This window comes from Oncorhynchus masou, chromosome 29, assembly GCF_036934945.1.
Source record: "Oncorhynchus masou masou isolate Uvic2021 chromosome 29, UVic_Omas_1.1, whole genome shotgun sequence".
NCBI classification, from domain to species: Eukaryota; Metazoa; Chordata; class Actinopteri; order Salmoniformes; family Salmonidae; genus Oncorhynchus; species Oncorhynchus masou.
Genome location: NC_088240.1, coordinates 15,590,151 through 15,662,239, shown reverse-complemented (window position 1 = coordinate 15,662,239; position 72,089 = coordinate 15,590,151). Strand labels below are relative to the sequence as shown.

At 44.1% G+C, this 72,089-nt stretch overlaps 4 protein-coding genes and 1 long non-coding RNA gene across 9 annotated transcripts in view; 4 read left to right on the top strand and 1 right to left on the bottom strand.

Moving 5' to 3' along the window:
* LOC135519058 (BCL-6 corepressor-like) overlaps positions 1-7,188 on the top strand; it is an 80,330-nt gene extending 73,142 nt beyond the window's left edge. For all 5 annotated transcript variants that reach the window (XM_064944106.1, XM_064944103.1, XM_064944104.1 and 2 more), the window contains 2 exons: positions 5,607-5,757; positions 6,001-7,188. In XM_064944106.1, coding sequence (XP_064800178.1) covers positions 5,607-5,757; positions 6,001-6,448 — 599 coding nt within the window. In that variant the 3' untranslated portion in view covers positions 6,449-7,188. The remainder of the gene's footprint in view (positions 1-5,606; positions 5,758-6,000) is intronic.
* A 12,766-nt stretch (positions 7,189-19,954) lies between these two features.
* Positions 19,955-20,626, bottom strand: LOC135519478 (uncharacterized). The gene has a single exon (XM_064944710.1). The coding sequence runs from the start codon at positions 20,624-20,626 to the stop codon at positions 19,955-19,957; it is 672 nt and encodes a 223-aa protein (XP_064800782.1).
* Positions 20,627-21,763: 1,137 nt separating this feature from the next.
* Positions 21,764-26,609, top strand: LOC135519063 (renin receptor-like). The gene is made up of 9 exons (XM_064944112.1): positions 21,764-21,922; positions 22,976-23,106; positions 23,813-23,941; positions 24,066-24,161; positions 24,394-24,531; positions 24,627-24,680; positions 24,774-24,923; positions 25,120-25,239; positions 25,597-26,609. Exons 1-9 carry the CDS (start codon positions 21,847-21,849, stop codon positions 25,789-25,791), a joined length of 1,089 nt encoding a protein of 362 aa, XP_064800184.1. The 5' UTR covers positions 21,764-21,846; the 3' UTR covers positions 25,792-26,609.
* A 367-nt stretch (positions 26,610-26,976) lies between these two features.
* On the top strand, positions 26,977-35,238 carry LOC135519067 (uncharacterized). Its single transcript, XR_010452258.1, has 3 exons — positions 26,977-27,150; positions 27,306-27,395; positions 34,125-35,238. It is a non-coding gene; the product is annotated as an uncharacterized LOC135519067 (long non-coding RNA).
* A 7,787-nt stretch (positions 35,239-43,025) lies between these two features.
* Positions 43,026-69,020, top strand: senp7 (SUMO specific peptidase 7). Its single transcript, XM_064944108.1, is given in 24 exon segments — positions 43,026-43,360; positions 44,837-44,998; positions 45,121-45,192; positions 45,416-45,531; positions 47,761-48,012; positions 48,237-48,322; positions 48,626-48,774; positions 48,923-49,316; positions 50,861-50,991; positions 52,584-52,715; positions 52,825-52,858; positions 53,098-53,322; positions 63,511-63,911; positions 64,049-64,179; positions 64,782-64,898; positions 65,113-65,232; positions 65,340-65,432; positions 65,506-65,648; positions 65,651-65,722; positions 66,160-66,215; positions 66,322-66,365; positions 66,454-66,522; positions 66,607-66,757; positions 67,015-69,020. Coding segments are annotated over 23 exon segments (3,216 nt in total). The 5' UTR covers positions 43,026-43,360; positions 44,837-44,935; the 3' UTR covers positions 67,180-69,020.
* The last annotated feature ends 3,069 nt before the right edge of the window (positions 69,021-72,089 follow it).

Below are 72,089 nucleotides of genomic sequence, written 5' to 3'. Positions count from 1 at the left end.
TAGCCTAGCATAGCATTATGCCTAGAAAGCAGCAGGTTTACAAATCAGAAAAGCAATCAAATTAAATTGTTTACCTTTGATGAGCTTCGGATGTTGTTTTCACTCACGAGACTCCCAGTTAGATAGCAAATGTTCCATTTTTCCATAAAGATTATTTTTGTAGCCGACAGCCTCGTTTGTTCTTCACGTTTGGCTGAGAAATCAACCGGAAATTGCGGCCACGACAACGCCGAAAAAGATTTGAAATTAGATCCATTAGACAGAAACATAGCAAACGTTTTTTTAATCCATCCTCAAGGTGTTTTTCAAATATCCATTCGATAATATATCAACCGGATCAGTTGGCTGCTTCATAGGATAGAGAGAAACAATGGCCACATTTGTCTATTACACACACATCACTCTGAGAGCCACCAGCTGACCACTGACGCAATGTTGTCGCTCGGTCTCATTTTTCAAAATAAAAGCCTGAAACTATGTATTGTGACACTAAACACATTAGGGAAGCCATAGAAAAAGGAATCTTGTTGATATCCCCTTCACTGCTCAATAGGAACACAGAGGTTTCTAAATAAGAGTCACTTCCTGATTGGATTTTTCTCAGGCTTTCACCTGCAATATCAGTTCTGTTATACTCAGACAATTTTTTTTACAGTTTTGGAAACTTTAGAGTTTTCTATCCTAAGCTGTCAATTTTATGCATATTCTATTATCTGGTCCTGAAAAATAGCCTGTTTACTTTGGAAATGTTATTTTTCCAAAAATGAAAAGTGCCCCCTAGTTTCAAGAGGTTAACTACTGATTTTGAAGTTATGGTACGCAAGGAAAAAGCTGCCGGATATCTGGTTGCTTGACACAACAGTTAATAAGTAGCTATGACCTGACTTGGACCTTGGTAAAGGCCCAACACAACCGATAAGATGCTCAAAAGGTAAAGCCCTGTGGCTGGTTTGGCTTACCTGTACGCTGACACTTATGACAAGTTTTAATAAACTGAGCTACATCCCGCTTTAAACTTGGCCAGAAAAAAATAACGGAGTATGCGATCATAAGGGGAACACCCCCCTATCCACATCGATGGAACAGTAGTGGAGAGGGTAGTAAGTTTTAAGTTCCTTGGCATACACATCACAGACAAACTGAATTGGTCCACCCACACAGACAGCATGGTGAAGGCGCAGCAGCACCTCTTCAACCTCAGGAGGCTGACGAAATTCGGCTTGTCACCAAAAGCACTCAAACTTCTACAGATGCACAAGTGAGAGCATCCTGGCGGGCTGTATCACCGCCTGGTACGGCAACTGCTCCGCCCACAACCGTAAGGCTCTCCAGAGGGTAGTGAGGTCTGCACAACGCATCACCGGGGGCAAACTACCTGCCCTCCAGGATACCTACACCACCCGATGTTACAGGAAGGCCATAAAGATCATCAAGGACATCAACCACCCGAGCCACTGCCTGTTCACCCCGCTATCATCCAGAAGGCGAGGTCAGTACAGGTGCATCAAAGCTGGGACCGAGAGACTGAAAAACAGCTTCTATCTCAAGGCCATCAGACTGTTAAACAGCCACCACTAACATTGAGTGGCTGCTGCCAACACACTGACTCAACTCCAGCCACTTTAATAATGAGAATTGATGTAAAATATATCACTAGCCACTTTAAACAATGCTACCTAATATGTTTACATACCCTACATTATTCATCTCATATGTATACACTATACTCTACATAAAGATGCAGTAGAAATAGTACATGTATCACTAGCCACTTTAACTATGCCACTTTGTTTACATACTCATATGTATATACTGTACTCGATACCATCTACTGTATCTTGCCTATGCCGCTCTGTACCATCACTCATTCATATATCTTTATGTACATATTCTTTATCCCCTTACACTTGTGTATAAGATAGTAGTTTTGGAATTGTTAGTTAGATTACTTGTTGGTTATTACTGTGTTGTCGGAACTAGAAGCACAAGCATTTCGCTACACTCACATTAACATCTGCTAACCATGTAAATTTGGTTTTGATTTGATTTAAGTTTCACGAACACCCATATGACCTGCCACATCACCATGTGAAGTTTGCAACACTTTATTTAGCATAGGAGTAGGTACAACTATTTGAAAGACTGGTTATCCTAGACCCTGCTCATAGTGTGAAACCCATTTCCTGACCAACAGCCCATCAAGAAGAAAATAACACTGAGCACTATTCCTCACCACTGAATCAGGAACAACGTTATCAAACAGATCAGCCAAGGTAGTATAGGCCTTTTGCTCAGCCATCAATGAATCTCTAGAACTAGTCAACTGTTCTGTCTGGAGTTTGACTGGCAACTCAAGACTTTCTGGCTTACTCTCCATCTCCTTACGAGAGGCTGCGCGGGTAACCGCACAAACTGGAAATACCTCAGGAGACACAGTTTTGATCTGGAGATTCCCTTGCAGGGGACACTGAAGGTTGCTTCTTACAGATGTTTAGTTTGCCATCTGCCCACACCTTACTACCTGCCAAGTCATTCCCCAAAATCATGTGGACTCCCTCTACTGGCAACTGGGGTCTAACCCCAACATCACCCTCTACCAGCCCACATTTTAGGGTAACTTCATATAAGGGACAAGAGAATGGAACTAAACCCATATCATTACACAACTGCCAGTGTCAGACTCTTTAGAGAAGGCAAAACAGATTCCAGAATAAGATCATCTAAAGCTCCAGTGTCTCTTAAGATCTTGATTGAAACATGTTGGTTGCCATCTACCAGGGACACGACACCATCTGAAATAAAGGCTGAGGAATCAGTGGGAAGACTGAGAATCAAACTCAACTAGTGGCTGTAACAGGAGCTGCCATCACAGGTTTAACCTGACCTGACTTTGATTTAAGCAGAGGACAATCTTTCTTCCAATGTCCTTCAACTAAACAGTAGCGTCAGGTATTAGCATTAACCAGTGCTTTAATCCTCCAGACCCACACTTCTGCTGAGGCCTTTGGAAAGAAGCTCCAAAAGGTGACCTACTATTCCTAGGAGTTATTTATGGTACATGTCACTGTTTGACTCAACATGGCTTTTATGTGTTAGCCGGTACTCATCTGCAAGGATTGCTGCATCACTTGGAGACTTAACTTTACGTTCATTCATGTATGTAGCAACCTGGTCAGACAGGTTCTAACACAATCAAATTAGACAGACCCTCAAAAGTTCTAACTTCAGAAGCTGTACACCAACGATTAAATGCAGAAGTCAAATCATGAACAAGCTCAGAATAGATTTGTGAATCAAACTTTTTCCTGTAACGAAAACGTTGATGATATGCCTCTGGCACAAGCGCGTAGACCTTCAGAACTGCCGATTTAACTTTAGCAAAAACTTTACTGTCAGCTACACTCAGTGCTGCAAAAGCCTCACATGCTTTACACATTGCAACAACAGTCATGTCCAAATCTGACCGAGCTCTAGCTTCCGCAATACGCTCAAATAAAGCAAAGTGTGTGTCTGGATCTGACTCATCAAATTTAGGAAACAAACAAAGATTCTGTGAAACGTCAAACTGGTAGTCCTTCTGGTCTATTAGCATTTCTCAATCGCACTCTCTAACTGCATTTGCAACAGCTCCCTCTGCGGCTCAAAACTTGCAGACTGACCCCCCCCAAAAAAAAACATTTCCCTAAGACCCTGCTTTAATCTAGTTTTAAAAAATTAGCAACAATCTGATGTTCAGAAATGTCAATGAACTGCTCCTTAGTACACAACTCTAAGGCTACCCCTGAAGGAGCTTGAACAAAACTACTTAGAATGGAAGACATTTTCCTCAACCAATACAAATGCTCAAAAAACAAAACAACTCACCTGCTGTCAGTCTGGGTTGAAGGACAGGAGTCACACCCCACTATCCTCCAAAAACTACTAACTAACTGGCCCTGGTCTTTGCAGTCACACGGTGGGGTTTTATGCACAAAACCAGTGGAGTGGAAAAGACAACCAGAAACTGGCTCCCTGGCGCCCCCCCCCCTCGCCGATAAGCCTGAACAGGAGAGGACTCCCACCTGAACAAAACCCAGAAAAACCCAGAGTGAATTGCTAACCAAATTTAGCTAACAAGCAAACTGAACCAAAAGAACACATGGCTCAACGCTCTTCAACAATATTGGCCCAACCAAAACATCCCCTCAAACTAAAACATTTGGCAATCTGAACTAAACTGACCCAAAACAATAATCAAATAAGCCAAATTACAAAGACAAACGTATCAATAATAAGACAGACAACATAGACAAAACCTTAAATCAACTATGACAAAAAGTTAAAGTAAACTAAAATACTAAAGTAAGACTAAAGTACAATTAACTTACGGATGAGCCCCCACTTGTCACAGGCCGGCTCATAGCCTGTGGCAAAAATGAAGGGACACGAACAACAGGTATAGGCAAATCAAAAAGGTTTTTTATTATAAACCAAAAACTATTAGCTTTAAACAAAGAAAAAGGAATGAGGTGTGAAAGTATCATAATGTAGGGTGTATGTAAAGTGCAGGGATGTGTGAATCTGTGTGTGAATATGACTGAGTGCAAACTACGTAAAACTACAAAGGAACAAACAAAACAGGATCATACCTGGAGCATCAGAGAGAGATGAGAGTGAAGCAGTTTATCTATCTTCTGTATACCACCACTACCTTGTCACAACACAACTGATTGGCTCAAAAGCATTAAGAAGGAAAGAAATTCCACAAATTATACTTTAACAAGGCACACCTGTTAATTGAAATGCATTCCAGGTGACTACCTCATGAAGCTGATTGAGAGAATGCCAAGAGTGCAAAGCAATCATCAAGGCAAAGGGTGGCTACTTTGAAGAATCTAAAATATATTTTGATTTGTTTAACACTTTTTGGTTACTACATGATTCCTTATGTGTTATTTTATAGTTTTGATGTCTTCACTATTATTCTAAAATGTAGAAAATAGTCCAAATAAAATCCCTTGAATGAGCAGGTGTGTCTAAACTTTTGACTGGGGGTAGTTCTACTAAGCTATTTGGGATTGTTTTAAGATGGTCATACCAATGATGAATTTTAGGACCCCTTTAGGGTATAAACAAAAATATACCCATCTCAACGTCAACAGTGAATAGGCGACTCCAGGATGCTGGCCTTCTAGGCAGAGTTCCTCTGTCCAGTGTCTGTTATTTTGCCCATCTTAATCTTGTCTTTTTATTGTCCAGCCTGAGATATGGCTTTTTCTTTGCAACTCTGTCTAGAAAGCCAGCATCCCAGAGTCGCCTCTTCGCCATTGAGACTGGTGTTTTGACTTATTTACTCCTGACTCTATTTAGTCTTGACATAACAAAGGGGTTGAATACTTATTGACCCAAGACATTTCAGCATTTCATTTTTAAATTAATTTGTATAAAATTCTAAAACCTAATTCCACTGTGGCATGATGGGGTATTGTGTGTATGCCACTGACACAGCATCTCATGCTGGAACACAACAACGTGGAAAAGCCCAGGGCTGTGAATACTTTGAGTCATTAGAAGAGGGCAGTGGACTTGTGTTATTCTAACTGTGTATCCCTTTCTCCATGTCTCAGAGCCCTTAGAGGAGGGCAGTGTGTGTAACATGCTGGCGGATCCCCCAGGGCCAGAGGAAGATGACGGGGACAGGAGGGAGCTCTTTGAGTTTGAGTTCTCCAACCAACCCCTCCTCCCCTGCTACAACATCCAGGTGTCCTTGTCGCAGGGGTGAGTGTATACACACACACACACACACACACACACACACACACACACACACACACACACACACACACACACACACACACACACACACACACAGAAATCAATATGATTGGATAGAAGCAGTAAAAGAGGGAAAGAGTACAGAATGAGAGAGTGAGATGAAAGTGACAGATTGTAAACCAAGACCATTTGTTAATCTCTTGTGTGTAAATCCTTGCGGTCCCGAATCCTACCCCCAACCCCCAGGTCCAGGAACTGGCTTCTCCTCTCAGATGTTCTCCGGAAGCTGCGGATGTCGGCCCGTTCATTCCGCTCCTCCTTCCCCCACATGAATGTGGTGACGATGGCCGAGGCAGAGTTTTACCGCCAGGCCTCCCTCTCCCAGCTCTTCTCCTGCCCAGACGAGCTGGAGGGCTTCCAGCCAGACAGCAAGGAGCTGCTGGACCTGGTGGAGGGGAGTGCTGAGCTGGCCGCTCTGCTGGGATCCACCCTGGAGTGCCTGGATGACCGCTGGGATGAACCCCTGGAGGCTAACGTTAATGCTAAGGCTAATGTTAATGGGAACATTAGGGCTATGGCTAATGCTAAAGCTAAGACTAACTCTAAGACTAATGGTAACGCTAATTTTAAAGCTAAGGCTAATGCTAACAGGAGGTTGTTATCCCTGACCCTGAACTTTGACTCAGATTTCTGAATCCCTACTCTACAGTGGGGGGCCTACGATAGGTGAATGAGTAAGACCCCTGAGATCTGAGATGAACTCCTGCTCTGGACTGTATGGATGAACGGACAGACAGAGCAGCAGAGACCTGAATGTGTCTGTACATCAAGCGAAGATGAAGAGGCGACTGTAAATTAACATTTGTCTTATTTTTATAAATGTATTAATATAAGTATAATTATATCTGGAAATGTTATCTTGATTTCTCTCCTGCAATTGTGTGAGCGAGAGTGTGGTTGTGTTATCATGATTGGAAGGTTGTTTGTGTGTTAAACAGTATAATATATGTGTGTGTGTGTGTCAGTTTATATGCCATAGTGTGTGTCTGAGCACTGAGGCAGCGCTTTGAATGTCACATTTTTTGTTCATAGGAAGCACATGATGAGGATCAGTTGTATATTTTTTTGTTCTCCTCAGACAGAGTTAGCACTCTCATCACCCTCAGGGGCTGTTTTGTACCTGTGTTCAATCTGCTTCTCATTTAGTCTCTCATTTCCCTTGCAAATCTGAAGAGATGTGTTTTTGTATAATATTACAGGTTTAAAGATGAGAAGATATTCGCCCTTCGGTACAGAACTTGTACATAACAGGGTGGCTATTGCAGAACAGTAGCAGTTATACTATGTGTTTTTTTTGTAATTAAAATATCTCATTTGTATTTATATTTTGCCAGCAAAATTATAAAAATAAATCTTAACATTTGCAAGAAAGTTTCTCTGAGTGTTATGCTCCACATTTTGTTATTACTATTGAAGGGTTTACATGGACCCAGCTAATCTTTGAACATAAGGCACATTCTGGCATTTCAAGACCAAATCTGTCAAGCCTGGACCTACAAAGACATCCAGACAGTTAGTGCAAATCCAAAGTTGGGCGACTTCAATATTTAAGCTGTACACTTTAACCTACATACAGGAGCTACTTGTTTAGCTCCCAAGTGGCGCAGCGGTCTAAGGCACTGCATCTCAGGTTCGAATCCAGGCTGTATCACAACCGGCCGTGATTGGGAGTCCCATAGGGCGGCGCACAATTTGCTCGGCATCGTCTGGGTTTGGCCGGCATAGGCCGTCATTCTAAATGAGAATTTGTTCTTAACTGACTTGTCTAGTTAAATAAAGATTCAAATAGTGGAGCTAGGCTGTCCTGAGCCACATCCTGAATGCTCAACAATAAAGGGGTTGGAGGGGAGAAACAGTAGCCTACGCAAGTAAACTCAAAGTCCCTCAAGCCAAATGAAGACAACAAAGTAAAGAAAACACAGCATACCGTTTGCTGTGGATAATCACAAAGCTTTGGGGGGAGCACTGCTGCTACCTCGCTCTCAAACCAAGGTGCTTGAATTGAGGAACAAACTGCAGTAGAAGATATTCAGAAACTCTTGGAGGACAATCGAAGTAAATGCAAAAAAGCTTGTTTATTGTTAAAAGTGAAAACACACCGCATGGCGCCGACAGAGATGGTCACCTCGTTTCAGGTCCTTAAACAATGCAGTAATTCGTTTTTTAAAGTTTTATTTCTGACATTGTTAGCCCAGAAAACCTCAAGTGTTATTACATACAGCCAGGAATAACTATTGGATATAAAAGTGATTACGACAAGGAATAGAACTTTCCCGAAGCCGATCCTTTGTCATGGGATCTTATCCCAGAGGCCGACCTAAAACAACGAGGTCGCCACAGGAAAGGCAGACGGAGCAGCCTACTGGTCAGACTTAGAAGGCGAGCACACCATCCACCGCTTCCAAGCATATTACTCACCAATGTCCAGTCTCTAGATAACAAGGTGGATGAAATTAGGGCATGAGTTGCCTTCCAGAGAGACATCCGAGATTGTAACATTCTCTGTTTCAGGGAAACATGGCTCACTCGGGATATGTTGTCAGTTGGTACAGCCACCCGGTTTCTTCATGCATCACGCTGACCGAAACAAACATCTCTCTGGTAAGAAGAAGGGCGGAGGTGTATGCCTTGTGATCAACGACTCATGGTGTGATCCTAACAACATACAGGAACTCAAGTCCTTTTGTTCACCTGACCTAGAATTCCTTACAATCAAATGCCGACCGCATTATCTTCCAAGAGAATTCTCTTCGATTATAATTAGTCATGTACCCCCCCCCCCAAGCAGATACCTCGTCGGCCCTGAAAGAACTTCACTGGACTGTATGTAAACTGGAAACCATACATCCTGAGGTGCATTTATTGTAGCTGGGGATTTTACCAAAGCTAACTTGAGAACAAGACTTACTAAATTCTATCAGCATATCGAATGTGCGTCCCGAGCTGGTACCATTCTGGAACATTGCTACTCTAACTTCTGAGATGCATACAAAGCTCCCCACCACCCTGCCTTCGGCAAATCTGACCATAATGCCATTTTGTTGCTCTCAGCCTATAGACGGAAACTAAAATAGGAAACGCCCTTGCTCAGGTCTACACAATGCTCGTCTGACTAATCAGATTGCTTCGATCACATGGACTGGGATATGTTCTGGATCACCTCAGACAATAACATTGATGTATACACTGATTCTGTGAGCGAGATTATTAGCAAGTACATCGGTGATGTTGTACCCATGGTGACTATTAAAACCTTCCCAAACCAGAAACCGTGGATTGATGGCAGTATTCACGCAAAACTGAAAGCTCGAACCACCGCTTTTAATCATGGCAAGGCGACTGGAAAAATGACCGAATACAAACAGTACAGCTTTTCCCTTCAAGGCGATCAAACAAGAAAAGCGTCAGTATAGAGCCAAAGTAGTCGCAATTCAACGGCTCAAACACGAGACGTATATGGCAGGGTCTCCAGTCAATCATAGATTACAAAAAGAAAACCAGCCCCGTCGCGGACATTGACGTGTTGCTTCCAGACAAATTAAACAACTTATTTGCTCGCTTTGAGGACAATACAGTGCCACTGACACGGCCTGCTACCAAAGACTGTGGGGCCTCTTACTCAGTGGCCAATGTTAGTAAAACATTTAAACGTGTTTACCCTCGCAAGGCTGTCGGCCCAGACGACATCCCTAGCCGTGTCCTCAGAGCATGCGCAGGACCAGCTGGCTGGTGTGTTTACGGAAATATTCAATCAATCCCTATCCCAGTCTGTTGTCCTCCCATGCTTCAAGATAGCTTTCTTGGGAACAGGAACAACGGTGGCTAAGGTAACTGAACTAAATGACTATTGCCCCATTGCACTCACTTCTGTCATCATGTATGGCTTTGAGAGACTAGTCAAGGTTCATATCACCTCCACCCTACCTGATACCCTAGACCCACTCCAATTTGCTGACCATCCAAATAGGTCCACTGACGACGCAATTGCCATCACACTGCACACTGCCCTATCCCATCTGGACAAGAGGAATACCTATGTAAGAATGCTGTTCATCAACGTCAGCTCAGCATTTAAATCAAATTAAATGTATTTATATAGCCCTTCGTACATCAGCTGATATTTCAAAGTGCTGTACAGAAACCCAGCCTAAAACCCCAAACAGCAAGCAATGCAGGTGTAGAAGCACGGTGGCTAGGAAAAACTCCCTAGAAAGGCCAAAACCTAGGAAGAAACCTAGAGAGGAACCAGGCTATGTGGGGTGGCCAGTCCTCTTCTGGCTGTGCCGGGTGGAGATTATAACAGAACATGGCCAAGATGTTCAAATGTTCATAAATGACCAGCATGGTCGAATAATAATAAGGCAGAACAGTTGAAACTGGAGCAGCATCAGGGCCAGTTGGACTGGGGACAGCAAGGAGTCATCATGTCAGGTAGTCCTGGGGCATGGTCCTAGGGCTCAGGTCCTCCGAGAGAGAGAAAGAAAGAGAGAAGGAGAGAATTAGAGAACGCACACTTAGATTCACACAGGATACCGAATAGGACAGGAGAAGTACTCCAGATATAACAAACTGACCCTAGCCCCCCGACACATAAACTACTGCAGCATAAATACTGGAGGCTGAGACAGGAGGGGTCAGGAGACATTTAACACCATAGTACTCTCCAAACTTGTCATTAAGCTCGAGACCCCGCCCTGTGCAACCGGGTACTGGACTTCCTGACGGGCCGCCCCCAGGTGGTGAAGATAGGAAACAACATCTCCAACCCGCTGACCCTCAACACTGGGGCCTCACAAGGGTGTGTTCTCAGCCCTCTCCTGTACTCCCTGTTCACCCATAACTGCATGGCCATGCACGCTTCCAGCTCAATCATCAAGTTTGCAGACGACACCACAGTGGTAGGCCTGATTACCAACAATGACGAGACGGCCTACAGGGAGGAGGTGAGGGCCCTTGGAGTGTGGTTTCAGGAAAATAACTTCTCGCTCAACAACAACAGTGCCTCTTCAACCTCAGTAGGCTAATGAAATTTGGCTTGTCATCCAAAACATTCACAAACTTTTACAGATGCATAATCGAGAGCATGCTGTTGGGCTGTATCACCGCCTGGTACGGCAACCACATCGCCCTCAACCGCAAGGCTCTCCAGAGGGTAGTGCAGTCTGCACAACGCATCACCAGGGGCAAACTACCTGCCCTCCAGGACACCTACACCACCTGATGTCACAGGAAGGCCAAAAAGATCATCAAGGACAACAATCACCCGAGCCACTGCCTGTTCACCCCGCTATCATCCAGAAGGCGAGGTCAGTACCTCTGCATCAAAGCTGGGACAGAGAGACTGAAAAAACAACTTCTATCTCTAGGCCATTAAATAAAGCCACTTTAATAATGTTTACAAAGCCTACATTACTCATCTCATATGTATATACTGTATTCTATGCCATCTAATGCATCTTGCTTATGCCGCATGGCTATCGCTCATCCATATAAACGTCCCTTTTTTAGAACATTGTCTTTCAAAGATATTTCGTAAAAATCCAAATAACTTCACAAATCTTCATTGTAAAAAGTTTAAACACTGTTTCCTCCCATAATTGTTCAATGAACCATAAACAATTAATGAACATACACCTTTGAAACGGTTGTTAAGACACTAACAGCTTACTTCCGGCGCCGACAGAGATGGCCGCCTCGCTTCGCGTTCCTAGGAAACTATGCAGTTTTTTGTTTTTTGTTTTTTTACGTGTTATTTCTTACATTAGTACCCCAGGTCATCTTAGGTTTCATTACATACAGTCGAGAAGAACTACTGAATATAAGATCAGCGTCAACTCACCATCAGTACGACCAAGAATATGACTTTCGCGAAGCGGATCCTGTGTTCTGCCTTTCAACCAGGACAACGGAATGGATCCCAGCCGGCGACCGAAAAAAACGACTTCGTAAAAGAGGGAAACGAGGTGGTCTTCTGGTCAGACTACGGAGACGGGCACATCGTGCCCCACTTCCTAGCATTCTTCTCGCCAATGTCCAGTCTCTTGACAACAAGGTTGATGAAATCCGAGCAAGGGTAGCATTCCAGAGGGACATCAGAGACTGTAACGTTCTTTGCTTCACGGAAACATGGCTCACTGGAGAGACGCTCTCGGATGCGGTGCAGCCAGCGGGTTTCTCCACACATCGCGCCGACAGAAACAAACACCTTTCTGGTAAGAAGAGTGGTGGGGGCGTATGCCTTATGGCTAACGAGACGTGGTGTGATCACAGAAACATACAGGAACTCAAATCCTTCTGTTCACCTGATTTAGAATTCCTCACAATCAAATGTAGACCGCATTATCTACCAAGAGAATTCTCTTCGATTATAATCACAGCCGTATATATTCCCCCCCAAGCAGACACATCGATGGCTCTGAACAAACTTTATTTGACTCTTTGCAAACTGGAATCCACACATCCTGAGGCTGCATTCATTGTTGCTGGGGATTTTAACAAGGTTAATCTGAAAACAAGACTCCCTAAATTGTATCAGCATATCGATGGCGCCACCAGGGCTGGCAAAACCTTGGATCACTGTTATTCTAACTTCCGCGACGCATATAAGGCCCTGCCCCGCCCCCCTTTCGGAAAAGCTGACCACAACTCCATTTTGCTGATCCCTGCCTACAGACAAAAACTAAAACAAGAAGCTCCCACGCTGAGGTCTGTCCAACGCTGGTCCGACCAAGCTGATTCCACACTCCAAGACTGCTTCCATCACGTGGACTGGGACATGTTTCGTATTGCGTCAGGCAACCACTTTGACGAATACGCTGATTCGGTGTGCGAGTTCATTAGAACGTGCGTTGAAGATGTCGTTCCCATAGCAACGATAAAAACATTCCCTAACCAGAAACCATGGATTGATGGCAGCATTCGCGTGAAACTGAAAGCGCGAACCACTGCTTTTAATCAGAGCAAGGTGACTGGTAACATGACCGAATACAAACAGTGCAGCTATTCCCTCCGTAAGGCTATCAAACAAGCTAAGCGTCAGTATAGAGACAAAGTAGAATCTCAATTCAACGGCTCAGACACAAGAGGTATGGGGCAGGGTCTACAGTCAATCACGCACTACAAGAAGAAATCCAGCCCAGTCATGGACCAGGATGTCTTGCTCCCAGGCAGACTAAATAACTTTTTTGCCCGCTTTGAGGACAATACAGTGCCACTGACACGGCCTGCAACGGAAACATGCGGTCTCTCCTTCACTGCAGCCGAGGTGAGTAAAACATTTAAACGTGTTAACCCTCGCAAGGCTGCAGGCCCAGACGGCATCCCCAGCCGCGCCCTCAGAGCATGCGCAGACCAGCTGGCTGGTGTGTTTACGGACATATTCAATCAATCCCTATACCAGTCTGCTGTTCCCACATGCTTCAAGAGGGCCACCATTGTTCCTGTTCCCAAGAAAGCTAAGGTAACTGAGCTAAACGACTACCGCCCCGTAGCACTCACTTACGTCATCATGAAGTGCTTTGAGAGACTAGTCAAGGACCATATCACCTCCACCCTACCTGACACCCTTGACCCACTCCAATTTGCTTACCGCCCAAATAGGTATGTGAGAATGCTGTTCATCGACTACAGCTCGGCATTTAACACCATAGTACCCTCCAAGCTCGTCATCAAGCTCGAGACCCTGGATCTCGACCTCGCCCTGTGCAACTGGGTACTGGACTTCCTGACGGGCCACCCCCAGGTGGTGAGGGTAGGCAACAACATCTCCACCCCGCTGATCCTCAACACTGGGGCCCCACAAGGGTGCGTTCTGAGCCCTCTCCTGTACTCCCTGTTCACCCACGACTGCGCGGCAACGCACGCCTCCAACTCAATCATCAAGTTTGCGGATGACACAACAGTGGTAGGCTTGATTACCAACAACGACGAGACGGCCTACAGGGAGGAGGTGAGGGCCCTCGGAGTGTGGTGTCAGGACAATAACCTCACACTCAACGTCAACAAAACTAAGGAGATGATTGTGGACTTCAGGAAACAGCAGAGGGAACACCCCCTATCCACATCGATGGAACAGTAGTGGAGAGGGTAGTAAGTTTTAAGTTCCTCGGCATACACATCACAGACAAACTAAATTGGTCCACTCACACAGACAGCATCGTGAAGAAGGCGCAGCAGCGCCTCTTCAACCTCAGGAGGCTGAAGAAATTCGGCTTGTCACCAAAAGCACTCACAAACTTCTACAGATGCACAATCGAGAGCATCCTGGCGGGCTGTATCACTGCCTGGTACGGCAACTGCTCCGCCCACAACCGTAAGGCTCTCCAGAGGGTAGTGAGGTCTGCACAACGTATCACCGGGGGCAAACTACCTGCCCTCCATGACACCTACACCACCCGATGTTACAGGAAGGCCATAAAGATCATTAAGGACAACACCCACCCGAGCCACTGCCTGTTCACCCCGCTATCATCCAGAAGGCGAGGTCAGTACAGGTGCATCAAAGCTGGGACCAAGAGACTGAAAAACAGCTTCTATCTCAAGGCCATCAGACTGTTTAAACAGCAACCACTAACATGAGTGGCTGCTGCCAACACACTGACTCAACTCCAGCCACTTCAATAATGGGAATTGATACTAAAGGATGTAAAATATGTCACTAGCCACTTTAAACAATGCTACCTAATATAATGTTTACATACCCAGTATATACTGTACTCTATCATCAACTGCATCCTTATGTAATACATGTATCACTAGCCACTTTAACTATGCCACTTTGTTTACATACTCATCTCATATGTATATACTGTACTCGATACCATCTACTGTATCTTGCCTATGCTGCTCTGCACCATCACTCATTCATATCTTTATGTACATGTTCTTTATCCCCTTACACTTTGTATAAGATATTAGTTTTGGAATTGTTAGTTAGATTACTTGTTGGTTATTACTGCATTGTCGGAACTGGAAGCACAAGCATTTTGCTACACTCGTATTAACATCTGCTAACCATGTGTATGTGACAAATAAAATGTGATTTGATTTGAGCTTACAGACGGTAGGCAATTAAGGTCACAGTTATGGAAACTTTCTACTGACTTTGAAAAACACCAAAAGAAAGATGCCCAGGGTCCCTGCTCATCCACGTGAATGTGCCTTAGGCATGCTGCAAGGAGGCATGAGGAGTGCAGATGTGTCCAGAGCAAATAATTGCAATGTCCGTACTGTGAGACTCCTAAAACAGCGCTACAGGGAGACAGGATGGACAGCTGATCGTCCTCACAGTGGCAGACCACGTGTAACAACACCTGCACAGGATCGGTACATCCGAACATCACACCTGTGGGACAGCAGGATGGCAACAACAACTGCTCCGAGTTACACCAGGAATGCACAATCCCTCCATCAGTGCTCAGACTGTCTGGAATAGGCTGAGGCTGGACTGAGGGCTTGTAGGCCTGTTGTAAGGCAGGTCCTCACCAGACATCACCGGCAACAACGTCACCTATGGGCACAAACCCACCGTCGCTGGACCAGACAGGACTGGCAAAAAAATGCTCTTCACTGACGAGTTGCGGTTTTGTCTCACCAGAGGTGAGGGTCCGTTACATCAAGGCTTGTACTCTGGAGCGGGATCGATTTGGAGGTGGTCTGGGGGTGTGTCACAGCATTATCGGATGGAGCTTGTTATTGCAGGCCATCTCAACGCTGTGCGTTACAGGGAAGACATCATCCTCCCTCATGTGGGACCCTTCCTGCAGGCTCATCCTGACATGACCCTCCAGCATGGCAAAGCCACCTGCCATACTGCTCGTTCTGTGTGTGATTTCCTGTAAGACAGGATTGTCGGTGTTCTGCCAAGGCCATCGAACAGCCCGGATCTCAATCCCATTGAGAACGTCTGGGACCTGTTGGATCGGAGGGTGAGTGCTAGGGTCTTTCCCCCAAGAAATGTCCGAGAACTGACAGGTGCCTTTGTGGGAGAATGGGGTAACATCTCACAGCAAGAACGGGCAAATATGGTGCAGTCCATGAGGAGGAGATGCACTGCAGTATTTAATGCAGCTGGTGGCCACACATGATATGTTTACTTTTGACCCCCCTTTGTTCAGGGACACATTTTTCCATGTCTGTTTGTCACATGTCTGTGGAACTTGTTCAGTTTGTGTCATTTGTTTTATCTTATATTCATACAAATATTTACACGTTAAGTTTGCTGAAAATAAACACAGTTGACAGTGAGAGGACGTTTGTTTTTTTGCTGAGTTTATTTATATGTACATGTTCTTAATCGTCTCTTTACATTTGTGTGTATAAGATAGTTGTGGAATTGTTAGATTACTTGTTAGATATGGCTGCATTGACCAATACAATTTGACTTGATTTGTTTTGATTTGATTTACTGCTCTTGTGGTGGTGTCAGATCTGCAAAGAAAGTAAATCATTTGACATCAGATGTGATAAAGCTGACCAGGGGCAGACTGGGACAAGGATTCTGCCCTGTAATTCTATCCACACCGGCCCACTTCACTGCATGCCCACCATCTCGTCAACCCACTCACCCAGTCTGTCTGTGTTAACCTTATGTTATTAAAACCAAGCTAACAACTTTGGCTATATTTCAAATTAGTGCCTGTCATATGTGTTCCCCTGAATCAACACCTATCCTCAGTATTAATTACTGTTACCGGACTTTTCCCCTGGTGTTACTGGTGCCACTGACTTTTACAGTGAGTGGCACCAGCCCTTGATTTGGTCGATGAGTAATCACCTGATAAAGTAATTCATAGTGTTTTATTAAGAAGTATCATAAATAGACTACTGAGCTATTTAAGAAATAAGTTCTTTCATCTAACACGTTCAAGCAGGAATGGATGATTCAAGATATTTTGATGGGCAACCTAATCCAGTGATTGTCATGAAGTTTGGGTTGACAATTAGTTGATAGTTGCTATTTTACTGTCAAAATAGGCCTCCAGAATATCCTGATCTTGTTGTTCAATAGAGATGAATTACATGTATATTTTTGTGCGCTAACTAATATCATAGGCTAATTAATTTGGGGAAGTTTGTGTTTTATTGGTGCTATGTACAGGATGCACATGGTATGCACCGTCCAACTAAACACGTACCTGCAGTTTCCTTCTCGACAATACAACAACAATAAGAAAAGATAAGATTACGAACAGAAAGTAAATGGCTCAGTAGAATATAATAAATGTTTTAGCATAAGTATAATACAGGCCACAATTTATAGTCCAATATTTACAAATGTATCAGGGAAGGGGGGTTGGGGGACAAGTGTTTAAATTGAGCAGTATTAGCAATAGTAAATCCGATTCTGGTATCAGCAGTTGTGATATGTGTGAGTGACCACGTGTGTGCTGTTCGCTGCAGCCAGCGACTGGAATGAGCCGCAACAAACACTCAAACTGGACAGTTTTATCTCAATATTTTCATTCAAAGACTCATTCATGGACACTCTTACTGACAGTTGTGGCTGCTTTGCGTAATGTATTGTTGTCTCTACCTTCTTGCCCTTTGTGCTGTTGTCTGGGCCCAATAATGTTTGTACCCTGTTTTGTGCTGCTACCATGTTGTGCTGCTGCCATGTTGTGTTGCTACCATGTGTTTTCAAGTTGTATTGCTGCCATGCTGTGTTGTCATGTGTTGCTGCCATGCTATGTTGTGTTAGGTTTCTCTTCATGTAGTGTTGTGTTGTCTTTCTTGTCGTGATGCGTGTTTTGTCCTATATTTTATTTATATTTTTAATCCCAGCCCCACAGGAGGCCTTTTGCCTTCTAGTAGGCCGTCATTGTAAATAATAATTTGTTCTTAACGGACTTGCCTAGTTAAATAAAGGTTAAATAAAATAAAATAAATAAAAATATTAACTGTCTCTGAGCCTGTTGGTATCAGACCTCATGCTCTGACACTGTCTGCCCGACGGGAGAGAACATCTCATGGCTGTGTGGGGTCCTTTGTTGGTATCAGACCTCATGCTCTGACACTGTCTGCCCGACAGTATGGGAGAGAACATCTCATGGCTGTGTGGGGTCCTTTGTTGGTATCAGACCTCATGCTCTGACACTGTCTGCCCGACAGTATGGGAGAGAACATCTCATGGCTGTGTGGGGTCCTTTGTTGGTATCAGACCTCATGCTCTGACACTGTCTGCCCGACAGTATGGGAGAGAACATCTCATGGCTGTGTGGGGTCCTTTGTTGGTATTTCACCTCATGCTCTGACACTGTCTGCCCGACAGTATGGGAGAGAACATCTCATGGCTGTGTGGGGTCCTTTGATGCTGCGTAACTTCCTCAGGCACCATTTCAAGTAGATGTCCTGGAAGGTGGGAACACGTCCCCAGGGATGGATTGGGCTGTCTTCACCACCAGCTTCCGGTCGTGGATGGAGCAACTCGTTTACCAGGCCGGGGTGCAACCGGTCAAGACGTCTCGATGGTGCAGCGGTAGTATTACTAGAGAGGACCTTGGGTGGCATGCCGAATGTCTTCAGCCATCTTAGGAAGTAAAGGAACTGTTGCGCCCTCTTTACCTGGTGTTGGTGGTCCATGTCAAAACACATCAACTAGATCGCTAACTCTAAATATAATACCCACTGCTCGTAGCAGTGGATGTATTCATCCAACAGTAAATGTAATGTTCTTTCAAAACTTTGCCAGTTGTAGGCTACTACCACGAGACCTATAGTCTTAATCGCAGGGGCAGATACTTCTATTACAGGAATCATAAGAATAATGCACTTCACTTTTTGACCAAATCATGGCTTTAGGCGCCAAAAAATAGGACGTTTTGAGTGAAGTTACAATGTAGCTCTTTCTACGTCAATCGGCACACTTTCTGTTTTTTACAATCCATGATCTAAATGATGACAGAATCGGAGCAGGTCTCTGCTGATGCTGCTTTTGACGTTGAATGGGAGTTTGAGTAACCAGAAAACCAGGCCGGCCTATCTTGGTAGGGGGGCCGGCCGTTGCCCACTGATCAGCTAAATGCTCATTATAGATTAGTATAACAGAGAAATTGCACAAACATCTTACTAATTAAATATTTACAGGCCGATTGGTCACCTTTTCATTATTACATTTTTTATTCAAAATCTATATTTTATGTGTGTGTCAATTTTGACCAGTCCATCCAACAAAAAATGGTCTGGCCCATCTGGCATTTGCCAGAGTTGCCAGAGGACCAATCCGCCCCTGAAGCTGACATTAAAATTAAATAAACATTTATTGACTTCCACAATTGTCCCTTAACATTGGATGTCATAAGGTAAATTCACCAATTTGTAAGTCGCTCTGGATAGGAGCGTCTGCCAAATGACTTAAATGTAAATGTAAATGTAACATTCACAAATTATTTTATTGCGTCGTCTGAGTAAGCCCTAAATGGACCCTGGTTGATTAATTTATGATCATATACCCCCACCCAGTGGATGTACTTGATATTACAGGTGAAGAGGACATGAACGATGGTGATGTTTTGTTCAACAGTTTATTAATGAAAAAGTCCCTACTTCCGGTATTGATTTCCCTTAGCTGAACATGTCAAAGGATGGAAACAATTATCTACATATTTCAATAGCCATACAATATATTTTTTTGCAGAAATCAATCAATGTTTCTAGCTTTCTGAAAGACCATTCATGCCCATAATGCATTCCTCTCATCTTCGTGACAATAGGTACAATGATGCAAAAGTGTAAGAATTGTGTTAAATTGAGTACATAGCTTCGTCTCCTGAATACAAACCAAGTAATCTTATTTTTTAGGTCTTCTTGCTCTCTTGAGAATATTGAAATGGAGTCAGTCGTTAGTGTTGAGCGCGCTGAGGTTGAGCCAGACCAGGATGAAGTGGGCCTAGCTGTGGCGACATGTGTGGTTGAGACTTCCAACGTTTGCCCTGTGAATGTTACCGAAGATTTTTTGAAGGAGTGGATTCCTGCTTTTTGGCCGACCCATTCGTTTTGTCAAGCTGGGTAGAGGACAAACTAGGAATGGTTACATCTGGGAAAGTTTGGAGAAGTGGAATTGATTAGATTTTTTTGTACAAAAAAATCTAATCAATTCCACTTCTCCAAACTTTCCCAGATGTAACCATTCCTAGTTTATCCTCTACCCATAAACTGGGGAACGTAACAATCCTCTGCCCAGAAGAAGCGGTGCTTCACACGGCTCGAGGTTCAACCTGTGGTGTGCTTTGCTCTCCGGAACAGGGCGCCACACAAAGGGGTGATCAGTGGGGTAGCGTTCAGTGGGGTAGCGTTCAGTGGGGTGGCGTTCAGTGGGGTGGCGTTCAGTGGGGTGGCGTTCAGTGGGGTGGCGTTCAGTGGGGTGGCGTTCAGTGGGGTGGCGTTCAGTGGGGTAGCGTTCAGTGGGGTTGGCGTTCAGTGGGGTGGCGTTCAGTGGGGTGGCGTTCAGTGGGGTAGCGTTCAGTGGGGTAGAGTTCAGTGGGGTAGAGTTCAGTGGGGTGGCGTTCAGTGGGGTGGCGTTCAGTGGGGTAGCGTTCAGTGGGGTGGCGTTCAGTGGGGTGGCGTTCAGTGGGGTGGCGTTCAGTGGGGTGGCGTTCAGTGGGGTGGGGTGGCGTTCAGTGGGGTGGCGTTCAGTGGGGTGGCGTTCAGTGGGGTGGCGTTCAGTGGGGTGGCGTTCAGTGGGGTGGCGTTCAGTGGGGTAGCGTTCAGTGGGGTAGCGTTCAGTGTCGAGGTGGATCAAATGAAAAATAATATTCCTGGTGTTTCTGACAACCGCAGTTTGGAGAGAAGTAGACCCGGTGGTAATGGTAGGCATGTTGAGAACAAGTTCTCATTTACAATTGCGACCTGGCCAAGATAAAGCAAAGCAGTTCGACACATACAACAACACAGAGTTACACATGGAGTAAAACAAACATACAGTCAATAATACAGTAGATAAGTAATAAGTCTATACACAATGTGAGCAAGTGAGGTGAGATAAGGGAGGTAAAGGCAAAAAAGGCCATGGTGGCGAAGTAAACACAATATAACAAGTAAAACACAGGAATGGTTGTATTATTGAGCATTGACACAGAGTTTCTGCCTGATAAATTCAGGTTAGATTATATTTGCTATTCTATGAGGGTCCATGTTTCTGAACCCGCTACAGTGGTTTAGGTGCCAAGGATTCTGACATGTTGCAGCAGTGTGTAGAAGGGAGATCCCAAGATGTGAGAAAATTGCAGGGGGGCATAGTCAGAGGGAGTGTACAGTTGGGATAGAGAAAGTCAACATGCACGGGTGAGAGAGCGACAGGTTGAGATTGCCAGAGTTTGAGCTAGGCAGAAATGTTCCTATACTGAGGCAATGAAGAGACTAGAGGATAGCCCAAGGGTGAGTGATTCGACTGTGAGTCCCCAAGTGAGTCGGTCTGAAAAGAGAGGTCCAAAGAGGATGAGTTTTAGTATTTTATTTATTTATTTAATCTTTATTTAATTAGGTAAGAACAAATTCTTATTTACAATAATGGCCTACACCAGCCAAACCCGGAAGACACTGGGACAATTTTGTGCCACCCTATGGGACTCCCAATCATGGCCGGTTGTGATTCAGCCTGAATTTGAACCAGGGTGTCAGTAGTGACGCCCCTAGCCCTGAGATGCAGTGCCTTATACCGCTGATTTCTTGTATTTATAGCCATGGTGATCAAATGCACTGTGCCGTTGGGGCGAAAATCACAGAAGATATACTTGGTAGTTGCAGCAGGAAAATATTTGGGGGTGAGAGATTTAAGTGCTGATGGTCTATAAGAAGATGGTGTAGGACCTTTTTGGGCGAAAGTAGTGGGTAGTGTATAGGTGCAGGGTTAAATAGTGGTGCAATATAAGACTTTCCCACGACCCTTTTTCTTGTTGTTTGTGTCCAAAATGTGCAATCCGCACTCTGACCTGCGACAAGCAGCAAAACACAACGTCTATTCTTCCGGAAAGCCACACGGAGAAGATATACGTGACACGTGAGTCATCTGATCTACGTTAGAGCAAGAGGGGAATTATGTTGCTGGAAAATCGCCGAAGGATGGAGACTTTATTCAGCGTAGCGTTTATCTGCTGCTCGGCTTTTACGGCAGGTAAAAATTGGAAATCTTATATCTGATTATTTAGCTACTGATGTAGATCGTTTTCTGGAAATGATCTCATGGGGATGCTATAACGTTAACGAGTCATTTGCATTAATGTAAACGGTAACGTTAGCTAAGAGGCACTAACAGTTTTAGCTAGCTAACGTTAACGCTAAAGAAATGGCTTCAAAGAACACTTCCAATCGTGTTGATATAAATATTGTTGGCAATTTGTGACAAGCCGTGTCTTTCCCTTATAAATATGTTATAACGATTAAATACTGCTTTTTAGTTGGGCTAATTTCCCTAGCTTGCTAGTAAGCTAACTTGACAGCCTGACCGCCAGGCAACAACAACCACCGAACTGGAACGACAAAACATGAACTAACATGATGAGCCATCTCCTGCAGTTTTACCCCGTCTGTTGTTGTGCACAACAACAATCTGGCAATATGACAATGGTTCATTGTAAGCTGTCTTGCTAACCAGACTCACAGGGCAGCGTCTCGGCTAGCCAGCTGTATCACGTGACATACAACATTCATTAGTCGGATTCTGTTGCTAAACGTTTGGTGTATTGCAAATCGTTTACTCCAAACGGAAGACGTTTTGAACGATAACGTGTTTCTATTGGAAAAATTAAGGTCGGTCCCTCCACGTTTCGTTCCTATAGTTACTTTTGCAAAACGTTTGCAACTGACAAAACGTTTTGAATTGGCATCCAACTAATGAATAGACACCATATTCGCTTAACTTCCTCAAAAATCCTTCTGCTTTCCCAGTCACGAGACTCCGGCTAACTAACTAGCTACTGTAGCCTGGCATTCCCATTCATGAAATGGCTGTATTTCACAGTTTGTAATTAACAGGCAAGTGGGAGCAAATGGCAACACCATACTATCAAAACCCACCTAGATGAACCTCCAAAAGTCATTATGTGGCCCTGGTGTCCCCTCCACCTACACCGTATTTAACTCCAAACAGTAGCTAGCTTTGATAAGTTAGAAGTTGTTTATAGACAATATTATTTGAACCAAACCAATTCCTTCTGTTTTCCCTCAGGCGTTCAGGGGGACAGCCTCACCATATTGCAGGCCCCAGGGTACGTGTCCTTCCAAAAGGGAGACTGGCCAATCTCTGGGGAGAAGATTCCAGATATGGTGGCTCTGACTATGGGGTTCTCTGTCCAGGAGGTACACACACACTTTAGGGTCCAACAATTTGGACCAGGACCTGAGGATAATCAGACCTGATCATTGGAAAAAATACAATGGAGACTCAAACAGACCCTAGAACAATCAGACCGGAAGACAACTTGACCTAAACCATACCCTAACAGTATCGACCACACCCGATTGGGCCCCAACATTGTTTATCAGCCAAGTTGCTCTTCTGCTTAACAAATAGGTCTTTATATTATATTGACCAGGCCTTCTATAAGTCAATAAATGAACCGTATTCGCATAAAATAAATGTCCCTTGGGTCCGGGTCAGGTCCTGTTTGATTGTCATCGGGCCTATGTAACTACAGCTGATAGGCCAGAGTGGACCTGACCACAGCTCTGGGTAGCCTAGCGTTGGACTAGTAACCGGAAGGTTGCGAGTTCAAACCCCTGAGCTGACAAGGTACAAATCTGTCGTTCTGCCCCTGAACAGGCAGTTAACTCACTGTTCCCAGGCCGTCATTGAAAATAAGAATTTGTTCTTAACTGACTTGCCTGGTTAAATAAAGGTAAAATAAAAAATATCCTATAGCATAAGTTTGAATTTGGGGGTTGGGTCTCAGGTATATCGGGTCCACTTGCACCCGTGAAGACCCACACAGGCGCATATCCTATGTTTGAACCGGTGCGCAAGCCTCTGGTATTTTACATGATACTCTAACATCTGTGTTTGTAGGATCTCTCCTGGCCAGGCCTCCGGGCAGGTCAGTTGTTCCAGCGTCCCAGGGCCAACGTGCTGGTGGTGGTGAGGGGGGTGGACAGCCTGGCCCTGCCCCAGAATGTGGCCTCCTATCCCTTGGAGAACGTGAGTGAGGCCAGGCTCCCCATCAGGGGTGATGGATGAGCAGCAGCAACGTTCTAATTTGAATGAGATTCTTCACCAAGGCTCTGTTATTAATAACTCTTCCCTTGTTCCCTCTCTCCTCCAGCCGGTACCCTTCACCCTGGACAGTGTGGCTGAGACGGTTCATTCTCTCTTTGCTGAGGACACTCCTGTGGTCCTCCAGCTGGCCCCTAGTGAGGAGGTACTGTATGGACCAGCACATGTGTTTATTTTTTCCAGAGGGTTTGTATGTGCAGGGGAATAGTAATGTTATCAAATAAAAATTATTTGTCACATGCGCTGAATACAACAGGTGTAGTAGACCTTACTGTGAAATGCTGACTTACAAGCCCTTAACCAACAATGCAGTTGGTTAGGAGCCCATAAAACGTCAGCCATCCCCTCCGGTGCCATTATTGTATGTGTCTCTACAGAGGCTGTACATGCTGGGGAAGGCCAACGCGGTGTTTGAGGACCTGCCTGTGACCCTGCAGCAGATCCGTTCTCGTCTCTCCCAGGATGGCTCCGTGCTGGCCTCCCTGCCACTTAACTCCCTCAACCGCAACGCTGAGGTAACATGCATAACTAGTGCTGGTTCTATCTGCGTCCCTCGGTTAAAGTGAATAAGGGTTGGTTGATCTCTGATCTTCTTCCTCTCTTCTTGTAGGCTGATCTGCTCTTCCTGTCTGAGGTCCAGGTTCTGCATGACATCACTGCCCTGGTAAGACTGAATATGTTGTTTGTTGGGCACAGGGGAATTGGATCATTTTAACGCTGGTCATCTGTTGTGGCTAACCCCCTCACCCTCATGTAGCTGCAGAGACACCGGCACCTGGCCCAGGACCACTCCCCTGACCTGTACTCCCTGGAGCTGTCTGGCCTGGAGGAGCTGGGCCGTCGCTACGGACAGGACTCCCCACAGTATCGAGACGCCACCGCCATCCTGGCCAATGTCCTACAGAAGGTAAGCACAGTGTTTCCCCTAGGATTTTTTTCAGCAGCAGTGGCAGAGTTTGCGGGGGGCTTCCTGGGCATCTATATATCAAATAAAATGGTTAATGGCAGTGGCACGAGTAGTGTTTCTGGGTTTTATCGCTATACGTGACCACCTGTTTGTCATCTCTCACTCTCTTTTGCTCTCTCTCTCTCCTGTGCTGTAGTTTGGTGAGGACGTGTTTGGTCTCTATGGTGACAGTGCGGTGGTCGAGGTTGTCACGGTGAAGAGCTTTGAGGCACCATTGACCAGGAAGTCCCGCTCCATCCTGGAGTCCAAACAGATTGTATGTTTGTTTATATTAGCTTCATCTGCCCAGATATTCTGTTTTTATGTTTTATGTACATATCTATGGATCAGTGGAGGCTGGTGGGAGGAGCTATAGAATGATGTCTCATTGTAATTGCTGGAATGGAACAGAGTCGATGTGTTTTCTAAATTTTTGATATCGTTCTAATTATTCCATTCCAGCCATTACAATGAACTTGTCCTCCTATAGCTCCTCCCAACAGCCTCCTCTGCTGTATATATTTATGTATCAAACCATGAGCATTTTTAGATGTGTCTGAAATTCTATACTTCATAGATGAGATTTGCAACTACTGAAATCCTCTCTTTCCTCCTTTCTCTCCTCATCACACAGAGTAACCCTGGCAGTCCCTATAACCTGGCCTATAAATATAACTTTAATTATGCAGTGATCTTCAACATTGTGCTATGGCTGATGATCATCCTTGCCTTGGCTGTCATTGTCATCTCATACAATCTGTGGAACATGGACCCAGGATATGACAGCATCATCTACAGGATGACCAATCAGAAGATCAGGTTGGACTGAAGTCTGCCCAGCAACACTCCAGCCCTCCAATTAGCTCTCTCCTAGTGGAAGTTTCTTGTTTTTCTTGTTTTGTGTGAAAAATAAAGATGTGGAGCCTTGGAGTCTTAGCACCTACTCTCTAGGTACTTGTTTAGATCTGAGAGAGTTGGATAGGTATAAGCAATATGGTGAAAATAATTCCACCCAGCTTGGTATATAAGCCATGGTTGAACTAATTATAAACCAAATAGCGCATACCTATCCTAACTCTCAGATATACACAAGGTGATAGGGGTTGATTGTGGACTGAGGAGTAGACATCAGAATAGCAGTTGTTCAGGTGGAGGTAATAGTTTAATCAAATATGTATGACATGTGAGGTGCAGTTCACTGTAATGTCACTGGTAAGTACTGCAAAGGTTGACAATACAGAATTGTAACCCTGTAGAGCTGTGTCTGAAGCCGAGTCATGTACCTTCTAACCCACACTTCACATTTATTTTGAGTGTCCACAGTAGTTGTCCTACTTCCTTGGTGATTGAAAATGTCCTGTTTTATTTTTTTGTAAAAATAAAATACAAATTATTGTAAATGCCCTGAAAGACTGAGAATTATATGGTGTGTGTGATGTAAATGATTGTATTTTTTGAGATATAAAACTTAAGTTAAAGTGAAATGTGTATATATTGAAGTTAGAAATGCAAATATCTTGAATAAACTGCTGTATTGGTATGGTGAGGTCTGTAATATTCACTGGCATGTTGCATGAATTTTGCAGTTGTGTGACGATATGAAACAGGAAAATATGTACAATATGGGCAATAAATGATTTAAAATCATACGTTTGTGTACTTCAATCAGCAAATTGAATTATAATGTTTATTAAACCACTATAGTCTACAGAAGCCAGTGATACATTGGCACAAATGACCTTGGACAAATTGTCCCACAGTTTTAGTAAATGTGTCACACGTATTTATAATAAACACGTTTTATAATTCAGAGTAATATGTATGACATGTTCACCATCACCAAAAATACTCCTCAATTCACTTATCCAATACATAAGCAGATCACGAGACTAGGTCAGACGTAACTATTGCGCTATATAGAAGTAGCCAATCAGTGATGCCGTGTAGCTATCTGCTCCAATAGAGAGACGAGTTCCTGAAACTCCACCTCTAAGGTTATCCGCATACGTAATTGGGTGTGCTTTTGTGTAACTGGGTTGGTAACAGGTTTGGTAACAGCAGATCGACTGTACTACTAAAAGACATCGTTCAAGCAGCAAGACATTCCTCTATCTGGCGACAAAAACATCAATTTTCTGAGGAGAAAGAAGAGCAGACTCTCGCGCAATGGTCTGACTGCTGATCAAAGGTGCGCGCCGATCTCTTCATTCTAGTTGTTACAAAGTAACATATATGAAGTCATGTTACTCAGGCTATACACATCTATGCCAATGATATCTTGTGAGGTGTCATTTCAATAATGTTTTGCTAATAATTATCTGTCTCATTCTCTCCATCTTTCAGCCAGCATCTGGACGGTGAGGAAGATTCGGGCCCACATTGCTGAGGGAGAGCAAGAGGAGAAGCCCATCTTCACACCATGTGGTGTTATTGGTAAGAACAGTAATGCCATAGATATGCAACAATGCTGATTGTTATCAACGCCATGCAAGAAAACTTGCGTTACCTAACAATGCCGTAAAGGGTGCGTTCGTAATTTGCCTCCAGTGCGTCAGAGTGCACTTTGGGTTGTTAGTAAATTCAGAGCGTTGTTGGATTGTCAGTTGGTAAATTCAGAGCGTTTTATTCTCGGAGCGTTCAGAGCGCTCACTGAACGCGCTGGTCGAGAAGGGTTCATCCGAGCGTTCTGACCAAACATTAACTGGCTAAAGTTGGCTAGCTTGTCAGCTACTTCCAGACACATGACATAACACCTCACTGACCATTTTACTCACCATGACAGAGCTGGTTAGGCTGTTATGTTATCTAGAGCGTTAGTGACTAGCTGTGCTGCTGGCAACAATTTAATACCTTTTTTGCCGACGTTTGATACTGGTCATATTCAATGCAATGGGTGTTGCGTGTTCGTAAATTCATCAGTTATTTTGCGCTCTGGCACACAGACGAGAGTGCTCTACAATCGGAGTAGATGGCTAGAGTGAATTTACGAACGCACCCAAAGATGCGCTGTCTAAAAATCGCTCGACCTTTTCCTGGTTGCTAAAATTCTAATTGTTCGCCTAATTTAAATTTGTGATAAAACAAAAATTATAGTTTAGAGAAAAATATGAATTTTCAGCTGGTGTACAAAACCGAAAGGAAGACGCAAAAACAAAAGAACAGGAAGTATACAAATAACCCATGGATTTTTTTTTTTTAGTCGGCATTATGTCATATCACTCTGAATTAGGAAACGTGTTTATTATAAACTCGGTGTCAGACTGAGTGACACATTTTAATAAAGATCGACCCCTTCTTATACTTGCTTTCAATGACTATGGTTACATGCACACAATCTGGTTATTGTGGTTAGTCAGATTAATATCATAGTTCGATTTAAAGTTTACATGCTTTGCAAAAATAATGATTTCCCCAAATGAACCTGTTAACATGGACACGTGAAATCTGGTGGCGCCCTGATGAATGCAGGAAGTCGGCAATCAAAATAAACTACTATTCTACCACAGTGACCATGTTATTTTTGGGAAGCATATTTGATTCTGAGTTCGGATCGACGATTTAAGGTGTTTAGATTGTAAAGAAAACCAGGTGTACAGTTGAAGTCGTAAGTTTACATACATCTTGGCCAATTACATTTAAACTCAGTTTTTCACAATTCCTGACATTTAATCCTTTCATCATATTCTCAGTGGGTCAGAAGTTTACATACACTCAATTAGTATTTGATAGCATTGCCTTTAAATTGTTTAACTTGGGTCAAATGTTTCGGGTAGCCTTTCCACAATAAGTTGAGTGAATTTTTGCCCATTCCTCCTGACAGAGCTGGTGTAACTGAGTCAGGTTTGTAGGCCTCCTTGCTCGCGCAAACTTTTTCAGTTCAGCCCACACATGTTCTATAGAATTGAGGTCAGGGCTTTGTGATGGCCACTCCAATACCTTTACTTTGTTGTCCTCAAGCCATTTTGCCACAACTTTGGAAGTATGCTTGAGGTCATTGTCCAGTTGGAAGACCCATTTGCGACCAAGCTTTAACTTCCTGACTGATGTCTTGATGTTGCTTCAATATATCCATATAATTTTCATTCCTCATGATGCTATCTATTTTGTGAAGTGCACAAGACCCTCCTGCACCAAAGCACCCCCACAACATGATGCTGCCACCCCCGTGCTTTACGGTTGGGATGGTGTTCTTCAGCTTGCAATACTCCCCCTTTTTCCTCCAAACATAAATGGTTATTATGACCAAACAGTTCTATTCTTGTTTCATCAGACAAGAGGACATTTCTCCAAAAAGTACGATCTTTGTCCCCATGTGCAGTTGCAAACTGTAGTCTGACTTTTTTTATGGCAGTTTTGGAGGAGTGGCTTCTTCCTTGCTGAGCGGCCTTTCGGGTTATGTCGACATAGGACTCGTTTTACTGTGGATATAGTTACTTTTATACCTGTTTCCTCCAGCATCTTCACAAGGTCCTTGGCTGTTGTTCTGGGATTGATTTGCACTTTTCGCACCAAAGTACGTTCATCTCTAGGAGACAGAACACATCTCCTTCTTGAGCGGTATGACGGCTGCGTGGTCCCATGGTGTTTATACTTGTGTACTATTGTTTGTAGAGATGAACGTGGTACCTTCAGGCATTTGGAAATTTCTCCCAAGGATGAACCAGACTTGTCTACAATTTTTTTTTTCTGGGGTCTTGGCTGATTTCTTTAGATTTTCCCATGATATCAAGCAAAGAGGCACTGAGCTTTGAAGGTACGCCTTGAAATACATCCACAGGTACACCCCCAATTGACTCAAATGATGTCAATTAGCCTATCAGAAGCTTCTAAAGCCATGACATAAGTTTCTGGAGTTTTCCAAGCTGTTTAAAGGTACAGTCAACTTAGTGTATGTAAACCTGTATATAAACCTCTGACCCACTGGAATTGTGATACAGTGAAATAATCTGTCCGTAAACAATTTTGTTAACAAGAAATGTGTTGTGGTTGAAACACTTAGGTTGGAGTCATTAACTCGTTTATTTAAAATTCCGACTTCATCTGTATATCTTTGATTTTAAGATTAAGGTGTTTACATGATGATTGCATAATCTGCCTACTGCCATAATCAGTTTAATATTGAATTACTACTGTGTCAATGACAGATCTATAACTCACATTTATATATTAATTTGGTCACGCAAAAAGTTGCATAGCTTTAAGAACGCTGTAATTACCAAACAATGCAACAGAGCTAACTACCTCTATGGCATAGATTAGAACAATGGCGCCACCTAACAATACCATTGTTAAGTATACTGGCATTACCGAACAATGCCACAGAGCTAACTACCTTGCAACCATAGAAATAAGAATTAATTGATTTATTTGATAAAGAAGGAAATATACTCTTATAGAAAGTTATTTAGAAAAATAGAACTTCCCAATACTCTATAAATTTATTCTATATGCAAAGCAATACCGTCAGAACTTACTCAATTAATTAAATGTCATTTGTGTTTTGGAGAACATGTCAAGATGGATGCACAACTTTTGTTAGAAGGTTTCCCCCTGCTGGAAAACAAATGTAATAACTTTTTAACTCCAAGAACAAGATATCTCCTTGAGGGAAATTCTTCTGGAATGCATATGCTACTGAAATTGAATGGAATAAAGCTTGATTGCTCGTTCACACATTTTGTATATCAAATAAAGTAGAAGAGATTCACTTTAAAATCTTGCACAAAGTAGACCCTTGCAGTTGTCCTCTAAATCCATGAATTTAGACATCTGCCTTTTCTGTGATCAAGAAGGGGAAACTATTATACACTTTGAGTGTGTCTCTAAAGTTATTTTGGAGCAGGTTAAATATTTACATTTTTTAAATTGGATTTACACATTTATTGTATTTACAATGAAAGATGTACTACGTTATTATTTTTTTGTTCAGGCTTCACACACTTCATCAGTCTCTCATTCACAATTTGACAAGCAATTTCCTGGCTACATCCCCTTTGTGGCTGTAATGCCCCCTAAAAACATCCATTCCCAAGGGACTTTGGACCCTTGGGCTGAATATAATAATGATCATTCCCTCCTCCCGGCTGCGTGCTGAAGCACCTCACTCACATGACTCTTTGTCACGTCATCTGGTCTTTCTCACAGGCTACAAGACAGACCCATCGTGAACGCAACTGCCCGCGTCCTTATCCAATTCCGAGGCACATATTGGAAGAACTGTCCACATTTGCTTTTCGTCAGCCAACAAGCTGAGTAGGTCTAACGAACAGCAGAGGCACTATCCTTTGTCAATCTACTATTCTCTGTAGTACAAAAGTTGACCTATTCTGTGCGAGAAATAAATATTCCCAACATAGTCTGGGACAGTTGTGGGACACGATAGATCCCAAATGAATACAACCGCTAGCATCAAAAAAACTGTTTTAAGCAATGAGCCTGACGCAACAGATCAGAACATTTAGCTTAAGACGTTTATAAACTATTAGGATATTTCTTCACATTATAAGCCCAGCAATGCACACACGGCAGTAGGATATAAGAGCAAATGTTCCATTAGCAGAAAACACCATTCTCAAATGTGATTATACAGGTAAATGCTTTTATTATAAAGATGCATTTGAAAATTGTTCACTAACATGAAACTCGCGTGCTAGATATGTTATGCCAGTTAGGCTGGTCTTCATTTAAAGTTATTTGGCCACTTTAGTTGTGATAAAAACCTTCTCAAAACATATAGGCCTATGGGCTGGATTACATGAAGTGTGCGACTATGATTACAAAAAGTCACACAAACAAGGCATGCTCTGTTTCTTGCCTTAAGCTGGGCATCATTCACAAGTGATAGGCTAATATTGTCACCCATCAAACTATTCTTGGTTTAATCTTGTCTTTACATTTACTAAATAATATGCGTGTAAAATGTGTTTTGATTTAGAATGGACCATTATCATGCACCTGTATCGAAATGGGGGCAGAGGGAAAAAATACATGTCATCTATGAACTTAAAGCGACTGGAGGATGCTTTTCCTGTGGTTCATTTCATGCCAGCCAGGTAGTCTAGACTCCTGTTGTAAAGAGAAGCAGTGTGCTTAATATTAGGAAAGTTAAGAAATAAATATAGTAGGCCTTGCCTATAGAAAGCTGATGTGATCCTTCTCTTTTTAATAGTGGTCATTACTCGGTTTTCTTGCGCAATTGCAAAGCCTATAAACATTAGATCATGCGCTCTCATGAAGTGTTTGATTAGATTTTTGATTATATTTGCATTGACGTCAAAGTGATTAGAGGGACAATAGAGTGCTGAGAAGAAGCAGTTAAGAAGTTTGGTAGGCTACTAACACAATCCGCAGCATCAGAGCTTGGAGAAGCCTCACTGTGACTAAACGGTCACGTGGAATTTGACTGCTGTCATGACTCGTGACCACCGGTGTGGCTGACATACAGTTAACGTAACAGCCCTCGTTATGATTACACAAGCACATGTGTTTATAACCTCCTACGAGGCATGGTCAACTCCTTACATATCTAGACAGCCAATACATCCCCACTCCCCCCTAGTTCTGCAGCTGGCCTGTCTTATCAGAGACTATTGCCCTGCAGCTGGCCTGCTTTATCAGACTATTGCCCTGCAGCTGGCCTGCCCAGACTGCCCTGCAGCTGGCCTGCCTTATCAGAGACTATTGCCCTGCAGCTGGCCTGTCTTATCAGAGACTATTGCCCTGCAGCTGGCCTGCCTTATCAGAGACTATTGCCCTGCAGCTGGCCTGTCTTATCAGACTATTGCCCTGCAGCTGGCCTGTCTTATCAGACTATTGCCCTGCAGCTGGCCTGTCTTATCAGAGACTATTGCCCTGCAGCTGGCCTGCTTATCAGAGACTATTGCCCTGCAGCTGGCCTGCTTTATCAGAGACTATTGCCCTGCAGCTGGCCTGCCTTATCAGAGACTATTGCCCTGCAGCTGGCCTGCCTTATCAGAGACTATTGCCCTGCAGCTGGCCTGTCTTATCAGAGACTATTGCCCTGCAGCTGGCCTGCCTTATCAGAGACTATTGCCCTGCAGCTGGCCTGTCTTATCATACATGTAACGTAATCAATAAGTTATTATATAGTGACGGGAATAAGTATATTTCAAGTTAAAACCCAACATTATGCAGCATAAAGAGCTTAATATATCCATATTTGATTTTAGTAACCACATTGTGGGCCTGTTAGAACACATAATTCATAACTGATTTTATGAATATCCACTTTGTTAGAATCAATTTTGTTTTTGAATGGCCGCCAATAACCACGTCCTTGTGTTTTCCCCCACAGTCTGCAGGCTCTTTAACTCGCTGCCTATGTCAGCTCAGTCAGAAATGACCTTTACATCTCTATCACGCAATCTGGAGTTCATCAATCCATATTGAATAGAGCCCTGCGTTTCATTAACCTCTTCACTGCATGTATACATTTAATAGGGCAATATCGGCCATTGATACATGACTGTTGTGTCGCGCAGACAGTTCAACTTCTGTTGTCAACCAATGTGAAATCAACTAAACATTTCCCCATGACATTGGATTGATGTTAAAAGTTGGGTGAAAAAGACTAAATTCCATTTTTTGCAAATCCAATCAGTTTTTCACATCACTTTATTATTATTATTTAATGAAGTGGAACAATGTTGACTCAACCAGTTTTTCCCCAATGGGCAGGCTGGCACTGGTAATAGGTTCCCTTATCAGAGACTGAGTTATCCCATGGCTTGCAGGCTAAGTCTTCTAATTTCAATTAGCTTATTGCATTTCCACATTTTAAGCACCGGCTGAGAAGGTTAATCTCTAAACCCTGGTTGGACAACATTTCTTAGATCTGTGTAGCAACTTCTATAATAACACTCTAAGGTCACTCCATATGTCTTTAAAATATGTCTGTAACGTTTACCCTGTGTCAATCGTGACTGCAACTGTTTTGACAATTTGATACTTGAGCTCTTGTTTGATAAGCAGCTATGTACGGCTAGGATTTATAAAGCATTATCAGTCACTACGATTAGGCAGGCTAATTGCATCTTTTGGTAACTAAATCAATTTTGGCGCTGGTCTACTAAACCTTGTTTGCCCTTTGCATAACCTTTACATAGAACGTGTGCTACTTCTCTTTATTTCCTGTCTCCTCAGGCTTTAAGAAGGAGCAGTTGACATCAGGTTCTGATCCACCGGCGGCCGTAATGACCCCTGAACCTGATGATGGTATCGCTAACGGCGGCCCGGCGTCGTCGTCAGAGACAGCCGTGCAGAACTGCGGATCCTGAGGTTAAAGGTCACTGGATAACTGGCTGGGACCAGTACATTATTATTATTAAGCATGTCTTGAAAAGTATGAATTCACAGAACTGTATGTCGACACACGCAGTCGCCTTGTCCTCGCTCCCTGACAACTTTCAGTATTTAGATTTGTTTGTGTTATTTCTTACCTTATTTGCTCAGAACATTTCTAGTATTGTTACTTACACCCGGAAAAAAAACTTTTGTACGTTAATCAGGGAAATTCTACTTCCCTGATCTGGACTGTCTATAAACAACATTCACATACATTATTCTGATATGTCTTCATTTCTTCTTCAAAAGTTTGGAATATGTATTGTATTACTAGATATAACTGCATTGTTGGAGCTAGAAACATAAGAATTTTGCTGCACCTGCAAATCTGTACGCGACCAATTAACTTTGATTACTTTTTTGTATAGCCCAACATGCTCTTACTTAACTTTGCTGACCTTAATCAAAGCATTCCCATAGAAAATGTCACTACGACCATAATGATGACTAGTTTTGAGACCAAATTATGACATAAGTCATTCCATTTAATTTACATTGTGTAGGTTTCTGAACCCAGGTATGCTAATACGATATCACAATAAAAAGTTGGTTATTTACTGATCTATAGAATATATATACTTTAACAGCCCTCCAAATGAAAAACGCTTGTTGTCATGCCCTTGCTGTCCCAGCCTCTGTCCAGTGTGCCCATACTCAGTGGACCAAATACTAAGCTGAGATACTTGCTGTAATTCCAACTTTCAGTCAATGTGAAGATTGTGTGAAGTTATGACATTTTCATATACACTGATCTCAGGTCAATATTGGGTCCAGTGAGATCTGTTTAAACCTCTGACACCAGATGACCCTTTATGGCTGCAGCGTTTGACGGCCTGCTCACCAACCCCTCCACCCAGGGACTGAGCTGTTCTGATGCCCCTGCTGCAGCTTCCCTAATAAAACTTGAAAACTATCTGGTCGACTTGTCTTTTCTTGTGTTGTAGGCATATAACTTCCCAGAATATCCATTATGAGCTATTATGTACTATACTCACTAATGAACATTAAAAATGATCAAGAAGTGCTATAAATCATAAACATTTCTTACATAACTGCAACATGAAATTACAGCCTGGTTACAATTGGTATGGTTATACACTGAGTGTACAAAACATTAAGGACACATGCTTTTTTCCATGACCGGCTGACTAGGTGAAGCTATGATCCCTTATTGACGTCACTTGTTAAATCCACTTCAATCAGTGTAGATGAAGGGGAGGAGACAGGTTAAAGAAGGAGCTTAAGCCTTGAAACAATTGAGGCATGGATTGTGTATGTGCCATTCAGAGGGTGAATGGGCAAGACAAAAGATTGAAGTGCGTTTGAACAGGATATGGTAGTAGGGGCCAGGCACACCGGTTTGTGTCAAGAACTGCAATGCTGCTGGGTTTTTCACACTCAACAGTTTCCCAATCTTATCAAGAACAGTCCACCAGCCAACTTGACACAACTGTGGGAAGCATTGGAGTTAATATGGACCAGCATCCCTGTGGAACGCTTTCGACACCTTGTAGAGTCCATGCCCTGACGAATTGAGGCTGTTCTGAGGGCAAACGGGGGGAGGAGAACTCAAATATTAGGAATGTATCAGTAAAGATGTGCGCTGAGAGTCAGGAAGCAAGTTCAGGAGTGTTTTAATAAATAAATGCAAACATAAATAAAAGCAGGAACAGCACACAAACTCAACACTTGAACAGAAACAATAACGCCTGGGGAAGGAACCAAAGGGAGTGACATATATAGGGAAGTTAATCAGGGAGGTGATGCAGACCTGGTGAGTCTGACGATGCGTAAGGCGCGCGTAATGATGGTGACAGGTGTGCGCCATAACGAGCAGCCTGGTGACCTCTAGAGGCCGGAGAGGGAGCACACGTGACATTATCTTTAATATTTTTTATTCTCAGTGTATAAAACAGGCTACTTTAAGGTAAAAAACAAAAGGAGGGTGGTTGGTCGTGTTGCATAAAGTGAACATCTAGCAACCAAAAGTTGCGTGTTCTAACCTCATCATAGACAATTTTAGCTAATTAGCAACTTTGTAACTACTTTTTATTTACTGTGTAACTATTTAACATGTTAGCTAAGCTTACCGCTAACCCTTTAACCTAATGCCAAACCTTAACCCTAACGTTAACCTATAACCCCTAGCCTAGGTAACGTTAGCATTAGCCACAAGAAATTGGAATTCGTATCATATATATGCACACACGTGTGTGCGCGCGCGCGCACACACACACACACACAAATAGTAGCACACAAACACACACAATTGGCCTTGCTGTTTTCATTTCATTGTCTTTGATGTGTTTTGTTGTTACATTGTTGTTCTTTTCTCTTTTTCTCAGTATTTGTATTTTATTGATTGTTGGCACATCAGGAGGGTAGTTGTTAGGTTGGGTTGGGCAGGGATGGTTCCCCTGAGGGGGTGAAGTTGGGGCGGAGGGTGGACGGAGGAGTTTTTTTGGGGGGGCTTGGATAGCTGAGCAGCTTCACTGCAGGTGGATTGTATGTTTTTTTTAAATGACCCTAACCAGTCAGGTTTGAAGAGAAGTCACTCAACCGAGGCTGCTCTCCTCTGTGTCAGGGAGGCTGCTCTCCTCTGTGTCAGGGAGGCTGCTCTCCTCTGTGTCAGGGAGGCTGCTCTCCTCTGTGTCAGGGAGGCTGCTCTCCTCTGTGTCAGGGAGGCTGCTCTCCTCTGTGTCAGGGAGGCTGCTCTCCTCTGTGTCAGGGAGGCTGCTCTCCTCTGTGTCAGGGAGGCTGCTCTCTGTGTCAGGGAGGCTGCTCTCTGTGTCAGGGAGGCTGCTCTCTGTGTCAGGGAGGCTGCTCTCCTCAGTCATTTAGCAGACCGTCTTATCCTTAGCGACTTACAGTTAGTGCATTCTTCTTAAGATAGCTCGGTGGGACAACCACATATCACAGGCAGAGAAAGTACATTTTCCTCAATAATGTAGCTGTCAGTAGAGTCAGAGGTCAAGTTCTGGTTTATTTAGTTATAAATAAATTAAAAGGTGAGGAGGAGGATTGTTTAAGATACTGTTTGAAGATGTAGGGTTTCAGTTGTTTTCAGAAGATTGACAGGGACTCTGTTTGGAGTGGAGTGGGCTGAGCGGGAGCTGCCTTCCCGTAGGGGTGGAAGTGCCAAGAGACCTGAGGTGGCAGAACGGAGTGCTCGGATGTACGGTTTGAGAATAGCCTGAAGGTAGGGAGGGGCAGTTCCTCTTGCTGTACCGTAGGTAAGCACCATGGTCTTGAAGTGGATGCGAGCTGGGTGACATGAGGGAACTTGGTGGGCTGCAGTGTTCTGGATAAGGTGCGGGGGTTTGATGGCACAAGCGAGATGCCCAGCCATCAGTGAGTTGCAGTAGTCCAGACGGGAGAAGACAAGTGCCTGGATTAGGACCTGCGCCGCTTCCTGTGTGAGGTAGGGTCATACTCTACAGATGTTGTAGAGCATGAACCTGGAGGAGCGGGTCACAGATTTGATGTTAGCAGAGAACAACCAGCTGTTGTCCAGGGTCACGCCAAGGTTCTTTGGACTCTGGGAGGACGACACTGTGTAGTGGTCAACCGTGATTGGGGGTCTTTGAGCATGCAGTCCTTCCCTGGGAGTAAGAGCAGTTCCGTCTGGTTGAGTTTGAGGTGGTGGGCCGACATCTAAGTGGAGATATCTGCCAGGCACACATAGATGTGTTTCGCCTCCTGGAGAGACCATGTGAGGATTTGCCGGGTTTTTCACATGATTCCATTGGGAGAGCTTTCCAGTTCTCTGATACTGAAATCAATGCCACTTACTTCATAAGCACACACAACTAATAGCCCACATTTCATATGAAACGTAAGCTAGGTTTATACATTTTCCAGACACATTTTTATGAATTAAAATAAATAACACCATAATCTACAAACTAACCATTTTCATCGTGTAACTGTGGATTGATTTCAAAATGTGAACCTTAGTCGTCTTCTTTCTTCCACAGTGCTTTAGCTTACTGCAACACAATGTGTTGACTTCTGTATAATGTCCTGATCTCATTATCATACTTCTTTACTGTATTGTGTATTTCTGTTTTTCTGTTTTGTATATAATGCTTCCATGTCTCGATGTTTTTGGGACTACAGAATGAAATGAGCTATTGGCTAAATCTGGTGCTCCACATGTTCTCAGTGATCTGAGACTTAGCTTATGGTTTTGTTGTGCCAAACAATCAAATCAATCTCATTCTCAGATAGTTTCCTTTTAGCTCACAAATATATAAAGTAACTAACCCTCTACCACACACATTTTGTTAACAAAAATTTCAAATATTACATTAGATCCTATACATTACCCATTACATTACCTCTGTGGCTGACGTGAGTAAAACATTTTAAATTGTTAACCCTCGCAAGGCTACTGGCCCGGACGGCACACTTAGCAGCGTCCTCGGAGCATGCAGACCAGCTGGCTGGTGTGTTTACAGACATATTCAATCGCTCCCTATCCCAGTCTGTTGTCCCCACATGCTTCAAGATGGCCACCATTGTTCCTGTTCCCAGAAAGCTAAGGTAGCTGAACTAAATGACTACCTTCCCGTAGCACTCACTTATGTTATCACTCCTCTTCAACCACCCCCACTGCAGGCTCTGGCACCACTTCTTTTCAACCACCCCCACTGCAGGCCCTGGCACCAGTTCCCTCTCTGCAAGTTCATCTGGAGGTACGGGGGCATGGATGAGATCGAGACCTCAACTGAGAAGAGGCAGAGCGAGAGGCAGTGGAAGCAGCACAACAGAGGGAGAGGCAGTGGAAGCAGCACAACAGAGGGAGAGGCAGTGGAAGCAGCACAACAGAGGCAGAGGGAGAGGCAGTGGAAGCAGCACAACAGAGGGAGAGGCAGTGGAAGTAGCACAACAAAGGGAAAGGCAGTGGAAGCAGCACAACAGAGGCAGAGGGAGAGGCAGTGGAAGCAGCACAACAGAGGGAGAGGCAGTGGAAGCAGCACAACAAAGGGAAAGGCAGTGGAAGCAGCACAACAGAGGGAGAGGCAGTGGAAGCAGCACAACAGAGGGAGATGAAACTGAGGACATGTGCCATATGGTCCTTGAAGATGATGAGACAGAATCAAATCAAATCAAATTGATTTATATAGCCATTCTTACATCAGCTGATATCTCAAAGTGCTGTACAGAAACCCAGCCTAAAACCACAAACAGCAAGCAATGCAGGTGTAGAAGCACGGTGGCTAGGAAAAACTCCCTAGAAAGGCCAAAACCTAGGAAGAAACCTAGAGAGGAACCAGGCTATGAGGGTTGGCCAGTCCTCTTCTGGCTGGAAGGATATAACCCCACCCACTTTGCCAAAGCACAGCCCCACACCACAAGAGGGATATCTTCAACCACCAACCTACCATCCTGAGACAAGGCCGAGTATAGCCCACAAAGATCTCCGCCACGGCACAACCCAAGACAGGAAGATCACGCCAGTGATTCAACCCACTCAAGTGAAGCACCCCTCCTAGGGACGGCATGAAAGAGCACCAGTAAGCCAGTGACTCAGCCCCTGTAATAGGGTTAGAGGCAGAGAATCCCAGTGGAGAGAGGGGAACCGGCCAGGGGGAGACAGCAAGGGCGGTTCATTGCTCCAGAGCCTTTCCGTTCACCTTCACACTCCTGGGCCAGACTACACTCAATCATGTGACCCACTGAAGAGATGAGTCTTCAGTAAAGACTTAAAAGTTGAGACCGAGTCTGCGTCTCTCACATGGGTAGGCAGACCATTCCATAAAAATTGAGCTCTATAGGAGAAAGCCCTGCCTCCAGCTGTTTCCTTAGAAATTCTAGGGACAATTAGGAGGCCTGCGTCTTGTGACCGTAGCGTATGTGTAGGTATGTACGGCAGGACCAAATCAAAAAGATAGGCAGGAGCAAGCCCATGTAATGCTTCGTAGGTTAGCAGTAAAACCTTGAAATCAGCCCTTGCCTTAACAGGAAGCCAGTGTCGGGAGGCTAGCACTGGGGTAATATGTTCAAATGTTTTGGTTTTAGTCAGGATTCTAGCAGCCGTATTTAGCACTAATTGAAGTTTATTTAGTGCTTTATCCGGGTAGCCGGAAAGTAAAGCATTGCAGTAACCTAGAAGTAACAAAAGCATGGATTAATGTTTCTGCATAATTTTTGGACAGAAAGTTTCTGACTTTTGCGATGTTACGTAGATGGAAAAAAGCTGTCCTTGAAACAGTCTTGATATGTTCGTCAAAAGGGAGATTAGGGTCCAGAGTAACGCCAAGGTCCTTCACAGTTTTATTTGAGACGACTGTACAACCATCAAGATTATTTGTCAGATTCAACAGAAGATCTCTTTGTTTCTTGGGACCTAAAACAAGCATCTCTGTTTTGTCCGAGTTTAAAAGTAGAAAGTTTGCAGCCATCCACTTCCTTATGTCTGAAACACAGGCTTCTAGCAAGGGCAATTTTGGGGCTTCACCATGTTTCATTGAAATGTACAGCTGTGTGTCATCCGCATAGCAGTGAAAGTTAACATTATGTTTTCAAATGACATCCTCAAGAGGTAAAATATATAGGGAAAACAATAGTTGTCCTAAAGCGGAACCTTGAGGAACACCAACATTTACAGTTGATTTGTCAGAGGACAAACCATTCACAGAGACAAACGGATATCTTTCCGAGAGATAAGATCTAAATGAGGCAAGAACTTGTCGGTGTAGACCAATTTGGGTTTCCAATCTCTCCAAAAGAATGTGGTGATCGATGGTATCAAAAGCAGCACTAAGGTCTAGGAGCACGAGGACAGATGCAGAGCCTCGGTCTGATGCCATTTAAAGGTCATTTACCACCTTCACAAGTGCAGTCTCAGTGCTAGGATGGGGTCTAAAACCAGACTGAAGCATTTCGTATACATTGTTTGTCTTCAGGAAGGCAGTCAGTTGCTGCGCATCAGCTTTTTCTAAATTTTTTGAGATTAATGGAATATTCGATATAGGCCGATAGTTTTTTATGTTTTCTGGGTCAAGGTTTGGCTTTTTCAAGAGAGGCTTTATTACTGCCACTTTTAGTGAGTTTAGTACACATCTGGTGGATAAAGAGCCGTTTATTATGTTCAACATAGTATGGCCAAGCACAGGAAGCAGCTCTTTCAGTAGTTTAGTTGGAATAGGGTCCAGTATGCAGCTTTAAGCTTTAGAGGCCATGATTATTTTTCATCATTGTGTCAAGAGATATAATACTAAAACACTTGACTGTCTCTCTTGATCCTAGGTCCTGGCAGAGTTGTGCAGACTCAGGACAACTGAGCTTTGGAGAAATACGTAGATTTAAAGAGGAGTCCGTAATTTGCTTTCTGATGATCATGATCTTTTCCTCAAAGTTCATGAATTTATTACTGCTGAAGTGAAAGCCATCCTCACTTGGGGAATGCTGCTTTTTAGTTAGCTTTGTGACAGTATCAAAAAGAAATTTCAGATTGTTCTTATTTTCCTCAATTAAGTTGGAAAAATAGGATGATCGAGCAGCAGTGAGGGCTCTTTGATGCTGCACGGTTCTGGCTTTCCAAGCTAGTCGGAAGACTTCCTGTTTGGTGTGGCGCCATTTCCGTTCCAATTTTCTGGAAGCTTGCTTCAGAGCTCGGGTATTTTCTGTATTCCAGGGAGCTAGTTTCTGGTATACAGTGACGAGAAGAAGGGGGCTACAGGGTATGATCGTCAAGCCCCTTTATCATGACATGGTGGAGGCATGCAAAACCTACTTCCTGCTCAATCTATCTATAGATGAAGCAATATATGAAAATAAGCCGACCAAACGGGGCTGCAAGCTCCATATGCTAGCCGATTCAGCCTCTGCCTACACATGTGGTGATCGATGGTATCAAAAGCAGCACTAAGGTCTAGGAGCACGAGGACAGATGCAGAGCCTCGGTCTGATGCCATTAAAAGGTAATTTACCACCTTCACAAGTGCAGTCTCAGTGCTATGATGGGGTCTAAAACCAGACTGAAGCATTTCGTATACATTGTTTGTCACCTTTTCAACATTCTGAAAGCCCTGTTCCTACAGTTCAATGCTTCTCTACACTCATCAGTCCACCAAGGAACAGAGTTACTCTTTCTCCCTCTTGTACCCATAGGAATCACCTGCCTTCATCTGAATTGAGATCAACCTGAGATGGCTCCTGTTCACTCAACTCCTCATCATCACTACTCTCCTCTGACAAGTCCTGCGAAGGCTCCACAGTCTTGGATTCATTTCCAAATAGGCTTTCTCCAACGACCCATGGCGGAGTTTAAGCACAGATAGAACAATGAGACCGATATTTGGTTGGCGTTTCCACTTACTACCAAATATGGTGGTGAGAGGAAGCACAGTGGTCGGCAGTGGGGCAAGATAGATTTTGGCCGACATTCGGCTAATTTTGTAATCGATTAATCATTTGATCTCAGTACAGTTTTCTGTTTCCAAAACTAGAATATGTTACCAACAGAGTGGACTACGTTTTTTATACTCTACCATTTGCCAATTTTTTAAAAGATTGCGTTGTTTGGAAGGACTGCAAGGGCAAATTGAGTTGTTGCACATGCGTACTTCACAGAGTAGGCGTTTCCCAACGGAAATATGCAAATATATGCTAGAACGCACCAATAGGCTCTCGCTTGCTCGTGCTTGGCTCTGCCCACCTTGCTTATTCTGCCCACTCTGAATTAATTTTCTCCCATTGGAAATGACAGGCTGTGGTCTATCTTGGGTTAGTTATAAAAATCTTGGGTTTTAGTGCCTTCAAAAATATGCCATTATTATTTATCTCTATAGGCGCTAAAGCGGCTAGATCGTACACTTCCGGAAACACCAGGATGTTCTTCTGTCCAGGAAAAGCGTGAAAATATCTACAACCTGTGTGAACAACGCAACGTGTAGCTTTTTAGGATTTTATAGGCGTTCCTGCTAATCAGCGAGATGATTTGGAGTGTATGGTAGCTGTTTACATTGCCCTTATCCCCGCTCTTTGGTCACGTTTGTGTATTTTGCACTAACTCGCTGTATTATTGAGTAAGTATGAGAATCGTGAACAAAAGTTAATGTCTGCTAGTGAGCTAGCTATATTAGCTAGCTTGCTTGTTAAAAAACAGGCAGGTTTTATTTGGTAGCGTGTCTGTGCATAGCTGGATAATATTGTAGAATGTCAAAGGGCACACACGAAGAGAAGCATTGCATGAGCAGTATTTAACTTCAGTGAAATGCAAATGATTAGCGACCTGATGGCTAGCTAGAAATTGGTAGTAGCACAGCATAAATCTGCACCAGAAACCACGCGTGACAAGATGCTGCCATTCATGTGTCGCTATTACAAGCTTATAAACAATGTTTTTTAAAATGTTTATTCCTGGCAAAAGCATTAAGTTCAAAGTACAGAATACAATATTAGCTCTTGCATGTACCTAATGATGCTACAGTCACCAATGTACACTATATCTACAAAAGTATGTGGACACCCCTTCAAATTAGTGGAATCTCACAAACCTTGGCAATAGAATTGCCTTTCAATGTGGCACGTCATAGGATGCCACCTTTCCAACAAGTCAGTTTGTCAAATTTCTGCCCTGCTAAAGCAGCCTCAGTCAACTGTAAGTTGTCCTAGGTTGCAACACTCCCTACCGAGTTCCAAACTGCCTCAGGAAGCAAAGTCAGCACAATAACTGTTAGAGGGGAGCTTCATGAAATGGGGTTCCATGGCCGAGCAGCCTCACACAAGTCTAAGACCACCAATGCCAAGCATCTGCTGAAGTGGTGTAAAGTTTGTAACCATTGGACTCCGTAGCAGTGGAAACGCTACAGACTTCACCATTTGGCAGTCCAACAGACAAATCTGGGTTTGGCGGATGCCAGGAGAACGTTACCTGCCCCAATGCATAATGCTAGTTTCGTGTAGGAGGAATAATGGTCTGGGGCTATTTTTCATGGTTCGGGCTAGGCCCCTTATTTCCATTGAAGGGAAATATTAACGCTACAGCATACAATGACATTCTAGATGATTTTGTGCTTCCATGTTTGTGGCAACAGTTTGGAGAAGGCCCTTTCCTGTTTCCGCATGACAGTGCACAAAGCGAGGTCCATACAGAATTGGTTTGGCGAGAATGGTGTGGAAAAACTTGACTGGCCTGCACGGAGCCCTGACCTCAACCCCATCGAACACCTATGGGGTGAATTGGAACGCCGTCTGCAAGCCAGACCTAATCGCCCAACATCAGTGCCCGACCTCACCAATGCTCTTGTGGCTGAATGGATGCAAGTCCCCACAGCGTTGTTCCAACGTCTAGTCGAAAGTCTTCCCAGAAGAGTGGAGGCTGTTATAGCAGCAAATGGGGGGATCAACTCCATATTAATGCTAATGATTTTGTAATGAGATGTTCAGCTAGCAGGTGTCCACATACTTTTGATCATGTAGTGTATGTGTGATTGTGCGCTTATAAACTGACAGGTACGAAAGTGAATGTATACTGTACATATCATGTGTGTCTGCTGCAGAGCTTGTTGGCTGCGTCACCATCCCTGCCTGGATTGGTCACAGGAGGCCCTGGAGAAGGAGTGGCCTGAGGTCAAGCCCTAAAGCACCAGAGCCTGGTCATGATGGACCATAAGAGAGCACTCACCATTTCACTGGCCGTTGACAAGGTGGATAACTCTCAAGTATGTCTGGCCTGCCTGGCTATATTAGTCCATTGAGATTCCTAGTCTTTTTCTCAGCCACTATGCAATTACTATAATCAACAACAGTGAGCATTTTAACAGTACCCCATTCTGCTTTTAAGATGGGAAGTCCATTAAAAATTCCCAAGATCCTTCTTTCTTCAGAGTTGAGATGTGGGAATGAAGAGTCACAGGTAAATGTTATTCTCCACAGGTCACCTTTCTCTTTCTTTTCTAACTTTTTATTTTTTACCCCTGTGGCCTCCCTACGAAGTGTGCAACACACACATACAACCAAATATTAAAAGGTTAGAAAAGTAATTAAATGACAGATTGCTTATTTAACCTTGTTCCCTGAGGTTTTGTTATTGTGATCTGGGTAGTGGGTCAGTACCTCTACCTCAATTTCTCCAACAGATTCACTGGACCCAGATTGCTGGAAACGGAATCAAACTCCAAAAGTCTTGTCAGCAGAATGGATCCATCTCTTTGGATCATGGCCAAGCGGCTTTAGCCCAAGCGGCAATGAACTGGTGAGGAGCAGTATTTATGGAGCCACAGATGGAGTTATGTTAGGAAGCAAACCTAATATGTCTGGTTAGGTTAGACTTGTTGACGGTTCATAGATGATCTTGCTCCATGACACGGTCAGTTATTAAAGCCGCAATATGTCACTTTTTGGGCGACCTGACCAAATTCACATATAAATATGTTATAAGATCTGTCATTCTCATTGAAATTAACTCTTAAGAAGCAGTAGATTTGTTCTTTGTGCGCCATTTCTATGCTTCCTGTTCTGAACTTTAGTTTTCGCGTCTTACTATCGGTTTTGTTACACCAGCTTCAAACAGCTGAAAATATACAATATTTTTGGTTACGGAAAATATAATTCACATCGGTTTAGATGGTACAATGATTTTATACACCATACTTGCTTGTTTTGTCACAAACTGAAATTAGAATTTTAGCAACCAGGAAATGGCGGAGCGATTTCTGCATCGTATATCTTTGAGACAGCCTTTGTCTTTATCTGTGAATTTATTCGGTCCATTTGTACGGTAAGGACGAACTAATCCAGTGTCATTGAGTGCAGTTTTCCGAACATTCACCAGATGGAGCTCTTCCCCTAAGCAGAGGTACAGTGCATTCAGAAAGTGTTCAAAACCCCTTGACTTTTTCCACATTTTGTTATGTTACAGCCGTATTATAAAATTGAGTAAATAGTCCCCCTCCTCTCACCAATGTATACACAATACCCCATAATGACAAAGCAAAAACAGGTTTATAGAAACTTTTGCAAATTTATTCAAAATAAAAAATGGAAATATTACATTTGCATAAGTATTCAGACCCTTTACTCAGTACTTTGTTGAAGCACCTATGACAGCGATTACAGCCTCGAGTCTTCTTGGGTATGACACTACAAGCTTGGTACACCTGTATTTGAGGAGTTTCTCCCATTCTTCTCTGCAGATCCTCTCAAGCTCTGTCAGGTTGGATGGGGAGCGTCGCTGCACAGCTATTTTCAGGTCACTCCAGAGATGTTTGATCAGGTTCAACTCCGGGTTCTGCCTGGGCCACTCAAGGACATTTAGAAACTTGTCCCAAAACCACTAATGTGTTGTCTTGGCTGTGTGCTTAGGGTCGTTGTCCTGTTGAAAGGTGAACCTTTGCCCCCAGTCTTGGGTCCTGAGTGCTCTGGAGCAGGTTTACATCAAGAATCTCTCTGTACTTTGCTCTGTTCATCTTTCCCTCAATCCTCACTAGTCTTCCTGTCCCTGCCGCTGAAAAACATCCCCACAGCATGATGCTGCCACCACCATGATTCACCATAGGGATGGTGCCAGGTTTCCTTTCTCCTAGGCTGGGAGGATACTCAGTTTAGGAGAAAGAGTTAAATATCAGTGCTTGTGTGAAATGTATTTTGTCTGAATCCAGCTGTATTGAACCTTTGGGAAGAATTAAACTTGGTTAAGCTTCTCTAGTGTCCGTGAGTTATTTACTCTGAAAATTAGAACCTAACACAGGTGACTACCTCATGAAGCTGGTTGAGAGAATGCCAAGAGTGTGCAAAGCTGTCATCAAGGCAAAGGGTGGCTACTTTGAAGAATCTCAAATATAACATATATTTAGATTTGTGTAACACTTTTTTGGTTACTACATGATTCCATATGTGTTATATCATAGTGTTGATGTTTTCGCTATTATTCTACAATGTAGAACATAGTAAAAATAAAGAAACCCTGGAATGAGTGTGGCAACTTTTGACTGGGACTGTATGTAAATAAGGTCCTTTAATTTTTTTAAACATTGCAATCATTTCTAAAAACTTGTTTTCACTTTGTCGTTATGGGGTATTGTGTGTAGATTGATGCTACATGTTTTATTTAATCCATTTTACAATAAGGTTGTAACGTAACAAACTGTAAAAGGTCAAGGCGTCTGAGTGCTTTCCGAATGCAGTGTAGCTGACAGTGTACCCCCACTACTGATACTGTTGAGCTATAGCTGCAGCGACAGGGCTTATCTTTATCACACACACTGCCTGGTCCTATCAACCCCATTCCATCTGTCTGCCCCTCCCCCCTGTAGTCTCACGTGTCATTTCCCTATTGGTTAACTTTAAGAGAGATGACCCAGAATGGTCATCAAGATATTACATTTAAGTCCTTTAATAACAGATGCTTGTCAGATGGGATCACGATGACACAAATGGGTCGTAGGGATCTAAAGGTTCTGACTGGTTCTGTTCCTTCCTTCAGCACGCAGCTCCAGTTGGTCCTCACGGACGTCCTGAAGACGGAACAGGGGCAGGCCTACCTAGACAGGAAGATGCGTGGCAAGATGACAGGAACTGGAGAGAGGAAGAGAGAGTCACCGATGGGGAGCGGGCAAAGGAGGGTGTCTCAGAGTAGCAGAGAGGGGAGGGAGGATTGTAGAGATTTTACAGCACACAGAAAGAGACCCCATGACCTCCCCACTCCCACCTCGACCCTGACCCGCAAGGAGAGGAGGTAATGCTTGGTTAAATGTTGCTGAATTCAGCTTGGCTGTTGGAGAGGGGATGCTGTATGCAGATTAATTTCTGTAGATGATTACAGTGGAGTCTGTTAAGTGTAGGGAACATGTCTTCCTTTTTAGGATGCCAGTGAGCGATTTAAGAGCTAAAACACAGCACAAGGTCAGCATGCAGTGGAATAATTGTTTTTCTATGACTTTTTCTTTCTCTCTTGTTTAGGTCACAACACAGAGGGGGGTCAGAGGAAGACGAGGAGGTGAAGGAACTTTTAATAGGAGAGGAAAACATCAAAGACCAGAGATGCAGTGAGTCCGCCATCACACACACACACTCCCCCTGCTACTGCGTTCCCTATCTCCCCCTCTCTGAGGGTTTGCCTTATTGGAAAGGATCTGTAGTATTCCTGGCCTCAATCCTGCTGTAAAGTAACAAACTCTTTTACTTTTATAGAGCTGCAAAACAGACCTGCTGAATGTGCTTTTCATCTCTTGCTAACACACACAGGCAAAGTTGATTTAATTCTATGTTACTTGTTTTCCCATATCTGCTGCACTACTTTCTGGAGAGTAGTAACACGTTTATTGTTTCACCGTCTCTCTCCTCTGCAGACAGTAGTGTGTCAGGGAGGCACAGTTCACGGGAACCCCTGGAGGAGGTGACCTTTACTGAGGGGGACATGCACCAGGAAAAGCCTTACCCACAATCCACCAGGACTAGGAAGGCAGATTCAGGTTCAAGCGAATCCACACATGTTGAGGTAGAGTCTTCGGGTAGAAGTTACTTAAATACTGACATTAAAGTTGACTAACTTTAAGGCTGAAGCCAAGAACCTGCAAGCTGCTAACCAAACCATTAGACAACCTGCCCTGGGGCTAAAGTAACACCCTATCTCTCTTTGTTTCTAGAGGGAGAGTTGGAGGAGGGAGTCTGGGCTCTACAGTAATGGACAGGTGAAGGATGGAGGGATGAATGATGGAGTGGCAGAGGGCTTGACCACAGACGCCTCCAGGAGCTCCAGAGGGAGCGTGCTGCGCCTCTCCAGGGAGGCCAGAGGCGGGGGAGGACTGCCCCCCAAACAGCTGTGTCTGGGGGGGACGGGGGGCATAGACACTAATGTAGCATCCATAGAAGTAGAGGTGGACCCCTCAAACTTTGACGGGACCCCGATGGTAGTCACTGTGGGGGAAGACAGGGAAGTTGCCAGCTCCTCTAACCCCAGCTGTGGAGAGGTTAAGGAGAGGAGAGGAACCCTGTCCTCCAGCCAGGATAGGACGCCCAAACTCAGTCCTGTTGAACCCAGTGAGTATAGAGCTACGTATAGGCTATCATATTGTACACTGCATATCTGCACTCCTGGTGTGTCTAGCTTTGTGTGTGTGTGTGTTTCTCCTGACTCTCTCAATGAAACAAACACACACACAGATCCCCACCCTTCCCTCCTCCTGGAATAGCGTCATCATAATATAGTCTATTTCTCTGCCTACGGGCACTGACCCTAACATGCTGACCATGCCGCTCACGTTGCAAAATAAATGTACACATACAAGTTATTCAATCATTGCATCCACACTGCTCGCGAGCGTCCGCGTAGCCTGGCGCTAAAATAGAACGCACCTTAAAGTTGGTTGCCGACCTCCATATAGTCCAAAGAAGAAGGTTAGCTAAATTGCCATAAATGTTTACTGCTTATCGACCTGTCCCCAAATGAATATAGTTGGTTCAGATTTTTAAAACCTGCGTGTCCTGATGGTGTCTGGTGTGGGTGGACAATATCAACATGCGAGTTGTCTGGTCAGCATGTAACTGTGAACCAACTATATTCATTTGGGGACAGGTCGAAAAGCAGTAAACATTTTGTCACACCTTGACCATAGTTTATTTTGTATGTTTCTATGTTTTGGTTGGTCAGGGTGTGATCTGAGTGGGCATTCTATGTTGGATGTCTTGTTTGTCTATTTCTATGTCTGGCCTGATATGGTTCTCAATCAGAGGCAGGTGTTAGTCATTGTCTCTGATTAAGAACCATATTTAGGTAGCCTGGGTTTCACTGTGTGTTTGTGGGTGATTGTTCCTGTCTCTGTGTTTTGCACCAGATAGGGCTGTTTTCGGTTTTCGTACTTTTGTTATTTTAATCGTGTATAGTTTCCTTATTAAATAAAATGAATCACAACTACGCTGCATTTTGGTCCGCTCCTCCTTCCCACAACGAAAGCCGTGACACATTTATGGCAATTTATCCAGCTAGCTTGCAGTTTCTAGCAAATTTGTTGTGGAATATAAACATTAGGTTGTTATTTTACCTGAAATGCACAAGGATCTCTACTCCGACAACTAATCCACAGATAAAACGGTAGAGTTTACTAGAAACAATCTCTCCTCCTTCAGTCTTCTTCTTCTTGGGACCTTATAACTAAGGTGCGTTACCACACCAACTGAACTGGAGTGTGGACATCAGTTTATCTTTCAATCACCCACGTGGGTATATGCTTCTAAAAACCAATGAGGAGAGGCGAGACCTGCAGCGCGTCACAAATAGAACCTATTTTAGCGCCAGGCTGCGCAGACGCTTGCAAGAAGTGTGGTTGCAGTGATTGAATAACATGTATGTGTACATTTATTTTGCAAAGCTCGAGCCCGCGACGCGAGCAGTGTGGTCAGCATGTCAGCCCCCTCACACACAAGCACACATACTGTCTGTCTGTAACACGGACCGCTGGGTCTGTGCTTGTGACTGTCTGTGTCAGTATGCCCAGTGTGTGTTGAGTGCGTTTCTGTGACTCTGTGACTCTAATTAGGCTGATATATACAGTATTCCACTGCAACGTGTTTAATGTGTGTTCTAGTCGTTCTCTCCAGTGATGAGGAGGTAGTCACCCCGTCCCACAGTTCAGTCCTTTGGCCACAGACTAGTGAGTGTGAGTCCCAGAGAAACCATGCTCAGGAAGACAACGTGGTGGAAGAGACAGACTTTCAGGTGGGCAAAAACAACTTCTACACATGACATCATAAAGGACAGAATAGGGGGATCTCACAATGGATGACATCATAAAGGACAGAATAGGGGGATCTCACAATGGATGACATCATAAAGGACAGAATAGGGGGATCTCACAATGGATGACATCATAAAGGACAGAATAGGGGGATCTCACAATGGATGACATCATAAAGGACAGAATAGGAGGATCTCACAATGGATGACATCATAAAGGACAGAATAGGGGGATCTCACAATGGATGACAATGGATGACATCATAAAGGACAGAATAGGAGGATCTCGCAATGGATGACATCATAAAGGACAGAATAGGGGGATCTCGCAATGGATGACATCATAAAGGACAGAATAGGGGGATCTCGCAATGGATGACATCATAAAGGACAGAATGGAATCATCATCATAAAGGACAGAATAGGGGGATCTCAATGGATGACATCATAAAGGACAGAATAGGGGATCCCCAGCAAAGAGATCATGGAACATCCATGGCAATGCCACTCAGGTGTCCCCCCATGGGGGAAAGATTAAGACTGTCCTCATTGCCCCCATCAAAATGAACCTAGGCTACATTTAGGCTATTGCTTATATGTGCATTTCACACTATTTTGGGGTAAAAATCTGTGTATAATGCTTGTATGGAGGTAAACCCCAATACATGTTATCATCACCAATCAACTCCATTACACTGCATTAAAAACATCTTAAAGTACCACCACCAATTTCTATATGGCTAGCTATGCTACCAGCTCATATGAACAGGAGTTACGATATAGCAGACATTTTTCTAACCCCCCAAAAAACATTTTCACAAATATTATGCAGCGAACATCATCCAAATCAGATTTTAGTAATCACCTGTTAGAACACATAAATCATTACATATTTGACAAATATCCACTTTGTGCACCAATGACATCCTTTCCCCCACGGTCTGCGTTCCATTGATCTCTTTACTGCATGTATGGATGACATCACAAAGGGCAGAACAGGGGGAGCTCACAATGGATGACGTCACAAAGGGCAGAACAGGGGGAGCTCACAATGGATGATGTCACAAAGGGTTGGGAACTGGGCAGATTCTGTGACATCACAAAGGGCTTGACCTGGCCTGGATGATATCACAAAGAAAAGCACAGAGGGATGGGATGTCACAAAGGGCTGCTCACAGAGGGATCTGGGTAGAGGCAGGTGGTGGGAAAAGGGACAGTGTTTCATGATTAGACTGGCCCTAGGAGGCAGAACCACCATCTTTATAGGCCAGAGTGGGGATACTGTAGCTCCCACTGCTGTCAGCCAAAACATAGGAGGACAAGCCAAATGCCTTCTGTTGCACTACATACAAGTGAACACACATCATTTAAACCTATCTGTTGATTAACTAAGTCTCACACAAACCCCTTCTATGCCTCATTGCTTATCTGGATTCTAAAGTGTCCTCGTTATCAGAAAGCATGTTTGTTGTGTGCTTGCATGCATGCACACGTGTGTTTGTGTGTGTCATTCATCAATATGTGTGTGTGTTGCTCATCAATGTGTGTTACTCATCTGTGTGTGTGTGTTCCAGGTGATGCCTGTGGTGGTGACAGGGTTTGGGGTGGCCAGTTTCCCCAGCACTGAGGACTCTGAGGGTATGGCCCTACCCTTCTCTGCCCTGCACTGTGGGGGGGTCCGAGGGGAGTCCAGTGGAAACCTCATGGTAAGGTTCTGCACACTGCTCCAACTGGAGAATGGGTGCAGTACATTCTAGAATAGGCATGCAATACAGTGGTTATGTGACATGGGGCCCTTTCTTTCGTCCTTTGTAGATCACAAACCACAGAATCATCATACCAATTAAAGGTAACCAGCACCCCTGGACTTTGCTTGTGTTCTCACCACACCATTGACCATACAGTCCTGGTCCTCTATTTAAACTTGAATCATTAATCGTTTTCAATTATTACTTGGTCCAACCTGAACATGACCGTGTGCGGTCGCTAGCCCATCTGTGCCCTGTCTGTGACCCAGGGCAGGCGGTGGTGTGGGGTGGTGGCCTACATTGTTGACCCCTCTCTCCCCTCTGTCGCCTGCCCCCTCAGGCCAGGTAGATGTGATGGTGACTGTGGAGCGCTGTCAGCTGTGGAAGTACAGCATCTGGGACAGGGAGGAGCTACAGGAGAGAGGGCTGGGGTGTGAGGTCAAGGGAGAGATGGGGCAGCCTCCCCCCGCCCTCCTCCTCCTCTACGTGTCAGACGCCCAGGCAGTCGCCGTTCAAGAAGACCTGAGGGAGCTGTCAATCAAACAGGCCTTAGAACCACCCACTGGTGAGAGCCTGCCTTTGGAACCAGATTGTGTGTTAGTGTTGCACTGTATACCAAAACTTTTTCGATAGTAGAACATGAAAAAAATGGTCCGGTACGAGAATCGTCAGTCACAATGTGTCTCACATCATCTACTGATTGAGAAAGGATCAAGCGTGTCAGCGTAGCCCATGTCCCCTGATAATGAACAGTGCATGTTCCCCTCATACTGACTCTAGTCTGGACTGTATCATGTTATCTCCCCTCTCATACTGACTCTAGTCTGGACTGTATCATGTTATCTCCCCTCTCATACTGACTCTAGTCTGGACTGTATCATGTTATCTCTCATACTGACTCTAGTCTGGACTGTATCATGTTATCTCCTCTCTCATACTGACTCTAGTCTGGACTGTATCATGTTATCTCCTCTCTCATACTGACTCTAGTCTGGACTGTATCATGTTATCTCCTCTCTCATACTGACTCTAGTCTGGACTGTATCATGTTATCTCCTCTCTCATACTGACTCTAGTCTGGACTGTATCATGTTATCTCCCCTCTCATACTGACTCTAGTCTGGACTGTATCATGTTATCTCTCATACTGACTCTAGTCTGGACTGTATCATGTTATCTCCTCTCTCATACTGACTCTAGTCTGGACTGTGTCATGTTATCTCCCCTCTCATACTGACTCTAGTCTGGACTGTATCATGTTAGCTCCTCTCTCATACTGACTCTAGTCTGGACTGTATCATGTTATCTCCTCTCATACTGACTCTAGTCTGTCCTGAGGAACCACTGGGAGTCTGGACTGTATCATGTTATTTCCCCTCTCATACTGACTCTAGTCTGGACTGTATCATGTTATCTCCTCTCTCATACTGACTCTAGTCTGGACTGTATCATGTTATCTCCCCTCTCATACTGACTCTAGTCTGGACTGTATCATGTTATCTCCTCTCTCATACTGACTCTAGTCTGGACTGTATCATGTTATCTCCCCTCTCATACTGACTCTAGTCTGGACTGTATCATCTCCTCTCTCATACTGACTCTAGTCCTTCCTGAGGAACCACTGGGAGTCTGGACTGTATCATGTTATCTCCCCTCTCATACTGCCTCTAGTCTGGACTGTATCATGTTATCTCCCCTCTCATACTGACTCTAGTCTGGACTGTATCATGTTATCTCCTCTCTCATACTGACTCTAGTCCGGACTGTATCATGTTATCTCTCATACTGACTCTAGTCTGTCCTGTATCATGTTATCTCCCCTCTCATACTGACTCTAGTCTGTCCTGAGGAACCACTGGGAGTCTGGACTGTATCATGTTATCTCCCCTCTCATACTGACTCTAGTCTGGACTGTATCATGTTATCTCTCATACTGACTCTAGTCTGTCCTGAGGAACCACTGGGAGTCTGGACTGTATCATGTTATCTCCTCTCTCATACTGACTCTAGTCTGGACTGTATCATGTTATCTCCCCTCTCATACTGACTCTAGTCTGTCCTGAGGAACCACTGGGAGTCTGGACTGTATCATGTTATCTCCTCTCTCATACTGACTCTAGTCTGTCCTGAGGAACCACTGGGAGTCTGGACTGTATCATGTTATCTCTCATACTGACTCTAGTCTGGACTGTATCATGTTATCTCCTCTCTCATACTGACTCTAGTCTGGACTGTATCATGTTATCTCTCATACTGACTCTAGTCTGGACTGTATCATGTTATCTCTCTCATACTGACTCTAGTCTGGACTGTATCATGTTATCTCCTCTCTCATACTGACTCTAGTCTGGACTGTATCATGTTATCTCTCATACTGACTCTAGTCTGGACTGTATCATGTTATCTCTCATACTGACTCTAGTCTGGACTGTATCATGTTATCTCCTCTCTCATACTGACTCTAGTCTGGACTGTATCATGTTATCTCTCATACTGACTCTAGTCTGGACTGTATCATGTTAGCTCCTCTCTCATACTGACTCTAGTCTGGACTGTATCATGTTATCTCCCCTCTCATACTGACTCTAGTCTGGACTGTATCATGTTATCTCCTCTCTCATACTGACTCTAGTCTGGACTGTATCATGTTATCTCTCATACTGACTCTAGTCTGGACTGTATCATGTTATCTCCTCTCTCATACTGACTCTAGTCTGGACTGTATCATGTTATCTCTCATACTGACTCTAGTCTGGACTGTATCATGTTATCTCTCATACTGACTCTAGTCTGGACTGTATCATGTTATCTCCTCTCTCATACTGACTCTAGTCTGGACTGTATCATGTTATCTCTCATACTGACTCTAGTCTGGACTGTATCATGTTAGCTCCTCTCTCATACTGACTCTAGTCTGGACTGTATCATGTTATCTCCCTCTCATACTGACTCTAGTCTGGACTGTATCATGTTATCTCCTCTCTCATACTGACTCTAGTCTGGACTGTATCATGTTATCTCTCATACTGACTCTAGTCTGGACTGTATCATGTTATCTCTCATACTGACTAGTCTGGACTGTATCATGTTATCTCCCCTCTCATACTGACTCTAGTCTGGACTGTATCATGTTATCTCCTCTCTCATACTGACTCTAGTCTGTCCTGAGGAACCACTGGGAGTCTGGACTGTATCATGTTATCTCCCCTCTCATACTGACTCTAGTCTGGACTGTATCATGTTATCTCCCCTCTCATACTGACTCTAGTCTGGACTGTATCATGTTATCTCTCATACTGACTCTAGTCTGGACTGTATCATGTTATCTCCTCTCTCATACTGACTCTAGTCTGGACTGTATCATGTTATCTCCTCTCTCATACTGACTCTAGTCTGGACTGTGTCATCTTAGCTCCTCTCTCATACTGACTCTAGTCTGTCCTGAGGAACCACTGGGAGTCTGGACTGTATCATTTTATCTCCTCTCTCATACTGACTCTAGTCTGGACTGTATCATGTTATCTCCTCTCTCATACTGACTCTAGTCTGGACTGTATCATGTTATCTCCTCTCTCATACTGACTCTAGTCTGGACTGTATCATGTTATCTCCTCTCTCATACTGACTCTAGTCTGGACTGTATCATGTTATCTCCTCTCTCATACTGACTCTAGTCTGGACTTTGTCATCTCTCATACTGACTCTAGTCTGGACTGTATCATGTTATCTCCTCTCTCATACTGACTCTAGTCTGGACTGTATCATGTTATCTCCTCTCTCATACTGACTCTAGTCTGGACTGTATCATGTTATCTCCTCTCTCATACTGACTCTAGTCTGGACTGTATCATGTTATCTCCTCTCTCATACTGACTCTAGTCTGGACTGTGTCATGTTATCTCCTCTCTCATACTGACTCTAGTCTGTCCTGAGGAACCACTGGGAGTCTGGACTGTATCATTTTATCTCCTCTCTCATACTGACTCTAGTCTGGACTGTATCATGTTATCTCCTCTCTCATACTGACTCTAGTCTGGACTGTGTCATGTTATCTCTCATACTGACTCTAGTCTGGACTGTATCATGTTATCTCTCATACTGACTCTAGTCTGGACTGTGTCATGTTAGCTCCTCTCTCATACTGACTCTAGTCTGGACTGTATCATGTTATCTCCTCTCATACTGACTCTAGTCTGGACTGTATCATGTTATCTCCCCTCTCATACTGACTCTAGTCTGGACTGTATCATGTTAGCTCCCCTCTCATACTGACTCTAGTCTGGACTGTATCATGTTATCTCCTCTCTCATACTGACTCTAGTCTGGACTGTATCATGTTATCTCCTCTCTCATACTGACTCTAGTCTGGACTGTATCATGTTATCTCCCTCTCTCATACTGACTCTAGTCTGGACTGTATCATCTCCTCTCTCATACTGACTCTAGTCCTTCCTGAGGAACCACTGGGAGTCTGGACTGTATCATGTTATCTCCCCTCTCATACTGCCTCTAGTCTGGACTGTATCATGTTATCTCCCCTCTCATACTGACTCTAGTCTGGACTGTATCATGTTATCTCCTCTCTCATACTGACTCTAGTCCGGACTGTATCATGTTATCTCTCATACTGACTCTAGTCTGTCCTGTATCATGTTATCTCCTCTCATACTGACTCTAGTCTGTCCTGAGGAACCCCTGAACTCACTGAGAGTCTGGACTGTATCATGTTATCTCCTCTCTCATACTGACTCTAGTCTGGACTGTATATCATGTTATCTCTCATACTGACTCTAGTCTGGACTGAGGAACCACTGGGAGTCTGGACTGTATCATGTTATCTCCCCTCTCATACTGACTCTAGTCTGGACTGTATCATGTTATCTCCCCTCTCATACTGACTCTAGTCTGTCCTGAGGAACCACTGGGAGTCTGGACTGTATCATGTTATCTCCTCTCTCATACTGACTCTAGTCTGTCCTGAGGAACCACTGGGAGTCTGGACTGTATCATGTTATCTCTCATACTGACTCTAGTCTGGACTGTATCATGTTATCTCCTCTCTCATACTGACTCTAGTCTGGACTGTATCATGTTATCTCTCATACTGACTCTAGTCTGGACTGTATCATGTTATCTCTCATACTGACTCTAGTCTGGACTGTATCATGTTATCTCCTCTCTCATACTGACTCTAGTCTGGACTGTATCATGTTATCTCTCATACTGACTCTAGTCTGGACTGTATCATGTTATCTCTCATACTGACTCTAGTCTGGACTGTATCATGTTATCTCCTCTCTCATACTGACTCTAGTCTGGACTGTATCATGTTATCTCTCATACTGACTCTAGTCTGGACTGTATCATGTTAGCTCCTCTCTCATACTGACTCTAGTCTGGACTGTATCATGTTATCTCCCTCTCATACTGACTCTAGTCTGGACTGTATCATGTTATCTCCTCTCTCATACTGACTCTAGTCTGGACTGTATCATGTTATCTCTCATACTGACTCTAGTCTGGACTGTATCATGTTATCTCCTCTCTCATACTGACTCTAGTCTGGACTGTATCATGTTATCTCTCATACTGACTCTAGTCTGGACTGTATCATGTTATCTCTCATACTGACTCTAGTCTGGACTGTATCATGTTATCTCCTCTCTCATACTGACTCTAGTCTGGACTGTATCATGTTATCTCTCATACTGACTCTAGTCTGGACTGTATCATGTTAGCTCCTCTCTCATACTGACTCTAGTCTGGACTGTATCATGTTATCTCCCCTCTCATACTGACTCTAGTCTGGACTGTATCATGTTATCTCCTCTCTCATACTGACTCTAGTCTGGACTGTATCATGTTATCTCTCATACTGACTCTAGTCTGGACTGTATCATGTTATCTCTCATACTGACTAGTCTGGACTGTATCATGTTATCTCCCCTCTCATACTGACTCTAGTCTGGACTGTATCATGTTATCTCCTCTCTCATACTGACTCTAGTCTGTCCTGAGGAACCACTGGGAGTCTGGACTGTATCATGTTATCTCCCTCTCATACTGACTCTAGTCTGGACTGTATCATGTTATCTCCCCTCTCATACTGACTCTAGTCTGGACTGTATCATGTTATCTCTCATACTGACTCTAGTCTGGACTGTATCATGTTATCTCCTCTCTCATACTGACTCTAGTCTGGACTGTATCATGTTATCTCCTCTCTCATACTGACTCTAGTCTGGACTGTGTCATCTTAGCTCCTCTCTCATACTGACTCTAGTCTGTCCTGAGGAACCACTGGGAGTCTGGACTGTATCATTTTATCTCCTCTCTCATACTGACTCTAGTCTGGACTGTATCATGTTATCTCCTCTCTCATACTGACTCTAGTCTGGACTGTATCATGTTATCTCCTCTCTCATACTGACTCTAGTCTGGACTGTATCATGTTATCTCCTCTCTCATACTGACTCTAGTCTGGACTGTATCATGTTATCTCCTCTCTCATACTGACTCTAGTCTGGACTTTGTCATGTTATCTCTCATACTGACTCTAGTCTGGACTGTATCATGTTATCTCCTCTCTCATACTGACTCTAGTCTGGACTGTATCATGTTATCTCCTCTCTCATACTGACTCTAGTCTGGACTGTATCATGTTATCTCCTCTCTCATACTGACTCTAGTCTGGACTGTATCATGTTATCTCCTCTCTCATACTGACTCTAGTCTGGACTGTGTCATGTTATCTCCTCTCTCATACTGACTCTAGTCTGTCCTGAGGAACCACTGGGAGTCTGGACTGTATCATTTTATCTCCTCTCTCATACTGACTCTAGTCTGGACTGTATCATGTTATCTCCTCTCTCATACTGACTCTAGTCTGGACTGTGTCATGTTATCTCTCATACTGACTCTAGTCTGGACTGTATCATGTTATCTCTCATACTGACTCTAGTCTGGACTGTGTCATGTTAGCTCCTCTCTCATACTGACTCTAGTCTGGACTGTATCATGTTATCTCCTCTCTCATACTGTCTGGACTGTATCATGTTATTTCCCCTCTCATACTGACTCTAGTCTGTCCTGACCACTGGGAGTCTGGACTGTATCATGTTATCTCCCCTCTCATACTGACTCTAGTCTGGACTGAGGAACCACTGGGAGTCTGGACTGTATCATGTTATCTCCTCTCTCATACTGACTCTAGTCTGGACTGTATCATGTTATCTCCTCTCTCATACTGACTCTAGTCTGTCCTGAGGAACCACTGGGAGTCTGGACTGTATCATGTTATTTCCCCTCTCATACTGACTCTAGTCTGGACTGTATCATGTTATCTCCCCTCTCATACTGACTCTAGTCTGTCCTGAGGAACCACTGGGAGTCTGGACTGTATCATGTTATTTCCCCTCTCATACTGACTCTAGTCTGGACTGTATCATGTTATCTCCTCTCTCATACTGACTCTAGTCTGTCCTGAGGAACCACTGTCTGGACTCATGTTATCTCCCCTCTCATACTGACTCTAGTCTGGACTGTATCATGTTATCTCCCCTCTCATACTGACTCTAGTCTGGACTGTATCATGTTATCTCCTCTCTCATACTGACTCTAGTCTGTCCTGAGGAACCACTGGGAGTCTGGACTGTATCATGTTATTTCCCCTCTCATACTGACTCTAGTCTGGACTGTATCATGTTATCTCCCCTCTCATACTGACTCTAGTCTGAGGAACCACTGGGAGTCTGGACTGTATCATGTTATCTCCTCTCTCATACTGACTCTAGTCTGGACTGTATCATGTTATTTCCCCTCTCATACTGACTCTAGTCTGGACTGTATCATGTTATCTCCCCTCTCATACTGACTCTAGTCTGGACTGTATCATGTTATCTCCCCTCTCATACTGACTCTAGTCTGGACTGTATCATGTTATCTCCTCTCTCATACTGACTCTAGTCTGGACTGTATCATGTTATCTCTCATACTGACTAGTCTGGACTGTATCATGTTATCTCCTCTCTCATACTGACTCTAGTCTGGACTGTATCATGTTATCTCCTCTCTCATACTGACTCTAGTCTGGACTGTATCATGTTATTTCCCCTCTCATACTGACTCTAGTCTGTCCTGAGGAACCACTGGGAGTCTGGACTGTATCATGTTATCTCCCCTCTCATACTGACTCTAGTCTGGACTGTATCATGTTAGCTCCCCTCTCATACTGACTCTAGTCTGGACTGAGGAACCACTGGGAGTCTGGACTGTATCATGTTATCTCCTCTCTCATACTGACTCTAGTCTGGACTGTATCATGTTATTTCCCCTCTCATACTGACTCTAGTCTGGACTGTATCATGTTATCTCCTCTCTCATACTGACTCTAGTCTGGACTGTATCATGACTCTAGTCTGACTGTATCATGTTATCTCCTCTCTCATACTGACTCTAGTCTGGACTGTATCATGTTATCTCCCCTCTCATACTGACTCTAGTCTGGACTGTATCATGTTATTTCCCCTCTCATACTGACTCTAGTCTGGACTGTATCATGTTATCTCCTCTCTCATACTGACTCTAGTCTGGACTGTATCATGTTATCTCCCCTCTCATACTGACTCTAGTCTGGACTGTATCATGTTATTTCCCCTCTCATACTGACTCTAGTCTGAGGAACCACTGGGAGTCTGGACTGTATCATGTTATCTCCCCTCTCATACTGACTCTAGTCTGGACTGTATCATGTTATCTCCTCTCTCATACTGACTCTAGTCTGTCCTGAGGAACCACTGGGAGTCTGGACTGTATCATGTTATCTCCCCTCTCATACTGACTGTATCTAGTCTGACTCTAGTCTGGACTGTATCATGTATCTCTCTCATACTGACTCTCTGGACTCATACTGACTCTAGTCTGGACTGTATCATGTTATTTCCCTCTCATACTGACTCTAGTCTGTCCTGAGGAACCACTGGGAGTCTGGACTGTATCATGTTATCTCCCTCTCATACTGACTCTAGTCTGGACTGTATCATGTTATCTCCCCTCTCATACTGACTCTAGTCTGTCCTGAGGAACCACTGGGAGTCTGGACTGTATCATGTTATCTCCTCTCTCATACTGACTCTAGTCTGGACTGTATCATGTTATTTCCCCTCTCATACTGACTCTAGTCTGGACTGTATCATGTTATCTCTCATACTGACTCTAGTCTGGACTGTATCATGTTATCTCCTCTCTCATACTGACTCTAGTCTGTCCTGAGGAACCACTGGGAGTCTGGACTGTATCATGTTATCTCCTCTCTCATACTGACTCTAGTCTGGACTGTACTGTTATCTATACTGACTCTAGTCTGGACTGTATCATGTTATCTCCCTCTCATACTGACTCTAGTCTGAGGAACCACTGGGAGTCTGGACTGTATCATGTTATCTCCTCTCTCATACTGACTCTAGTCTGTCCTGAGGAACCACTGGGAGTCTGGACTGTATCATGTTATCTCCCCTCTCATACTGACTCTAGTCTGGACTGTATCATGTTATTTCCCCTCTCATACTGACTCTAGTCTGGACTGTATCATGTTATCTCCTCTCTCATACTGACTCTAGTCTGTCCTGAGGAACCACTGGGAGTCTGTCTGGACTGTATCATGTTATCTCCCCTCTCATACTGACTCTAGTCTGGACTGTATCATGTTATCTCCTCTCTCATACTGACTCTAGTCTGTCCTGAGGAACCACTGTACTGTATCATGTTATCTCCCTCTCATACTGACTCTAGTCTGTCCTGACTGGGAGTCTGGACTGTATCATTTTATCTCCTCTCTCATACTGACTCTAGTCTGTCCTGATCATGTTAATACCACTGGACTGAGTCTGGACTGTATCATGTTATCTCCTCTCTCATACTGACTCTAGTCTGGACTGTATCATGTTATCTCCATACTGACTCTAGTCTGGACTCATCTGACTCTAGTCTGTCCTGAGGAACCACTGGGAGTCTGGACTGTATCATTTTATCTCCTCTCTCATGCTGCACAGAAGTTAACACACTTGAGTAATGCAACACAGCATGTAGAAATGTTGAAACTGTTCACCAAGCATTGTCCATTAAAGGAACACCTGCAGGAAGATACTGCTAGCATCCAGCTTTGTAGGCTAACTTTTCTTGCTGAATTAACATCGGAAGCTAATGTCAGTTCACTACCCTAGAACCATAACGCAAAATATGCTGATTTCAAAGCTGATTGTCGCTAAAAACCATATTCAATGTCAGAAACGTTGTTCATTCACATCTTTCCTGTCTCTCTCACTGTGTGTGTGTGAGTGACATCATTAGGTCTTAGAGATGCACTCTTTCATAAGAGAAGACATTGCTTCGTCTATGCAAATGTTGTTGATCAGTAGAGTAAAATAAGTCCATTCAATAATGACCATTTATGTTATGTGCTGAGATTGATTGTATAGTTGATTCATTAATACATACGTGGCTGAATATGAAAAATGGACGTCAAACATTTCAAGTGTGATATTGAAGTCTACAGATCGTCTGGAATAAGTGCCCTTCTAATACGTCAGCTTCTTTTTTGCAGTGTTGTTGTTTTGGTATCGTGATACTAAACCTGGTATCAAAGTCAACATTCTGGTCTTGTGACAACACTAGTATGTGGGTAGGTGGGTGTTTGCTCAAGTGGGTGTATGCCCATGTGCTATTCGTGTGTGTGTGTGCGTGCGCGCGCTCATAGGCCAGGCCAGTCCCTTCCTCCTGCTGACTCTGCATGCCCCTCTGGAGGGGGTGGAAGGGGCTCTACTTCGCTCCATCCTCGACATCATCTGTCTCAACAACGTCGACGCTGCATGTCTCTGGGGAAACGCTCCCATCAACGAGGCGGTGGACCTCCACAGTCCCCTCCTGTCATTGGATGACAGTCTGGCGCTGATCGGTAGAACCGGACTAGACCACCAGCTGCTCTCCCTACTGGGACAGAACAATGCCGAGTCTGTCACAGAACCCGACCAAGACAGAGACACACCTGGGCCAAATCTGGACACTGTGGAGGGAGAGTCACAGACACCACCGGAGACAGAGGTACAGGCAGAGGAGGAGGAGGAGCAGAGGGAGGCAGAGAGCGTACCCCTCGCTGAGGTTGGTAGTACTATGTGTTTGGGTGTGGAGACGGATGTCATCAAGCTCAACCATAACAAACCCTAAGCTCTACATGAATGATCAAATTAACAACATGTAACCTTTTACACTCCCTCTGTCTTTTGTCCCCCCTCCAGGAGAGTCCAGTCCAGCCCAGACCCGTGTACACAGTGTGTCACAGCAGAACCAGAGGCTCCTACTCTGTGTTCCTGGGCCCGAAGCCAGGCTCCAACTGGACCCGATACAAGCACCAGGGCCCCACACGCAGGCAAGCTACACAACTCCCATGATTTGTTGATTCTTTGAAACAGGTGTGTAAGTGCAGGGCTTGAACGAAAGCCTGCACACCATATTGGTCTACAGGACCAGAGATAGAGACTCTTGCTGTAGAGTAGTGGTTCCCAAACTGTGTGGTCGGCAGGGCAGGCGCAGAAAAAAATAATAAGGACCTTAGTCCGGCGTTAAACTTACTCTTGAAAGTTGTAATGTAGAATGCACAAGGTGCAATTTCTAAATTGGGTAGTGCATCATCAGTTCCCCTTGTCATGTTAGTCATTGCATAGCTTAGAGAGCTATTTATAACTTGTCTAGATCAACTAGCACATCAGCTAACAGCTTTTATCACATGGATACACATTAGACATGACAAAATGTGTGAAATTGCAGGAAATAAGCTTTAAATCTGCAAAATTCTCTCCACCAACAAGAGGGGTGTGAGCAGTTTGTGTCATGAACAGTGCCTGTGCCCATAGAAATAGATGCGTGGGAGAGGGGGCCGGAGTGAAAACGTTTGGGAACCCCTGATGTAGACAATTGTTAGTGTAGATATGTGGTTTCACTCTTAGTTATGTTCTTTCTGATCCTTCTCAGGTTGATCCAGTTTCCTCCACCGCCTTCCAAAGGAGGGATCGCCGTGACAACAGAAGATCTGGAGTGCCTTGACAACGGCCAGTTTCTGAATGATGTCATCATCGACTTCTACCTCAAGTGAGTGACATTGTCAGTTTGGTGCATGGAGGACAGTTTCAACAACACGGAGGACAGTTTCAACAACATGGAGGACAGTTTCAACAACATGGAGGACAGTTTCAACAACATGGAGGACAGTTTCAACAACATGGAGGACAGTTTCAACAACACGGAGGACAGTTTCAACAACACGGAGGACAGTTTCAACCTGTGCATGTCTCTGTCCCAACAGGTATCTGCTTCTGGAGAGGGTTCCGCAGGATGTGGCTGATCGCGCTCACGTCTTCAGCAGCTTCTTCTACAAGCAGCTCACTCGCCGAGACAATGCCAGTGAGGACAGTACCAGCGTCTCGTAAGTGTGTGTGTGTGTCTATTTTAGTTGATCAATGATGGATTTGTATCTTGTGTGTTTTTATTTGTATGTGTGTGTCTCTTGAGGTGTGTGTTGTCTGTCCCCAGAGCCCAGCGGAGGCGGCATCAGCGGGTGAAGACATGGACACGACATGTGGACATCTTCCAGAAAGACTTCCTGTTTGTGCCTGTCAATCAGGAGTGAGTGACACACACACACACACATCAATAAATAAACTGTGTGGTTCATAGTGCTTTCTTCCTTATATGACAGAGCCCACTGGTACCTGGTGGTGATCTGCTTCCCTGGCCTGGAGGAGCCTCAGTGTGAGGAGGGGAGCAGCCCAGCCTCGCTGAGGGGAACAGGGGGAGAGAAGCCAGATGAGGCCCAGGCTGAAGAGGAGGCCTCTGGGTCCAAAAGCTAAATGGCATCAGTGAAGTCACCCCTGAATCAATTAGCACTGACAACCAGGACAAACTGACAGTTACAGGTATGTGTGTCTGTAGTCCTCTCATCCTGTCTCTCAGGATGTTACATGTCTTTATGTCAAACTGACATTAGAGTCACACATTAGTGAACATGTGCGTAGGTGTAGGAGTATAACTCTAATATATGTTTTAGATAAATACGCAGGGTGGAAAACTAGAGCTGTAGTCTGTGGGTAGGATGGAGTCAGAACCGTGAGGGGAAAGCTGCTCAGAACTCCAGTCACAGACAGAAACACAGAATGAGGCTGGAACTCAGAGGCTTTCATCTACAGGGGTTTTATGATGCATTCTTTATATCACTGTGCTGCAATAACATCCACAAGGACAATAGCAACAACTACAATAGGAACAGGGTTGCTGTTAGGAAATACTAGTGCTGAAGTCCTGGGATTTAGCAGGAGGAGGATAATTGCTGATCCTGCTGCTGTTTTCTCTCTAGTTTCAAATGTTGTGGTACAGAGTGAATCAGTACTCCAGCCACCTCCTGGTCCTCTGGTAAGACATCTCTCTCTTTAGGAATCTCTGTTTCTTCTCAGATTCAGTTGTTTTCCTTCTCTCTCACTCTGTTGTCTTTCTTACATTCTGTCCTTCTTCTCGCTAGGACTGCACTGAGAAGACCTGTCACAGAGAGACCATCTGTAAACGGTGAGTGGATGACCACACACACACACGAAGAAGGTGTGTTCTAGAGATCTTAACTAGCTGTTTATATGCACATCTCTTCTCTCCGTAGACCCTGCATTCTCATCATGAACTCCCTCAAGTTTTCCCTCCATGAGCGCGTCTTCAAACTCTTACGGGAGTGAGTCTACTATTGAATGGAAAGTTGTGTGTGTGTGTGTGTGTGTATTGTTCCCTTAATGTACCAGCTATCTCTGTGTGCCAGGTACCTGCAGTCGGAGTGGGAGCTGCGTCGGGGCTCTGTGCGCGAGTTCAGTTCTGAGCAGATGCGAGGCTCCCACTGTAAGGTCCCCCTACAGGACAACAGCAGCGACTGCGGCCTCTACCTGCTGCAGTACGTGGAGAGCTTCCTGCAGGTAACTGTACACATGGAAGAAGAACATGCATAGGAATTCACACGCTCCCACCTGTAACCAGCCTGGAATTGAACTCTTGTCGTGTCTGGTCAACTCAAGACCCCGTTATCCAAAGGAACTTAAGCTTGTGTCTTCAGGTCTCAGACAAGGTTGCTCACGTGTTTCTCTTATGAGACCATACTCACCAAACACATACGCTGACATACACCTACATATAACTTTTCTCTCTCTCTCTATCCTACCCTTTCTCCCTTTAGGACCCTGTGGTGCACTTTGAACTTCCCCTGTGCCTAGAACGCTGGTTCCCACGGCAACAGGTGAGGAGGAAACGAGACGAGATCAGGGACCTGGTGCTACACCTGTACAGACACCAGAGGGGCACGGTGGGGAGTATAGGAAATATGGGAAATGTAGTCAGTTAGGGCATGGTGGGTAATATTATGGCTGTGACCATACCAGTATCCCAATATTTTTTCCATGGCAAAAATGAAAACACGAAGCAGACCAAACTCTTTGGTCCTTTAAAAACCTGCTGTATGTAAAATATTGTGTGCTATAGCTTGGAAAATAAATAAATGTGACTCTGGGTGACAACATGAGGATGTTTGTTTCCAACATTAGGACTGTTTTCCTGAAGAAGTTAAATCTGCTTTGTGTTTTGTTTATTTGACATGATACTAATGAGTGTCGCGGTACTGGTATTATCTTGGCCCTAGGTAGTATAGGAAACGTGGGAAATGTAGTCGGGCACAAGTGGGTAGTATAGGAACCATGGGAAATGTAGTCGGCACAAGTGGGTAGTATAGGAACCATGGGAAATGTAGTCGGGCACAAGTGGGTAGTATATGAACCATGGGAAATGTAGTCGGGCACAAGTGGGTAGTATAGGAACCATGGGAAATGTAGTCGGGCACGGTAAGCACCTTGGCTGCATTCCAAACACTTAACAGACACACCCTCTCCCCTCATCCCTCAAATTAAGTGGACACTTCTGATGATGGGTCATGACGTCTGGCAGGGCAAGGGAGGAAGGAATGAGTTTTAAATGGAGCGCCCTTGCCCGGAAGTTTGTCACTCGTTTGTCCCACAACAATTGTGTTTTCAGCCACCAGTGGCTTGTGGGTGCTTTATATGAGCTACAGTCAATTATGATTTTATGTCTACTTATATTAACTATATAATTATTCATATACGTCTACTGTATGATAGCTAGCAAACTAATTAGCTAACTAAGGTTAGCCTGCCAAGCTGGAACTTCTGAACTTTTTATTACTACAATTTCCAAAAACGAACCAAACAAAAACATCATTACTTTTATGAGACGTGTTTGTGCATTAGTAGCACAATTTCTAACTTATTTACATTTGTTTTTACTCACACTTGTATGTTGACTTCTCCATATTGACTTTGAGGTTTTAATTTTTGGCTGAGTTTTCTTAGTGGAAGTGCAATCATCGCAAATTGAATTATGGGGCATTACAGGCCCGAAGTGAACATAATTGTACACTTGCAAACTCAATTAAAAACAAGGGCTGATGGGGCTTACCTTTTGAACTTCCCTTGTTTGGCTAGTCGTTTGGAGCGAAGGCCAAGATGGTGACGGGGATTCCCCCGAGGGCATAAGACAGGGGTAAGTGGAGGAAGGTGTTTCTTTTGTGAGTTTGAAACGCAGCCCTTGAGATTCTGCTCATGCTGAGCAACCAGCACATTTACATTTCAGCCTGATATATTCAAATATTATTTAAGCTTTTGTAGTTGTATCACTGGCCAGCTGGCCACCATTCAAATTACATGCAGATGTCTCATGTCAACCTGTAAATTGTCACTAATGTCAAAGGCTGTTGCATTAATGATTTAAATCTCTCCGGGGATGAATATGAAGGACTTCCTGGAGCAGCTGTAGAGTGTCTCTTTCGGTGCTTGTTTTAAGCAGAGGCATTAAAGGGGCCTTTCACTGAAATTCAACAGTTTAAACAGGTTCTTCTTGACCTTTTCAGTGTAACATCTCTTTAGAAAGTCTGTCCCCTCTGTACCTTATAGATGGGTCCTACATCCCACCACTATATCCTCGTTTAACACGAGATCAGACTGGACACTCTCGCATTTATTATTTCACCTGTGTTGTACTATTTATTTGTCCCCTAGGTGATTTGATTGTAACTTATGTCAGTTAGATTTTTACACGTGGATTTTGTTTCTAAAATGTACATTTTGATGAATGTGTTTTGAATATAAAATGTAATAAATACATTTGTCGTCTGAATTACAGCAATTCATTTTCTGTTCATTTAACGCTGATTTTCTGCAATTTTCCGACATGTTGCGTCGCCACTGTTCGTCCACACCAAGCTGAGGGTCCACTGCACTTGGCTGATGGACCCTCAGGGTAGAACCTCCACACACATGGATGCCGAGAGACCTAAGATTTCTGTGGAATGCTGGGGGTAGGGATTTTGTAGGATTTAGGAAAGAGACTCTGGCTTGTCCAGAAAGAACCCCTAGCCATAAGCAGTTGTTGGTCTGATTTATGCGGTGGGGGTATGATACCTCAACATTTTGCAAGATCGCCTGCTGTCTTGTAAGATGGTTAGTGTGAGATCACGCTCACATTTTAACAACACTTCAGCCCGAGCTGGACAGACTGAGGCCAGGGTGGGAGGATATAAATCTCCAGGAATAGTATTGTTGCTTGCCGGGAGGTGAATGGCGATTCCAGGTCAAAGGTTAGCAATCTTAGTTTTTTTAATGCTACTGTAGTGTTTGTGTCAGTAAGGGTACATAAGAGGAAAACCTGATTGGAAGGATGATTAGACATTGAGTTCTAAGTTCTACATGGGTTCCAACTGTCCCAATCACCCCCATTCACTGGGAGGTCCCTCTGGTCCTTATGCAGATAGACTTCCTCAAGATTCTTAGGAATTATGACCTCACTGTCTACTTTGGTGCTACCATCCCAGATTGTTGTTGACATGAGGCTGTCCAGACACCAGGCAAGGTCTCATTGTCTCTCTGAGATGGTGAAAGGCTCTATTTGGTTAAATCTCTGTTAGAGTTTAGACCAGTGGGGAAAAGCTCCTGTTGATAGTCCCAGGCAGCTCTAGAGTGGATGAACCAGATAAGAACCACAACGTTCCAAACCTCTGTTAGAGTTTAGACCAGTGGGGAAAGCTCCTGTTGATAGTCCCAGGCAGCTCTAGAGTGGATGAACCAGATAAGAACCACAACGTTCCAAACCTCTGTTAGAGTTTAGACCAGTGGGGAAAGCTCCTGTTGATAGTCCCAGGCAGCTCTAGAGTGGATAAACCAGATAAGAACCACAATGTTCCAAACCTCTTTTAGAGTTTAGACCAGTGGGGAAAAGCTCCTGTTGATAGTCCCAGGCAGCTCTAGAGTGGATGAACCAGATAAGAACCACAACGTTCCAAACCTCTGTTAGAACCATAAAGAACAACAAACGTTAACCAATCAGAAAGAGTTAACATTCTACACTCATTTGATTCAATGATGCTCTTGTTATTCCTTTTCTAGTTTTAGTCAGTTTAGCAACAGTGGCAAGGTCATTGTATGGGGTAACCGGTCTCATACACAACAGATGTGTAGCACTCAGTGATCCATGGCAGTCATTTTGTGCCAAAACACTGTCCACATGCCAGCTATCAATGCAGGATGCTGTGCTTCTCAATTGCTGCCCAGATAGTTGTCCTGCTATGATCTCAGGTTACAGGGTAAAGAGCTCAGGGCATTACAGAGTGAGTGGAGCTATGCAGGGCATTACAGAGTGAGTGGGGCTATGCAGGGCATTACAGGGTGAGTGGGGCTATGCAGGGCATTACAGAGTGAGTGGAGCTATGCAGGGCATTACAGAGTGAGTGGGGCTATGCAGGGCATTACAGGGTGAGTGGGGCTATGCAGGGCATTACAGAGTGAGTGGGGCTATGCAGGGCATTACAGGGTGAGTGGGGCTATGCAGGGCATTACAGGGTGAGTGGGGCTATGCAGGGCATTACAGGGTGAGTGGGGCTATGCAGGGCATTACAGAGTGAGTGGGGCTATGCAGGGCATTACAGAGTGAGTGGAGCTATGCAGGGCATTACAGAGTGAGTGGGGCTATGCAGGGCATTACAGGGTGAGTGGGGCTATGCAGGGCATTACAGAGTGAGTGGGGCTATGCAGGGCATTACAGGGTGAGTGGGGCTATGCAGGGCATTACAGGGTGAGTGGGGCTATGCAGGGCATTACAGGGTGAGTGGGGCTATGCAGGGCATTACAGAGTGAGTGGGGCTATGCAGGGCATTACAGAGTGAGTTGGGCTATGCAGGGCATTACAGAGTGAGTGGGGCTATGCAGGGCATTACAGAGTGAGTGGGGCTATGCAGGGCATTACAGAGTGAGTGGGGCTATGCAGGGCATTACAGGGTGAGTGGGGCTATGCAGGGCATTACAGAGTGAGTGGGGCTATGCATTACAGGGTGAGTGGGGCATTACAGGGTGAGTGGGGCTATGCAGGGCATTACAGAGTGAGTGGGGCTATGCAGGGCATTACAGGGTGAGTGGGGCTATGCAGGGCATTACAGAGTGACCTGATAAGATCAGATGGGTAGCAATATAAAATATCTCCACTTTGCTCTCTGATTGGCTAGATGGAATTGCTGCCAAGTTGGCAATGGAGGTTCCAAAACAATTGCATTGCAACTAACGAGCTTATCTATGGTGAACAAATCCTCCCCCAAACCAAAGTTTTCTATATACGTTACACAGGTGATGGCCTAGTAGGTTACTGTTGTACAACCGAGGGGTTGCGTGCAACAGTAAGTGCTACAGTAAGTTGATTAGCTGAAGTTAATTTGCCTGTCCACCCACTGGGCAGCAGGTAGCCTAGCGGTTAAGAGTATTGGGACAGTAACTGAAAGGTCGCTAGTTTGAATCCCCAAGGTGAAAAATGACAAGGGCAGTTCAGCCCCAAATACAACTGCTCCCTGGGTGCTGATGATGTTGATTAATTAAGGCAGCAACCCCCCCCCCCCCCCACAACTCTCTGATTCAGAGGGGTTGGGTTTAAATGCGAAAGACACATTTTGGTTGAATGCATTCAGTTGTACAACTGACTAGGTATCCCTTTCCCATTATTAAGCTGAATTGAGGGTCATTGACCTATATTTTCTGTTATGTAACTGTTAAAGCCCCCCTGTATTTTTTAAAACTTTTGTCCAAAATGCCTAGTCTGATCCTGTGGGCTTTAGGAAACACATTTGAAGATATTTATATACACAGCCATGATTGGCTGATGGACTAGAGCCCACCCCCTTACCCAGATTAACGGTCATTGGTCTAT

Bases quoted from the DNA above. Each gene is read 5' to 3' on its own strand.
- LOC135519478 (XM_064944710.1), bottom strand. From the start codon at position 20,626: ATGCCTACCATTACCACCGGGTCTACTTCTCTCCAAACTGCGGTTGTC.
- LOC135519063 (XM_064944112.1), top strand. From the start codon at position 21,847: ATGTTGCTGGAAAATCGCCGAAGGATGGAGACTTTATTCAGCGTAGCG. The intron at 21,923-22,975 runs GTAAAAATTGGA...GTTTTCCCTCAG, and splicing joins CTGCTCGGCTTTTACGGCAG to GCGTTCAGGGGGACAGCCTC. The intron at 24,162-24,393 runs GTACTGTATGGA...GTGTCTCTACAG, and splicing joins AGCTGGCCCCTAGTGAGGAG to AGGCTGTACATGCTGGGGAA.